The sequence below is a fragment of the Aedes aegypti genome, chromosome 1 (assembly GCF_002204515.2).
Source record: "Aedes aegypti strain LVP_AGWG chromosome 1, AaegL5.0 Primary Assembly, whole genome shotgun sequence".
Lineage (NCBI taxonomy): Eukaryota > Metazoa > Arthropoda > Insecta > Diptera > Culicidae > Aedes > Aedes aegypti.
Window position 1 is genome coordinate 268,033,538 of NC_035107.1, and position 59,407 is coordinate 268,092,944.

At 40.9% G+C, this 59,407-nt stretch overlaps 3 protein-coding genes across 9 annotated transcripts; 1 reads left to right on the forward strand and 2 right to left on the reverse strand.

Moving 5' to 3' along the window:
* The first annotated feature begins 9,635 nt into the window (after positions 1-9,635).
* LOC5573311 lies at positions 9,636-13,760 on the forward strand. Its single transcript, XM_021837745.1, has 2 exons — positions 9,636-10,690; positions 13,356-13,760. Exons 1-2 carry the CDS (start codon positions 9,714-9,716, stop codon positions 13,381-13,383), a joined length of 1,005 nt encoding a protein of 334 aa, XP_021693437.1. The 5' UTR covers positions 9,636-9,713; the 3' UTR covers positions 13,384-13,760.
* A 5,649-nt stretch (positions 13,761-19,409) lies between these two features.
* LOC5573312 lies at positions 19,410-20,778 on the reverse strand. Its single transcript, XM_001654482.2, has 3 exons — positions 20,575-20,778; positions 20,238-20,355; positions 19,410-20,137 (listed from the first exon to the last, which is right to left on the reverse strand). Exons 1-3 carry the CDS (start codon positions 20,668-20,670, stop codon positions 19,518-19,520), a joined length of 834 nt encoding a protein of 277 aa, XP_001654532.1. The 5' UTR covers positions 20,671-20,778; the 3' UTR covers positions 19,410-19,517.
* A 5,522-nt stretch (positions 20,779-26,300) lies between these two features.
* LOC5573314 lies at positions 26,301-41,316 on the reverse strand. Of its 7 annotated transcripts, none has more exons than XM_001654484.2 (3): positions 41,113-41,316; positions 40,004-40,391; positions 26,301-27,002 (listed from the first exon to the last, which is right to left on the reverse strand). In XM_001654484.2, exons 2-3 carry the CDS (start codon positions 40,218-40,220, stop codon positions 26,539-26,541), a joined length of 681 nt encoding a protein of 226 aa, XP_001654534.1. In that variant the 5' UTR covers positions 40,221-40,391; positions 41,113-41,316; the 3' UTR covers positions 26,301-26,538. The 7 variants fall into 7 exon arrangements, with proteins under 7 accessions (XP_001654534.1, XP_001654533.1, XP_021693439.1 ...); XM_001654483.2 differs by having other exon boundaries at positions 40,004-40,269; positions 41,096-41,316; XM_021837747.1 differs by having other exon boundaries at positions 41,096-41,316.
* Positions 41,317-59,407: the final 18,091 nt, after the last annotated feature.

Sequence of the window (59,407 nt, forward strand, 5' to 3'; positions counted from 1 at the left end):
CCTACCTGCTCGGTGTGAGAGGAAAAGAGCAGAAGAGAGTGAAAGCAGATGTAAATATAGATTAGTTAAAAATAGAACTGTATCGGTAAGGAAGATACAGATAAAACTGATTTCGGCACAGTAGTGGCCATGAGCACGGAGCGCCTTAAAAAAAAAAAAAAAAAAAAAAAAAAAAAAAAAAAAAAAAAAAAAAAAAAAAAAAAAAAAAAAAAAAAAAAATTAGCACTGAAAAGTACTGTTTATGTAGCACTGAAAAGTACTGATTTATTGCTTTAGGTAGTTTTCAAGAAAACTTCCAACAGCAGAGAGAATTCGTGTACGCACAGCACGAAGGTACGATGCGCACTGTGAGGATTCGCTTGTTGAAGCTCCCTTCTTTAGACGACTCGATTGGCGATCTAACCACATCTAACGCAAAGCTTAAATGCGTGGATGGCGCTCTTCTAGAATAGAGATTAGTGCATTTTAATCAAAATTTCTAGTGAAAACTTTGGAAGAAAAATCAACACAAACGATTAAGATAAGATTTTTGCAATAAATATAAGGCACAGGAAACCATAAATATGCATTTTATTTTGAAAAACTCGCAACCTAACCTCACTTTTGATCGCTAATAGATGGTCGGGTTTCGCTTGAAATCACAACTATCGAACTCCTCCTAGTCGAGCTTCTCCTGGCTAGCTGCACCAGGACGATGCCGTCCTCCGAGCTCCTCTTTACTTCCGAGTACCTCCAGCACTTCCGAGCTCGTCCTCTCCGATCAGCCAGCGCCGCACCTGTCCAGCCTCAAACGTATCTTGGCCTCAAATTCTTGGGCACCTCGTCCAAGCCACCTCCCGTCTAGACTCCACCTCCCGTCCAGGCTCTACCTCCTAATCGAGATTCTGCCTCCTCGTCCATGCCATGTCTCCTCGTCCAGGTGCTCCCTCGTGGTCCCTCATTGAAGCCACCTCAGCGTCCTCCAGACGTTCCTGGGCCCATAACATGTTGAAATAAAAACGACTACAAACAGGACTTCTGCTCCACACCGCAGGCTACTGACAGATATTGCTACCATTTTTTCCGATTAATTCTCGCATACTCTGAGATAACGCCCTAAAAGCCATTGGTAGCAACGTGTGTAGCTCGTTGTTTCTGAGCAAAAGAAAGAATAAGCATCAAAACCAACATCACTGACAGGTAGATAATGATCCTTCCTTTCCCATAGCGTTGTTGAATAACATGAAAATCCATTCAAATGCTCAGAAACAACGAGCTACACACATGGTTACCAATGGCTTTTAGGGCGAGATCAGAAGTTATGCGAGAATTTCATGTTTATTTTTCAATAAGTTCTTCATTAAAATTATTTTTACATGGTAAGAGTTTGAACGAGGCGTCCTTCAGCTTTGTTGCAATTAGTTTTGTTTGGACTGGTTGAAATTTTGTGGTTTTACCCTAGTGGTGTTTTGGCCTTATGGTAGTTTTTTAAGATAAAATTTGATAACCTAACTACTACTATTTACACTAAAAAAATGATAACCTAGGAGCGAACGAGGTCCCGCATGACTTGTTGGCCAGATTGGTGGCAACGAGCCCTGTACTTATCGATCAAGTCACCAAAGCGCTCCTCAAGTGTTTTGATCTCAGCCAGACGGTGGACCTCAGTTGTTCTCATTCTCGGAGAACTATTGAGGATCTTCCGGAGGAATTTGTTCTGGATCCTTTAAAGCCTCAGATGGTGGGTTTTGGCGCAGCTCTCCCAGATTGTTACGCCATATTCAATGACCGGAAGAATGACCTGTTTGTAAACAGCAAGCTTGTTCTTCATAGACAAGGTTGACTTTCGGTTGATCAGTGGCTATAGTGCTTTACGCAAGATGTTGCATTTGATGGCCGTTTTGTCAACCTGCTGTCTAAAGAGAAGCTTGCTGTCTAACGTTTAACCAAGGTAGTCAGCCACATCAGACCATGCCACCGTTAATTCACCGAGGGTGATTTTAAAATCATCAGCCGAAACAAATCTGGGAGATTAGGAATAGAGGAAGAGGATGACCTGGGTCTTCGCCGCGTTAATACAGATCTATATTCAGACCTCTCTGGAGTCGAGATCTTAACGCTCTCGTGTATCTTCCGCTGTAGACGACTGAGGTGTCGTCAGCGAACAGCGATAGAGAGCCGCCTTCAGGGAGCTGAGGCATGTCAAAGGTGAACAGGTTGTATATTAGGGGACCTAAAATACTTCCCTGTGGAACACCTGCGGGGATGTTGAGTGGGTCTGACTTGACTCCATTGAAGGAAACCTTGGACGTCCTGTCAAATAGATAGTTTTTGATGATTTTCACCAAATAGGAAGATTGTATCGGTGCAGCTTGTACACCAGGCCGTCATGCCAGACGTTGTCGAATGCTTTTTCAACATCGAGCAACGCCATGACAGAGGATTTGTCGAGGGACTTGTTCCGCCTGAGAATGTTGGTTACTCGAGTCAGTTGGTGCACGGTTGAACGACCGCGTCAAAAGCCAAACTGTTTCTCGACTAACATGTTGTTTTGATCGGCCGTCTGTTGATCGCTTTTTCAAAAAGCTGAATGGGGATGACATTTGCTGACTTCCACGGCGAAGGGAAGTAGCTAAGTCGGAGGTACTGATTGATAATCAGTGCCAGATGTTGATAGAACTGGAGACTGAATTGGTTGAGCTCCAAGTTCAGGATGTTGTCGAAACCTGGGGCCTTTATGTTTTTGGATGTTTTGACATAGGCCAGCAGTTCGTCAGCGGTGATCTCCAACTTCTCCGAGAAGTCGTTGGGAGATCGGTTTAGGTAAGCTACATGTTCAGAGACAGCAGCTTCGTGTGGGCTAGGAATGTTTAGCCCTACATTGTGTGAGCTGACGAAATGCCGACCTTTCTCAGCAGCCTTCTCCGCAGGGGTTATCAGGCGATCCTTAGAGCCGGTGTTGTCTAATGGGATCAACGGTGGAATTGGTTTTTAAAATTTTGGTCATCTTCCAGAATGGCCTAGCACAATCTGGGAGAGAGCGGATCTTTTTGAAAAAAATCTTCGTTCCTAAGCTCCACCATTCTGGCCTTGATCATTTTGGATATGCGATTGACTTCGCTTTTTAACGTAGGCAGACCAGTGCGTTGGTACTGCATACGTTTGATGTTGCGCAAACTAATGAGAACTTTGATAACTCGGTCGATAGAAAGGGTGTTGCTCACCCGACCAGATGTAGGTATGTACTACTCTCGGGCCACGAAGATGGCCTCTTCGATGCTCTGCAGCTGCCGGTCGATGTCTTCAATGGACACCACAGGAGCCTGGTATCCGATATTGACGTCGACAAACCGCTGAAATCGTCCCTAGCCGACACGATTGTAGTTGCGCCGAGAGACCCGATGCCGGTTGAACAGGGAATCAACTACTGCCACCACCACCGGGTAGTGATCCTAGGTGAGGTCTTGATGAACGACCGGCTGGGAGATGTTACCGTCCAGGAAGGTCAGGAAGACATCGATGGTTGAATGGGCTCCGGACCAGCTCAGGCGGGTGAGTGAATCCGGGCTCAGGATGGTGTAGTGGCCTCCATCCAGGTCCTGTTGTAGGATGAGGCCATTTCCGTACCGCCGGGTGTTTTCTCATGCCTCGTGCCTTGCGTTCAGGTCGCCAGCCAGGATGAACAGCCCCTGCCGCCGAGTCAGTTTGATGAGGTCTTATGTTAGGGCCACCGATGTTCCGTCGTACTTATGCCAAACGTATTTATGCCTAGTGTCGTGCACCCGAATAATACATTGTGTTTGATTGATCATTATTTTAAAAAATTGACTAGTTTTTGTATATAAAGTATACTAGTATTTTTCAAGTGCCTGCATTGGTGGAATAACATTGGTGTATGAATAAAACAGCTGGCAAGTTTAAATTTCGCAATAAATCAAATATCATTATTTTTACTACTCTAATTTATATTTATTTATTATAGTTTCCACCAACAGCAATGAACAGCTCAGGACTAGTATGTTTCGTCTGTGTTGGGGTCAATTGATCACCCTAACGGGAACACCACTGGGCTCTCCGCTGACAGCACTGACTGTCATCGGTTGACGTCTGTCGTTCTAGTTTGTCATGTAGAAGATTATGATTATTATGTGTGATGTAGACAATTTGTAAAGTCACGTTTTTTTATCACTAAAATACAAATTAGTTATTAGATAACAAACCCACTATTTTCTTGCCCCAAATGGGCCACCTCGCGTACATCACAACAGTGGCGACGAGATTTTTAGAAGTTTGTGTCGGTTTCGCCGGTTTTGCGTAGTGAAAAAGCAGTTGCAGTTTCATCACGACGCCCCCACGGAAAAGGCGAAAGCGCACATACAGTGCAATGTCGGAGCAGCATCAAGCACCGGGAGTCATTCCACCCGGGCAAATCCAGAACGGACTACCTCCGCAGAACGGACAACCGCTCCAGCAGCAGCCGCAAAACGCTCCACCACAGCAGCAACAGCTGCCTCCTCCGCAGCATCAACAGCATCCTTCACTGCATCCGCAACAGCATCCTCAGCCTAACCTCACTCAGCCGCAGCATAGCTCCCCACACGATGCCCTCATTGTGCAACTCTTGCAACAAATGCAGCATCAGCAAGCCATAATGAACCAGATCCTTCAGCAGCAGCGAGAATCCCAACACCATCAACAGCAAGGGGTTTTACAACAGCAAGAGATCTTCCGGAACGCCATGCAGACCATTCAAGTGCACGTTCCACCCAATCCAGAAGTAATTCTGGACTCGTTGGCTGCAAATATCAAGGAGTTTATGTACGACCCAGATACTCACTCCACATTCGGGTCGTGGTTTGCCAGGTACGAAGACCTCTTCGCGAAGGACGCTGAACGCATCGACGACGCTGCCAAGGTTCGATTGCTTCTTCGTCGGCTAGGAACCAAGGAACATTATCGCTATGTCAGCTACATCCTGCCGAATACACCGAAGGATTTCTCGTTCTTGGAGACCGTGGAGAAGCTTCGAGGACTTTTTGGCACCAAGGAGTCGGCAGTGAAGAAGCGCTATTCCACACTCACCATCACTAAATCGACCACGGAAGATTACGTGTCCTACGCCTGCCGTGTTAACAAGATGTGTGTGGAATTTGAGCTTCCCAAAATGACGGAGGCCCAATTCAAATGTTTAATGTTTGTTTGCGGGCTGAAATCTGAACGCGATGCTGAGGTGCGGACAAGGCTGCTTAGCAAGATCGAGGATAACGGGAATGTCACTCTGGATGCGCTCATCGAGGAATGCCAACGGTTGATAAACCTAAAGAGTGATACGGCCATGATTGAAAATCCGGCAGCTCCAGCAGTTCAAGCCATCAGAGGAAGTCAAACACAACGGAAGCCTTTCCAGAAGCAGTTCGGGGAGCATCGTAAGTTCCAGTATCAACAGAAGCCGCAGCAGCAGCCACGGAAGAATGGCCCGGCATCACCATGCTGGAATTGTGGTGCCATGCATTATGCAAAGGACTGCAGTTTTGTCAACCACAAGTGCGCATCCTGTCATCAACTGGGGCATAAAGAAGGCTATTGCTCCAGTGCCAAGAGATCAGCGAAGGGACGGAAATCCAGCAAGCAGTTTTCCACCAATACAGTCGTGTCCGTCAACAGTGTCCAAAGCAAACGTCGTTTCGTTTGGGTCAAGCTCAACGATATTCCGGTGCGTCTCCAATTGGACACAGCGTCCGACATCACCATCGTGTCGCAGGAGGTGTGGGAGAGGATCGGTAAGCCAACAGCAGTTCCAACAATGCAAAGCGCCCAGACTGCGTCAGGCGATGATCTTCGTCTCGAGTTTGAGTTCCCCTGCACAGTTGCTCTCAACGAATCGGTGAGTACAGGACACGTTTACGTCTCTACCAACTCGCTGAACCTCCTGGGGCTCGACTTCATCGACAAGTTGAACCTCTGGTCATTGCCGATGAACACATTTTGCAATCTAGTCAGCGGTGATGAACCAGTCGACGCAGGCGAATTGCAGAGGGCCTACCCCAAACTCTTCAATCCAACTCTGGGGCTCTGCACGAAAACGAAAGTGAGCTTGGCATTGAAGGAAGCGTGTAAACCAGTGTTTCGGCCCAAGCGGCCGGTGTCTTATGCCATGCTACCCACCGTTGACGCCGAACTCGATCGATTGGAAAGCCTGAACATTATTTCCCCCGTGGATTTCTCGGAGTGGGCTGCTCCAATTGTGGTAGTGAGGAAGTCGAATGGCAGCATCCGTATATGTGGCGATTATTCAACGGGCCTAAACGATCGCCTACTGCCGCACCAGTACCCGCTACCCCTGCCGCAGGACATTTTCTCGAAGCTGACTGGTTGTACCGTATTCAGCCAGATCGACTTATCGGATGCCTTCCTGCAAATGGAGGTCGAGGAGAGTAGCCGGAAATTGCTCACCGTCAACACTCACCGGGGCTTGTACCAATATAACAGGCTCCCTCCCGGAGTGAAAGCAGCTCCTGGAGCATTTCAGCAGTTGATGGACGCAATGCTGGCTGGAATTCCGTACACGTCGGGCTATCTGGATGACGTCATCGTCGGCGGTAGGGACGCCAAAGAACACCAGCGAAACTTGCACGCAGTTCTCCAACGCATCCAAGAATTCGGGTTCACGATTCGTCCAGAAAAATGCTCTTTTGGACAAAAGCAACTGGGATATTTGGGCCTATTGCTCGACAAGGACGGACTTCGCCCAGATCCAAACAAAATCAAGGCCATCCAGGATATGCCGCCGCCTCGCGATCTTACTGGAGTTCGCTCATTCTTGGGAGCCGTAAATTATTACGGAAAATTTGTTCCGAACATGCGCTCGCTGAGATACCCACTGGACGAACTCCTCAAGTCGTCCTCAACCTTCCAGTGGACGAAAGAATGCCAGAAAGCGTTCGACGACTTCAAAGCGATCCTGTCATCCAATCTTCTGTTGGCACACTATGATCCACGTCAAGAGATAGTTGTGTCAGCAGACGCATCGTCGATCGGCATCGGGGCTACTATCAGCCACAAATACCCTGATGGCAAAATGAAGGTTATCCAGCACGCTTCACGGTCACTAACGCCCACCGAACAGAAGTACTCGCAGCCGGATCGTGAAGGATTGGCGATTGTATTTGCAGTGACCAAATTCCACAAGTACATCTTCGGACGACACTTTCGACTACAAACGGATCACGCTCCACTCTTGAGGATCTTCGGGTCTAAAAAGGGTATACCAGTGTATACAGCTAACCGCCTTCAACGCTGGGCCCTAACCTTGCTGTCGTATGACTTTTCCATGGAATACGTCGCTACGGATAAGTTTGGGAATGCGGATGTGCTATCACGTCTAATTGACCAGCATATCAAGCCCGAAGAAGATTTTGTGGTAGCCTGTACAACCCTCGAAGAAGACCTGAAGTCCGTAGCCAACAGCACAGTCAGCCAGCTACCACTTAGTTTCCAGATGGTGCAGCAAGCCACAAGTTCCGACCCAGTTCTTCGGAAAGTGTACCGTTTCGTCAAACACGGATGGCCGAAGAATCGTTCGGAAATCAAGGATCCGGAGCTACTGCGCTACTATGACCGTCAAGAAGCACTATCCATCGTCGAAGGTTGCATCATGTTCAGCGACAGGTTGGTCATTCCAGTAATCTACAGGCAGCGGTGCCTCAACCAACTACACAAAGGGCACCCAGGAATTCAACGAATGAAGGCCATCGCGCGAAGTTTTGTCTACTGGCCTTGTCTCGACGAAGAAATAGCCAACTATGTTCGAGATTGTAACGGTTGTGCCTCTGCAGCAAAATCTCCGCCAAAAGCAACACCAGAGCCATGGCCAAAACCCACGGTTCCTTGGCAGAGAGTGCACGTCGATTACGCTGGCCCATTGGAGGGCGAGTACTACTTGGTTGTCGTGGATTCTTACAGCAAATGGCCGGAGATTTTTCCGACAAAATCCATCACTTCGAAGGCAACAATCAACCTCATACGAAGCCTGTTTGCCAACAAGGGAATGCCCGAAGTCCTAGTGTCAGATAATGGCACGCAATTTACAAGCGCCGAGTTCAAGGAGTTCTGCATCGAGAACGGCGTGGAACATATTACAACAGCACCTTTCCATCCGCAGTCGAACGGCCAGGCCGAAAGGTTTGTCGACACCTTCAAGCGGGCGGTCAGAAAGGTCCAGGAGGGAGAAGGTTCCATCAAAACCACCTTGGATATATTCCTACTCACCTACAGAACCACTCCAAATCCCAATACACCCGATGGAAGATCACCTGCAGAGTTGATGTACAATCGTCGGCTCAGGACTTCGCTAGAACTTCTACGTGCACCACGCAAGCCACTATCATCGACGGACACGGACACCAGTCAACAAACCAGGTCGTTCGTTCCTAAGGATGCCGTCTACGCCAAGGTTTACGCCAACAACAAGTGGACTTGGGCTCCAGGAACGGTGGTTGAAAGGATCGGCCGTGTAATGTACAACGTCTGGATCGATAACAGGAAATTGATCCGTTCTCATATCAACCAGCTCAGAAGCCGAGGTTCAACTACCCATCGAGCAAGCAATAAGCACACTTTGTCGTTAGATATTTTACTAGATGAGTGCAACGTAGCTAAGCCTTCAACGATTAGCAATCCAGTTCAGACAACACCCTCGCTGGAACCCCAATTAGAACCACCACCTTGGGTGTCGTCATCAGAATCGTCATCGTCTTCAGAATCGTCATCAAGTGAAACTAGTTCGTCCTCCTCAACAACGACGTCATCAGCTGGTTTCCAATCAGCAGTCGAAGCTTCACCAGTGATCCAAGTCCCTCGTCGATCTTCACGCAACAGAAGACCGCCGCAGTGGTTCAGCGACTACCAGCGAACTTAAGGAGGGAGATGTTGGGGTCAATTGATCACCCTAACGGGAACACCACTGGGCTCTCCGCTGACAGCACTGACTGTCATCGGTTGACGTCTGTCGTTCTAGTTTGTCATGTAGAAGATTATGATTATTATGTGTGATGTAGACAATTTGTAAAGTCACGTTTTTTTATCACTAAAATACAAATTAGTTATTAGATAACAAACCCACTATTTTCTTGCCCCAAATGGGCCACCTCGCGTACATCACAACAGTCTGTAATCGAAAATTCTCGGGAGTAAATGTGCTGATGAAACATTTATCAAGTGTCAGTTCTCACAATCTGAATCAGCACAGTCATTTCAAGTGTGCCCAAGAGAACTGTAGCAGAGCATATACAAACAGTAGATGTTTTGTACGTCACCTTAGGAAGGAACACCCTCAAATAGAACCAAAGGATTGGAGATCAGAAAGATTGCATGTTCCACCAGCAAATATAAGGTAAATCACGTCTATTTCGGGGCCTATTTTACAAATCGAGCAAATAACTCGTGACTCATCCGTTGACACTCTTCCGCAGTAGGCTTTTATATTTAAGAATTAATCTGTCGATATTTATAGTAATGGGTGTCGTATCCTGTAACATCCAATGATAACTACCTATAAATTTTATTAACAGGGTTGTTTCAGTCGAGTCGATTTTAAAAACTCGTTTTGGAGAATAGGTCCTTACGAAAAAAAAAATCGTTCTAATATTCATTCTATTTTTAGTATTGCTGAAACTTCTTACTATCATAAAGAAGCTGATGTGGAGCGGTCATCAACAACACCAAATTGTGATGCAATGATTGAAGATGATATTGAGCACGAAGACTTTTGGCAAAATATAGGCAGGCAGCTTGATGACGCTCTACTAGCGTCGATACAAAAAACTGGAACAGCATTCACCATATTTATGCACAGCTTGCCTAATTACAATCGAGCCATGGTGTTTGAAGTTATTGATATTTTCAAAACCAAAGTACTGGAACCCTTGATGACCATCGCTTGTGAAGTAATCACACCAGTTATTCCAGAACAAGAGAGAGCATCTACTTTGAACAACCTAATGAAGATTACGCAAGCTTTTGATGCAGTAAACACTGAACACAAATTTGTTAAGCTACTGAAGGAAGAATGTCACTTTCAAGTGCCTGTGCTTGATCAAGTCAATAGTGAGCTGATCCCTGTGGAAACTGATGGCTGCGTTGAATTGATCGAAAAATCAAAATCAAACGTGTATATTGGATTGGAGAGGTTTTTCTCCACTTTTTTCTCTATTGAGGCAAATATCGAGGCACTATTAGATAATCATCAGCAAATAATCACTGCATCTCCTGAAGACCTAAACGATAATTTCGTAAAGGGAAAGTTTTGGAAGCAAAAAACTGCAAATAGGCCTGGTCAAATTTGCATACCATACTTTATTTTTGCTGATTCTTTCGAAATCAACAATCCATTAGGTTCGAAAGCGGGTAAGCAAGCTCTGACAGGATTCTACTTAAATTTTCCAAGTTTACCAAGGCATATTAATGGCACAATTGAGAATATGTTCCTGATACAGTTCGTATATTCAGCCGTTGAAAAATCATTCTCCAACGAAGAAATCTTGAAAACGTTGATCCAAGAAATTATTCATTTGGAAAAAACACCCTTGAAAATTCGTGTGAAAGGAGAAGACAGGAGTGTTTATTTTATTTTTGGAGGACTGCGTGGAGACAACTTAGGATTGAACAGCCTTTTGGACTACAGCAGATCATTCGTCGCAAATCATCCATGCAGGTAGGAAGCGTTACCCAAGTAACATTGGTAGCTAAATAACAGTTTATTCAGCTGAAATGAGCTGTATGAACAGCACTTTAGAAAAATAAGCTATCACTCAGCTACCAATACTACCGGGACAAGACTTTTAAGCTGATCTTTAGTTACCGACAAATCGATGTTGATTAGGTGTTAGAGCAAACAAATCAAAAACTTTGAATAATTATTATTAAAATTTACGAGGTTGGAATTCTAACTTTGTCTGTTGATTTTGATACGAAAGCTTCAGCTTCTCGACGTGAACGATTATTTGAATTTTCAATGAACTGTTCAATATTGCCGGTTATAGGTGTTGATAGAGAAGCACATCGGTTTGTTGGTAATTTAGGGTTATGTTGGTGCTAAGGTAAAGAATAGCGTCGTGCGGGGAAATGTTGGCTCTCTGTTTTAATAGCATATACACTATAATATTGAAAATTATGTTACATAAAGGGTGTGAGGGTGCTTCTAAGCCAGTAACGTGAATAATTTATCGAAACTATGTAAATATTTCCAGCTACAATTTCCTCAACATAGGAAATAGTATTTTCAAATACTCAAATAATCCTTCAATAGTATTTTTCAAGAAAACACGTTGAATCGAAATTTTTTTTCACATTCGTTTAACAAGTGAAATGGTTAAAATTTGCTTTACGTAATATTTGAACGATCTGCAAAGCATACCTATCTATAAATAAAATAGGCACTGGTTCAAAGAAGAACGGTGTTGTATCTAAAATGATGATCGATGTAATCAACCTCCTAGGGTGTAACTGTGTCCCCGCATGACGGTGTTTCTTTACTTCAATCATACTATATAACTTATCTTTTAAAGGATTCATTTGAGTAGTTTAGATTTAGGTGAGTAGTCAATTGCGTAAAACTTTTTATTTTTATTTGTACTTGTAGGATATGCTCGATGAATCTTGAAGGTATGAGGGAATGCGCAGTGGACGATCCCGATCTGTATCGAACTGAAGAATCTTACAATCTGGCTCTAGAAATCGATCGCTTTTCTGAAACAGGAATCCGAAAGAATTCGATTTTCAATACTATTCCAGATTTCCACGTTACTGATTTGAAAATTGTTGACTGCATGCACGACTTCTACGAAGGTTTCGCTCATGATGCTCTCGCTTGTTGCATTATCCATTTTATTTCAAAGGGATATTTTTCATTATTCATATTAAATCAACGCGTCCAACGATATGATTATGACATCAACGATCGAAAAAATGTTCCCCCGGAAATAAAGCAAGAAAACATAGAAAGTATGAAATTTAAGATGTCTGCAGGGCAGATGAAGTGCTTCGTGGATAATTTGACGCTAATGATTGGAGACTTGGTGCCGGTTGGAGAAGAGTGGACATTCCTCGTAAATGTGACTAAACTTGGTTCATCTTTAATGAAGCCATCTTTCACCACCAACGAAATAAGAGACTTAAAATATCTTATTGAATGTGCGTTAAATCAATACAAAACCTTATTTGGCAAACACCTTAAGCCAAAAGCGCACTTTTTGACTCATTACCCTCTTGCAATCGAGTGGACGGGACCTACACGATTTACTTCAACGTTTATACCAGAAATGAAACATAAATATTTTAAGAAAATAGCCACAACCACATCATCAAGGAAGAATATCGCTCTCACATTGGCAATTAAGGATCAATTCAAGATGGCCTATAATGTATTCACGAGTACCCATAATTTTGGACCGCTGCAGTTGAAAGAAGGAACTGGGTTTTTCATTAAACTGGACTGTATTCCCATTCCACAGGAATTGATTTCTGGTGATAGTAGTTTAATAGTTCGAGTACTGAATTACGTATTGCTAGGAAAATCAAAAATCACATCTGGAACAGTGTTGATCGTCTGGACACATAATAACTTTCTCAAAGAAGTGCGCTATATTATTAAAAGTAATGACGAAATAACATTCATTTGCCATACCTATACAGCCTTTGAGTTTGACGAACACATCGATGCATATGTAATTGATCCGCAGAATTATAACATAGAGAAATGCAAAATAGAAGATATTACCCATTCTCCGTCCCATGTGCATCACCTACCAGATGGCAGAAAAGCAATTAGACTCCGACATTGATTGTTTTCAATTGTAATAATACGTCGTTTGTTAATGCTAAATAAATAACAAAAATATAACAATAATAAATATGTTTTTCTAGTTTGTTTCAATTTGCTTGTTTTCGAGAATAAATTTTGGCAGCGTCCTTTTAGTACGTTAGGCTGAAATTGAAAATTTGCAACAACTATTCAGCGTTACATAATTTGTGGACGGTGCCTTATGTTCCAATAACATTTTTCTGTCAACATTGAATTTCAATACCATAATGAAGTTTTCGTTCGAAAAGTTATCCTGTTAACGGGAAACATTTTGGTATCCAAAGATGGCTGACTCGACTCACGATTTCGAAAGCTCTAAACCTTAAAATAGCAAACGTACATATTATCAGTGCACCAGATTCCGTTCATTTAAGGAAAGTTATGTATTCAAATGTTTATTAGAAAATAACTATTGTGTCGATCAATACTATTTTTATGTCACAATGTAGCTTCATGTATATATAATATGCGACATAATAAGAAGAATTTGAATGTAATTGTTTTATTTTGTATGTAGACCGCAGGCGATGTCGAGAGAAGAATAGCGCAGCGAATGGATTTCCTCCGGGCCAAGTTCGGAAACATTCGGCTGCAACCGCAGATTGTTGCAATTGGTCCATCACGTAAAGAGTCAGCGGTAATGGTACTCTTCGGTGGAGCGGAGTATAAGGCGGATAACGTACTGCATGCAATTTGTATTTGCATGCATGTTACTTACGTCTTGAGCCTGGAGTACACGCCGGATTGCAAGCCACTATGGCTGTTCATTCAAACTTATCTGTTTAAAATAAAAGCCTCCATCGTTGAGCTCCCCAAGAGCACGAGGGATTTACTGCAATCAATTGAATGAACCTAAAAATACAGTGTTATAAATGTATAACTTTATAAAACAAAAATAAAATAAATGAGATAAAACAAATAAAGGGCAGTCCATAAACCTCGTAGTCATATATGAAGGGAGGAAGGGGTCTGGCCAAAGACCATGATCCATACAAATTTTGGAATTTTCGTAAGAACCATAGTTCAAGGGTCTGAAAATCCAAAGAAAATGCCTACCTAGTTTATGGACAGCTTTCAACTGTTTCTATGTATATGAAAGTAACTACTATTTTTTATATTTGGTTAGGGGTCGTTTAAATAAAACGTAACGTGCAAAAGGTAAGAGAGATGAATAAAGCCTTTTTTCATGAACCGCGAATTCAGACCCAGCTTGCTACTTTTCAAGTCCAATCAGAAATCATAAATGACAGGTTTTCTATCGAAAGAGCATTCGAACGTAAACAGGCATTGCACGATTCGCTCTCTTTTGAGTACGAAGCACGATCAAAGCAAGCAAAGAAAAACATCCCATCTGTTGCGGTCCACGATCGTCATTGTATTGCAAGGTGTAACAAGTCTGATAAATGGAAGCAGCGAGCGAGAGCCCCAAAGAGAGAGCGATGATAAAATCCATTTTTCTCGCTAGTTTACCGTTGGGGATAGGTGTTTTTCTTTACTGGCACGATAAACAATCCATGAACTTCCAACAGCAATAGTGTCCCCCAGGCTTGGAGCATGTTTAGAGGGGTTTTATCATGCCCCAATCTGATCAAAGTTGTAGCAGTATACGATAAACAGTCTCTCATAATGTGCAGCATGTTATGATAGTTACAGAGAGCGATACGCAAGAGATTCTCTCAATTCGCTCAGGATTCAATCCCTGAACGTAAATAAGAAAAGGGGTGTTTATCTCTAAAATTAGAATTATAAGTTATAGGTGTACGATCATGGGCCACAGCAGCAGTTTAGAATAGTTTAATGAAACTAAATGAAGAAAAGGAGGAGTTGTACGATCGGAAAAGAGTGATATCAATTGTGTTGAAGGTATTCGGGGTGGCCACCGAACCGGGAAAAACGGGAAAAGCGGGAAAAAAGACAGGAATTTGAATCCATCGGGAAAAAGACAGGAAAAACGGGAATTTGAGATGGTCACCGGGAAAACCATTTTGAACGAACATCTTCAAGCTCTAAATTTACAAACCACCAAATATAAGTTGTAGAAAGTTGATATGGTTTATGATATTTCCATTAAGCATCTGTACTGTTGGAAAAATAACATTTAAACATTAATGATTCAATTTCTCGTAGAAGTAGTCTACTTTGCTACACTAAAGTTCTTATAAATATTTCAAATTGGTTGGTAATGTTTCGATATCGTTTGTTTTATTTTCTCTCACTACCAGGGCTTGATTTTCTCACTAACTTATGACTCAATGTTTTGAATCAGAGTTTCAAAACTTCTGGCAGAGTTAAACCTTGAACATATTGGATTCATAACTTTCTTTAGTTACTTTAGTTTTGTAGGGCTTTGTTTCATCCTCACCTTAAACTTTATTTGCTTTAGTGAACTTTTCTTTTTAATGAAGAAAATAATCGAAAGATTGTAGATTGAAACATTTGAAATAATGTAATAGGATGCACTAGAGGGGCATATCTATATAAATGAAAATCGAATAGTGTTCGTATGTCACGAGTTGGCTTGAGAACGGGACGACCGATTTGAATTTTTTTTTTTCACTTTTGTTGTCGTCAAGAGCTCCAACGTGTTTAAGTGGAATAATATTTTATAGAATCGTCCAAAATGTTGAGAAAACGGGAAATGTAAATTTGACATAATCTACGGTATTATTTTCAACGCCTCTATGACCTACTGGGCAATATAACGTTTACCAGGACTGCTAGTTGTTGAAGTGACTCAAAAGTGGCAAGAGTAGAAATCATGCTATTGGCACAATTAGGATTAGAAACAAATGGCTGTAAGTGACAGAAACCTAGTTTTGATTTTCAATTTTTTTCAGCAATTTTCAATACTAATTGTACGGGAATCAAAAAAACTAACCCAAATATTATTATTTTTCTTATTGGACGGAAAAATCAACTAAAAATACAGCTGAAAAGTAGAATTTTTTAGTAGTTGATGGTCATCCTTTTGCGTATGGGCCTCTCAATTGAAAACCGGGAAAATTTTGAAAATCATACCGGGAAAACCGGGAAAAAAGCGGGAATTTCAAAATGGATTATTGGTGGCCACCCTGAGGTATTCAAATATTTGAAGATCATCGTAGTCATAGAATATATGGTCTCTTGTTTTGATTCACGGTTTCCACGAACAGATGTATTTTTATTTAACTAATCCGAAACTAAAATTGACTGTTTAACGATAAACTTGCGACGATCGACGCGCCACCATAGTTCATATAACGGAAGGTATTAGAACTAACTTGGAGGTGATGATTTAGAGGTTATTTGGCAATTTAGAGGTTAAAATCCCCTCCAAACACTAGCGATTTTGCGGTGGGATGTTGACGTTTGATGACGAATAGGTACCTAAATTCATAAAAAGTGCTTATTCTTTCATGAACTGTGTTCATGATTACAGTTCAAATGCTTCATGATATCTTTTTTTTTTTAAATTCCTTTATTTGGTAGGCCCAAACGCCCTAAAGCTTTACGGGGCCGATCTGTAATACAATTTTCAAATGAAAACCAATAAACTAATGGGGATCACAACTTGTCTGCGAACCCTGACTTGCACACATTTTTTTATTGTCTTTCAAGCGCCTAGTTGACAGCCTTCGTTTGTAGGTAGTATCGCTTGTTTCATATGGAGAAGATGAGCTGCTCCCGTTGTCGTCGTCATCATCGATTTGCGGATTTGCTCCCGTAGGTAGTACTAGCGGTGTGGACTTTGTTGGTGCCGTTGGTGCTTCGTAGTCAGCTTCGTTGTTATGCGCTTCTTGATCCTCAAGTGAGTTGATAATATCGACGAGTCCGTTACTGCTCATCGGTGGGAAATCAGCGTCGTTGAACATTTTTTCGATTGGTGATGATGGTGTGGCTGATGTGGTCGGCTGTATTGCGTTTTCAGATGCGGTTATCTCCAGGCATTTCTGCTTGGGATGAACCGCCTTGGAGCACCATTTACACGTCCTCTGCTGGTTTTTGTGTTCAACGAAGCAGACCTCGTTTTCAATCGTAATGTACGACGGAATCGAGCCCTTCAGTCGCATTTGCAGCACTCTCACCCCGTTGGGTACACCCGGGAAAAACTGCCTCCATCGCTCGCTTTGGATCGATATGACGTCTCCAAATTTCGTCATAAAATCCCCGACAGTTTTGTGAGGTACAGAGGGAGGGAGGTCATGTACCCTCACAGTCACTGCCTCACTGTCAACATACACAGGAATCTTGAATTCCTGGTTGTTGCAAACGAAGATTCGCCTTATATTGTGCGCTTTTTGATAGCGCAGCGCGGTATCGTTGTCCACCATTTCGATGAAGACGCACTTACGAGTGTTATGTAGCTGTATGCTTCTAACATCTGGAAGTTGCAACTTCAACTCGTTTTCCAGGAATTGGTGAACTTTCCCAGCTTCAGGCCTCGCTGGAAGAACGCTTAAATCCACCACTAGCGTATTTTTACGGATTATATACATTTTTACCGAAACGGAGCTCTCGAGCGAAAGTAAACACGTCCGACGAATACGAGAAAAGACTGTCAACTAGCTTCATGATATCATGACGCACCCTGCCACATTTTATCTACAAAATTGGAATCATAAATGACAGGTATCAAGATCCATGAATAGTGCTTATGATTTCATGAACTGTTTTCATGATTCCAGTTCAAATGCTTCATGAAATCATGACGCAATTCGCCACTTTTCATATCCAAAATTGGAATCATAAATGACAGGTATCTAGATCCATGAATAGTGCTTATGATTTCATGAACAGTTTTCATGATTCTAGTTCAAATGCTTCATGAAATCATGACGCAATTCGCCACTTTTCATATCCAAAATTGGAATCATAAATGACAGGTATCTAGATCCATGAACAGTGCTTATGATTTCATGAACAGTTTTCATTATTCCAGTTCAAATGCTTCATGAAATCATGACGCAATTCGCCACTTTTCATCACTGCGAATTGAAAACGTAACGTTAAGGCAGCGTTACGGTGACACGATTCATGATTTCATGACTTTAGTTCATGGTGTATTTTCATAACATAAAAATGCACGTTCCTCCCGAAATCATGACTCTTTTTGTTTGTTTCGCGTGCCGCATTTTTTCCCGTGTGGTAACCAATGTTGCTGAACAGCGATCGGACACGCGAGGCACGATGAATTTTTGTAGGCATCAAAACAGAATCGGCGAAAAATGAATTTTGGCGAATGTTGGATAGCGAAGATGCGTCGATCATCGTTCACGAAGAAGATCCATCGCAACACTGATGGTAACTTGCTTCGGGCAGTACGCCGCGATGATTTTGAATGGGTTTTCTTTCAGCTTGAGGTGCCTCTCCGTAATCACGGCTTTATCGATGCCTTCCTGAGCTAGGAAAGCAGACAGTTCCCGGGTTTTGCTCCTTACGGAGCAACTGTTCCAATTAGCGATCCTGATGATGGCCATATATTGATAGGAACGCAAATACCACCGAGTTGGCGGCGTCGATCTGTTCCAAATTGGAACGGCAGGCGCGCAGCCGTTGGAACAAGTCCCTGGTGTACTCCAACATTTGCTCCGGTGTGTACAGGGAGCCGTCGTCGGAGGAAGGAATGCTGGGTGCACAGGGTCCAGAATTCATCCCATCCAGGAGAGGGTGCTTTCTGCACCGGTGGAGCAGCAGTCATGATGTTGAAGAGCGCTCTCACCTTAAGCTAGCCCGCCATGGTGATGGATCCCTTCTCCAGGTGGACCTTATACCGGGTACCCCCGTTGGTTTGACCACATTTAATCTGAACACTTTTTTAATTTGTACCCCGCTAATTTGCACATCGTTCAGATTAAAAATACAAGTTCAAACGTCATTGAGCTCATGGAACGGAGTAAAGAGAAATCAAAATCAAAAAAAAAACAGAATCAAAAAAAAAACAGAGAAAGAGGTAAGCAGAAACACGGTTCCAGGGTGACTAGATCTCGCATAACTTGTGATCTCGCCCCAAAAGCCATTGGTAACCGAGTGTGTAGCTCCTTATTTCTAAGCAAATGAACGGCCCACGATTAAAACTATCACACTGGGAGATAGAGGAGGATGTTCTCTTCATCGTAGCATTGTTGAATAAGGTATAAATCCATTCGTTTGCTCGGTAACAACAAGCCACACACTCAGTTACCAATGGCTTTAAGGGCGAGATCACAGGTTATGGAGAACTTTGGATTTTATTGAAAAATGAATCAATCTTTGGAGAGATTCTAGGTTTTTAGAAAAAAAATCCAGATTGAAGTCATGAAGGTATCTAAACGAATTAAAAAATCACAAATCAAACTCCTGAAGAGATCTTCAGAGCAATATATGAAATAAGGAATTAAACTCTCATGTCGTGATTCCTGTTTCGTTTGTATTTTGGTTTTTTCAGGTGAGAGGTCTCTAAAGTTGTTATTTTTAAGACGGTCAGTCACTACCAGTCCTGATTTCCCTTAGATTTATCTTTGAAAAATTACAAATCGCTGATGCCCATTAATCTGAAACCCATTTTGATTCTTTCTTTCCCATCATTTACCATCATGATGGTAAATTCAAGTAATTTTTGTTAAAATTCAAACTGTTGTTTTATTTTCATATTTCATCCAGTTACAATAAAATCACATTTGAATAACATTTAAAACAGGTCTACACATCTAGCTTTTTTCTACTAATACATAATGATCGTCAGGTCCGACTTATCCACGTCTATCGTCGTCGGTGGCGGTTCCTTATTGATTTCGTATTGCCTCCACAGCAATAGTCCAATATTGCTACCGTGTAACAGAAGTGGAATGAACAACACCCAATAGCTCGCTCCCAGCGAGGCCAGATTTTCCGAACTGTACGGTGCTTCCGGCGTCAACGTGTCCGTAATGGCAATGTTATCGCTGAGGTACGATCCGTACAGTGCACCCCACATGCTCATGGTCAGCACGGTCCCCCCAATGACGATCCCGTTCCAAATGTACAGCCCAAACACACTGAAGATCGGTTCCACCGGGTTGAACAGCACGTTGATGATGGCAAAGCTGGCCGAAGCGCCCGCAAACGTGGTGGAAATCGCTAGAAATAGTACCGTGGCCAACCAGAGGCCTGCATTGATAAAGTTATCCTTGGATGCGACTCTTCCCGAGGTCTGGTCTGTGATCCTGAATGAAGTCTTGGCGCCTGCTATGGGACATTCAGCTGGCTTCTCACCAGCCAGAAGTGCCAGCACTTCCGATTCTCGTTTCGCTTCCTCGGTTTGGCAGCTGTAGACACATACATTCTGTTCGTACAGACAGATAACTAGTGGTAAAACAAAGTATTTGAGATGTTATCTATCGAGTAATCATTCTCTATTTGATGACGGTAGATAACAGCGCCGTGCTTTTATCCAGTTACCTACCTGTAAGGTCGTACGTTATCGGAGTGGCCAAAACATTCCGGGTTAGTGATCCAGTAAATAGCCCATACTGTATGTCACTGTTCTTGTAGGCTGTCCGTTCGCTCGCTTCCGAGATAATCTGACGACAGCGGATGAGATTAGGGAGCAATTATCGCATGAAATGTAGTAGAGAGGTGCTTTTCAACGGGTCTGGGTCATTTGGCATAACACTTTCATCAAGAACAGACATATTTTGAAAGAAGAGAAATGATTCTGTTCATTACAAATGGTCAAATGATTGTTATACAAACGACCTTATGTCAGATGACCCGCTCCCACTTTCAACGGATGGTCTTACCCAGTACGGAGTGCAAAACGCCACGATGAGAGTAGCCAACGAGAGGCACGACAGGACGAAAGCTGCGAAGAGTATGTTCCACTTGGTTTTCGCCATATTTGGGTATCTTCCGGACTCGAACGCGATGTCACATTCTAAACTAACAACCGGTAGTGTATAATAGGTTCCGTCCTTTGCGGAGGTCGAAATTAAACTAGGGCTGAATCATACTTGGCTACGTCTCGGGCAATAGATACCAAAGAGGCAATTGAAAATCAGCGCTGATAAGAAGGGTTGCATCGCGATTGGGGGAGACGTATTGACTATCAGACTGATAAGAATTTCGATATCAGTTAGTAATTGATTGGGTTGTATACGTAAAATTGAAGTTAACTCAACAGAGTCGTATGGAGCTTGTAGCACTGCAGCTCTCGAGAGGTGAGTCCTAATAACCCCTTTATTGTCAGCTTTTTTTTGCCGCAAAAAAGTATTCAAATCTATTTAGTTTTTTAATATTTTTGCAGCTTATTTACAAGTTTCCTAAAAATACTTCTATTATTTGACTCCAATTATTAATATTTATTTGTTTTTTTTTACCCTGCCCTTAGGTGATGGGATTGACGGTGATTTATCAAGTGATTGCATATTGTTGATATTGTGAAATATACTAATACTAATATATTGATCGCGAAAATAATCGTAATTATAACTTATAAAATGTAAGCTAGTCTAATAGTTTTAAATTAAATAATGATATGTGTTTCAATGCTTAAATATATTTTACACTTGATTTATCACACCTTCAGCATGAGTTTAGTTACTGTCGCATGATCTAACACCAGATAACTACGCGTAATACTTGAGGGACCGGTAGGGCTCACTACCAGTCTCTAGTAACACTCAAATCACTAACAAGACTGGGAAACCAACGATCACCTTCATCAGTAGCACTATTTCTAATAGTAGTATTAGTTCAATATACATAAATCTTTTTCAGTAGACCACGAGGCGCAAGAGTGGGTGCGGGTGGTCTCTGCGTCTCACAGGTCATTGAAAATAGACATTTATGTTAGGTTTACTAACAATGTAGTAATTATTACCTTAGTAGGGCGTAAGGTGCCGTAATTCAGCGCATCGCCTAAATCCGCATATTTGGTCCAAAATTAATCGAAATTTAAGAAAAATTTTGAAATTTGTCCATACCGCTATTTGTATATACTGGTAATGCATAATAATTCCAATTAAAATTGTCATTAACAATAATTCTCGCATAACTTCTGATCTCGCCCTGAAAGCCATTGGTAACCATGTGTGTGGCTCGTTGTTACTGAGCATCTGAATGGATTTTCATGTTATTCAATAACGCTATGGGGAAGAAAGGATCAATATCTACCTGCCCGTGATGTCGGTTTGGATGCTTATTCCTTCATTTGCTCAGAAACAGCGAGCTGCGCTCGTGGTTGCCAATGGCTTTTAGGGCGTTATCTCAGAGTATGCGAGAATTAACGATTTTTGAGAAATATTCCAAAATGTTCTGAATTACGGCATTCTACGGTATTGCGTTATTTAGTAAGGTAGGTTGTAGCGGTGTTAGAGATAGTTCAGTAATATTACTGATATATGTATAATAATTAGAAAACTGATGGCACTGCTGTTACTGAAATGTTTCATTTTGAAATATCTTTCATAATATAATATAATATTGTTGAACAAAATGCTGTAATTAATAACTTATTTAATCCTCTACGCATTTTTGCACTACTTTGCATTTATCACACCAACACTGGCGACAATAGCGTTCTTTGGGTAGTATTTCTGTTATGTAGTAGTAACCTCTATCGTTTTTATTCTAACGATCATAACATAATAATCGTGAGCGTAGTAGTGGAAATAACATAGAAGTAGCTTTTGTATTTGTAATTAAGGTATTATGGTATTAGTTCCCTGTCCTTTGGTTCAGAAAGGGGGAGGGGCGCGTTCTTGCCAACTCGGTCGAGGCAGATTTCTTGTGTGAACAAGTTACAACATGGACGTTCTAAAATTCCAGAATGAAGTGTTGTGCATTTGAAGATGGGATGGATTCGCGTTCGTGCTTTACTGCTGCTTATCTATAAAGTTATATGCAATAACCGACCCTTAGCTTAACTATTTAAATTAACAGTTGCAAATATAATAATCGTTTTGAGTTTACTAACATGTCGTCGCGTTAATTTTATCATAATGATCTTTTATCTACATCCGTCGAACCATTCTGAATGGCCGTTGTGAGAATATCACCAAGAACTTCTCACATGCAATAAAGCTGGATTGTCATACATTGAAACATCAAGGTTCTCGCTCTTTTGGATTCATTTTTTGTTGTTTATCATTAGTTTCAGGGATTGTTGTCGTGGGAATCCAAAGAGCGAATTTTGTATGACTTCAATGTACGCCAATACTGCCATAAAGCATGTAATAATCACTAACATTCCTTCTCTCTTTATCCTTGTTTTCATATCTAACCCGCTTCGAGGAATAATTCATCGAAGAGGAAAGGCATCTCTTTTCATGGCAGCGTAATAGCCGAGAAAACGTCGGTTTGCGGTCGCATCTCTTCATCCTCGGTTCTGCCCCACGCTCGCCAAATCGATACGCACTTGATCCGCCCACCTAGCTTGCTGCACTCCACGCCTTTGTTAAGTATAAAGTTTCTGTAATCATTGAATACTAATTGAAAGGTAAATCAAATGAACTTATTATTTAACTAATAACAAATTTGTTCCACAGAGCGATTTACAAAACACCACACAAAATCCCTCCTTTCACATATCCTTAGGCAAAACACTTCACTACCGTTATATGTATGACTGATTCATGTTCTTTCGACCTTGCATCATTCATACGTGTAGGGGAAGTCTAGAGTAAAAGCAAAACTTAAAGAACCTTCTGGTCAAAGATGTTGCGTTGCCTACTTCCCAAACTCCAAAACCCCCGGTGTATTATGGAAGGTGTGAGTTTTTAAACTTATGCTGGAGACTTGGTTGTGTATCTCCAGCTTCGATTTAGGTTTACGCTCTTCAGATTTTTTCGCTACGCTCTGTACCTACTTGTCCCAGCCGGATTCAACGCGAACACCAATTTTGCAAGGGTTGTTGTCCGGTAGTCTTGCGAAATGCCCTGCTGCAGCTTTCAGCCTACAATCATCTGCGAAGCAAACAAATTGGCTGTATCTTGTGAAATTCATACCTCGCTTGTTAAACCCGGCTCTCCACATGACATCTTCCAGTGTCATATTGCCCATTGCACGGTGACGTCATCGAAAAATCGCTCTCTTTCCTTCCTTCGGAAAATTTGAAAACAACAGTGTCAGTACCTGTCAAACTTGACAGGTACTGGCACCATTGTTTTCAAGTTTTGTTGAAGAGCGAAAGAGAGAGAATTTCGCCGTGAAATGCCTAATTGAACAGCAGGCAAGATAAAGTAAGCTGGGACAAAAGTTCGACCTTAGTTGGATAATCAAGATTTCCAGAAAAAATACAGTTCAAAAGAAACATATAATAGTAATATTGTTCGTAATGTCACAAGGAATTAAAAAAAAATAAAAGTCTAAAGACATATATGTTCCGATTCAATAAGGAATCAAACTCCTGGTTCCTATTAGGATGCTTTTTTTTTTTTTTTTGCTGTTTGCTTTCTTATTTTAGGCAAGAAGCCTATATTCTTAAGTCACTCAGTCTCTACCAGCCCTGCATCACAAAAGTTCTTGTTCCATCATTACATCCCACTACTTATGGAAGCGCTCATAAAATAATTTGATGGAGAATAGGCTCTGCTCTAATAAAAACATAACGCAAGAAAAAAGGAAAGAAACAGATAGAAAATGGAATATATTTAAAACCATAATAAAAAACGAGTGCTTCGTGAGGCCCAAGCAGGACAGTTCGGTTTTGCGTCGTCCGATCGATTTCGCGCGTTTTCGTCGCCGGAGATTTTTTTTTTTCCTGTTTTGGAGCGTCTTGCTGGGTAGTGCTTCGTGAGGCCCAAGCAGGACAGTTCGGTTTTGCGTCGTTCGATATATTTTGCTCACGATTTCGCGCGTTTTCGTCGCCGGAGAATTTTTTTTTTCCTGTTTTGGAGCGTCTTGCTGGGTAGGTATTTGGGAAGGCCCAAGCAAGACGGTTTGTTTTCGGAACGCCAAGAAGTTTTGCTGTCAGTGTCAGTTTTGTGTTCAGTCGAGAATGGATTAGCAACTGGTGAGTTCGTTTCATGCTTATGATAACACATTTTTTTCTTGAAAGCGTAACTTTTATGTAATATTAAAACAAACTTTGTATGGTTCGTCACTATAAGTGTCGGCATTATGCTATTTTCTTATACAATTTCAATATACATATATTTTTCTCTTTTTGACATTATTGAAAATTATCTTTTGAATTGTTCGACATTGTGAATGTTGACGTATTTTTTAAAACTTCTACCATATCGAGACAAAATGCACAGTAATACTCATATGTCATTTTCAAACAAATTATGTATGGTTCGTAGGGGCCTTCCTTAGCCGAGTGGTTATAGTCCGCGGCTACAAAGCAACGCCATGCTGAAGGTGTCTGGGTTCAATTCCCGGTCGGTCCAGGATCTTTTCGTAAAGAAAATTTCCTTGACTTCCCTGGGCATAGAGTATCATCGTGCCTGCCACACGATATACGAATGCGAAAATGGCAACTTTGGCAAAGAAAGCTCTCAGTTAATAACTGTGGAAGTGATCATAAGAACACTAAGCTGAGAAGCCGGCTCTGTCCCAGTAGGGACGTTAATGCCAAGAAGAAGAAGATGTATGGTTCGTCACTACAAGTGTCGGCATTATTCCTGTTTCATATAATTTAAAATATATACATGTAATTTTCAGTTTTCGTCATTAATAAAAACGTCTTTTGAATTGTTCGGCATTATAGATGTTGACGTATTTTTTAAAGTTTCCAAAAACCAAAAACTTCTCGAGACAAAAATACAAAACTAGCTTTAAATATAAGTCGTATATTTCCCCCTTGTCCATGGATCGCATCACCGACCAGAGGTGACTCCCAGATCTTTTCCTCCCTCACTAATAAACACCCTTCCCGTGGTGATTGTGGAGATGCAGAGGTATTCTCGGTCTCTAGAAGCAACAATCATTACACCCTAACATTCCTTCCCCATCCCAACTGACTGTAAGGACTTGGCCGGCGCCGTTATTGATCAATAATATTAGATCTGCTAAAATTGCACTTCGAGAGTAAGCGGAAACTCCCATCCCTTATTCATTTGGATCGTAGTGCAATTCTTACCAGTTCCGATCAATCACGGAGTAGCAACCATTGACATGTACAGTCAGTCTATGCTATGCTATGCTATGCTATGCTATATTTAAAACCATAATAAAAAACCTTAAAACATTGAAAAAAAAAATATCAGAATGGTGAAACTGACTGCTAGGTGAACAACACAATTTTTTGGTTCAATCAATCATAGAGAGAACACATGTTGAACAAAATCAAGAAAAAATATTCTGCTTCGATACCGTGCAACGAAAATAAAAGTTTAGTTGCTTTTTATCGAGGTATTGCTGTAATTAACTTGATTTAAATCTCGAATTAGGAATATCCATATGAGCTCAATTATCAGGGTTTTCGGTATTTTTTTTAGAAATTACAACTTGTAAAAATGGAACACTGGTCGGCGAAAACTTAACTCTCTAAACCTTCGCCGCCCAGTGTCTCATATTTTTCGCATTAGCAGATAAAAGACGAATTTTAATTCAAAAATAAAATTACAAGTTCGATTTCACGATTGGCAATTCGACGCGTTGTCCTTAACCTAGGCATTAAATTATAGATTAAAAAAAATGATTTGTTTCATCTTTAGTTCCAACGTATGGCTAACTTGAGTTACTTCGGCGATGAGTTCGTAGAAAATTACTTTCTAAATTTCAAAATTGTTCAACGATGAGTTCAAAAACTACTCCTTTGCTCAGTAAAGCATGATCGCTCCTTGCGTTTTCTCGTCGGTCGGGACCTCCAGCACCCGATTCCGTTCGCGTTTTTCCATGCTGGTGGCCACAATCAGCAGAGTGATGTTGATTATCACGATCACGATTCCGGCCACTACCAGATAGAAACTGGTACTGAGCGAGGCCAGCCCACTGCTGTACCAATTGTTGTCGCGATCCTCCGCCACCAGAACGTTATGAGTGAGATATTGGAGGAACTGGAGCATCCAGCAGACGAATGACAGAATCTGGGAGAGTCCCGAGAGGATGTTGGCTGCAAATAGGACCACCATGGTGCCGGATTTCTTCGAGGCGGATGAGGATTTCAGTACGGAAGCTACGGCACTGACTGCGCCGCCTAGTGCGCCCAGCCCGGTACCGATGGCCGTTCCAAGCCATAGCCAGTAGCTCATGACATCGGGTTCATCCTGGAGTACCGCAAGCACTGGAAGAGAGGTGATAAATAATTTATGTCAACATCAAAAGTTTCTGAGCAAAGATATTAGGTTACATATCCGTTCGCGTCGAAAATAATAGTTTTACCATGAGTTTACTGCCAAATTTGACACAAACGTATGCTTAGTGCCTAAGTACCTAAGTATTCCAAAAATGAAAAGAAAACAAACACACAAAGAAGTAGATTGTTTAACGGAAATGCAGACAGAGAAAAAAATAAAGACATGAAGAAAGAAAGGAAGACAAACAGAAAAACAGACTGAATGGAAATAAAAATAAAAATGACAGATGGAGATAGGAAAAGAAAAGAATATGAATCGATAATGAGGAAGAGATTAAACAAACAATTAAACAGAGATGAAGAAAGTGAGAAAGTTATACTAATAGATAGGGATTGAAAGGTGCAGACTAAAAAGGATACACAGACGAAAAATGGAGGCAGACAGACCATCGAGCAGAGAGGAACAGTGAGAGGGAGCAAAAGTTAGAGACAGAAACAAACAGAAAAAGGAAAGCGGAAGCTTGAGTAATATCCTTTCCCACAAACAGATCTCTTTTCAGAGACTTGGTCACTATTTTAATGCAAATCGTTAAAAGGCCTATTTTCGATAGAAGATCTTCAAAGCTTCTATTTTTCTTCTTTTAGGAAAAGAAAACCAACAAGATAATCCATCAGCTGATGGTCCCTTCATATGTCCACTTATGAAGGTTGGACTGTATTTTCATCAATTCCTTTTTCTAGCGGAATCTATTAAATTTACACTAAGATTCAGATAAACCTTAAATATATATAATCAATTGCCTCATAAAGGACTAACCAATATTCTTTATGAATTCGTAATAATTCGCCCTCAAAAGGTCCGCAAGGAATCAATTGTTATAAAAAATTATTCGAAAAGATTTACTTTAACGATCATTGACTCACGGGCCATAATGTCTTCCCATTTATCCGCCTGCATTCACACAACACGCATGACATTTATCGTTCGTGGAAGATAACGAGCCATGAACGAAAACAAGATAGACACACACCGCCCACTGTTTAGTGCCGAGTACTGTGTGTCACCGCTTGTAAATTCGCTGATACACTCTCATTCTGATCAAGAAACAGAGGTGAATATTTTCCATTTTCTGTGCTATGTTTACAACCGAAGGGGTGTTTGATAATCCAATAGATTATAATTTAGTTGGTAAAGGCTGCATTACCAGGAAATATGAAAGTTATTACCAATTCAATGCAAAACATAAATCACTCGAATGGCTCGATACCGTTGTAGTCTATGAGAGTTGCTGCTCTTGAACGCTTTCTTGCCACATACCGAACGAAAGAGTGAATAGCAGCATTCATAGGGCTCTCCGAATATAGTTCGATCGGCTTATTCGGATCAAAATCCAAATACTGCTCGGTTCATGGCTGCATCTCTTCATCCTCGGTTCTGCCCCACGCTCGCCAAATCCAGCTCACCCTTTTCCGGTAATGCAGCCTCGAGGTGCTGCGCGTACGCAGATGCGACATCCGGTTGCTTAAGCCGCTCTAGGTCATACCGGGGCGGCCGTTGGTTGATCACCAGATAGTGATCAAAGTCAATGTTAGCGCCACGATAGGTTCTGATGTCGATAATGTCGGAGAAGTGACGTCCATCAATCAAGAAGTGGTTGATTTGTGATTCTGTCTGCTGTGGTGATCTCCAGGTGTATCGGTATGGAAGGCTGTGCTGGAAGTAGGTGCTACGAATAGCCATACTCTTGGAGGCGGCGAAATCAATTAGTCGTAAGCCGTTTTCGTTCGTCAGTCGGTGGGCGCTGAACTTTCTAATAGTCGGTCGTAATTCTACTACTGGCCAACCTGAGCGTTTAGATCTCCTATGACGATTTTGACGTCGTGGCTTGGGCAGCTGTCGTACTCGCGTTCGAGCTGCGCGTGAAAAGCGTCTTTTTCATCATCCGGAAATTTGTCGCCTCGACCTGTTAACTATATTTTCGTTGATCTCACTTGGGCGAATTAGGGACAAATGAGACGAGGTGCGAAAAAATCCAATAAGTAACGCGACTTTCATATGAAGTGCTAGTAGTGACCAACACTACAGCATATATTGTTTTAATCTCATAATATCTTGACAATCTTCAATACTTCTCCATGTTAATTTTTGATCTTTTATCTCTTATCTCCAACAAATCAATGGCTGATTATGATCGTCAGTAATTACTTTAGAACAACAAGTTATGATATTGTTCATCTTTTTCCAGCCGCTCGGGAAGATATATTAGATGTCCATTATTAGAATTTATAGATGATTTAGTTTATTTTATAACATTTTTGCAGTTTGCCAGTTGAGTTGGTAAATTAAGCTTGCTCTAGACTTTAGGAATACGTCCTGTTATAGGTTATCGTTGGGCTAGATTTCTGAAAAATAAAAATACTTCAGAAGTGCCTGATCCATCCTACTTTCTGATGGATTCGTCGATCAAAAACACTACATATGGTGTCGTGTCGAACGCGTAGTTCATCTGTTTATTGCATATTTCCGACGGAATCGTTTGCGCTTAAAAAATCATTTTGCTGTGATTGCTTTCATAGACAAATCGTACTCATTAACAACGTGAAAGATATCATCGACTCTTAAGGATATTGAAATAAATACGAATTTCTCATCGCTGAATTTGCATCTTCAATCGATAAGCTGTGAACAATGGAGTGCGACAAATGTCTGTCCTCTATCGATGCGAGATCGGAATCGTTCGTCGTGTGTGAAGGTGAATGCAGTAAGAGCTACCATATCCATTGTGTTGGATTACTGGAGTCGTATATGGAAAGCTTGGCCGTCAATAACATTCTGTGGATGTGCGATTGCTGTTTAACTCATTTCTGCAAAAGGAGATCTGCTGTGGATACATCTGTTGTTAATTCCTCTGCAAATTTGGCATCTGAGTTGGATAACATAAAAGCGCAAATTCATGATATCGTGAACACACTGTCAAGCATATCATCGAAATCATTGCCGGACGAAACAGTGAAACCTACACCGCCGTTTTCATCAACTCAACTGTTAGATGGTTCACGGACATCCTGCGCAGCAGATCCTTTTTTTGAAGCAAGCGATTTTGTTGTGGAATCATCGGAATCATGCTCGACGCCTAAACGTAATTTTTTGCTGTTCTTGACCAACATACACAGTTCCGTTACCGAAACAGAGATCGATTGTATGGTTCGCCGATCAATTGGAATTGAGAAAGAAGAAGCAGTTGACGTTCTGAAATTGGTGCCCAGATGGAAAAAAGATAGTTTGATCGATTACGCATCTTTCAAGGTAGTTCTGGATACGAAATGGAAGAAAGTTGCTTTGAATCCTGAGACATGACCCTCAGGAATTAAATTTAGAGAATTTTTGAGTATGAGTGGAAAAACATGGAGCCCGAATAGATAAGACATTAAACGACATTTTAAAGCTTGAGTTGTAATCGACATGAAATTGTTTTGTATTTTGACCTGGTAACGTTACATTTGTACTTTTACGTTGATAGTTCTCTGTTTTGTATCGATGACTTTTTAATCAGTTTGTGTATTGCTGAAGATGTGAATTATTTTAATTGAGAGATATTTAGACATTAAGTAACAGTCTGTACAGTGTGTATACTGAAGATGGTGTTAATAAATAAATGAATAAATTTACGAAGGATGTTAATAATAAATTGCGAAACTGACTTAAGGAACTCTATTAAAGGATTCCTGTTGGAAATTAGGGAAGAATCGCTGATGCTCTTTTTAAGAAAAAATATTGAACAAAACTCTGGTGGCATTTATGGAAGATTCCTGAAACGGAATCCTAGTGAAAACTCTGGAAGAATTTCCGGTTCAATGTTTAGAACGATAGCTGGTATTATAGTATCCTTTAGATTTTTTTATTGTTGAGAAAGAAATGGAGATATTTTTAAAAGGAATTTACAATGTCTAACTGACTTTTGAGTGCAGTTTCAATAATGGAAATTGTAAAGAAATATCAGGAGAAATACCTAGATAACTGTCGGCATATCCAGTCGCAGGGCGCTGATGCACTGGCAACTAGAAAATGCCCGAGTCACAGGGTCAGCGAAGAGAAGAAGAACAAAAACATTATTCCTTCATCTGTCATTCTTTTACTCGAATTAAAGTTCACACGTGTTAAACATAAGTTCTCCGGTTAAACGTTATTTTATCCGATTCCCACGCATTTATTGGGTTGCCACTCTGCTAAGTCCGTTCCCTGGTACCAAAAGGTTATGGGCCCAGTGGAGGATCGGTGGAAAACGGGTTGTATTCGCGATAAAAATTGAAAAGTTTTCGACGGTCATCGCGGTGTTGTGCGGTGGTAGTTTTTCGTCGTTGTTTGCGTGTGGTGTTCGTCGGCAAGTTTGTTTGTTAGAGCAAGATGGCAGAAGTGGGAAAGTTTATCCTCGCCAAACTCAACAACAACAATTATGCGACGTGGAAGTTCGAGGTTGAGATGCTTCTCACGAGAGAAGATCTCTGGCATGTTGTGGATGAAGTGAAGCCCGAACCCGTCACGGATGCCTGGCAGAAAGCTGACAGGAAAGCGCGGGCTACAATTGCTCTCTGTGTGGAAGCGAGCCAGTATACACTCATCCAGGGATGTGATTCTGCTCGTGAAGTTTGGGATGCGCTCAAAGGATACCATCAGAAGTCAACCACTACCTCCCAGCTGTCGCTGTTGATCAAGCTGTGCGATGCGAAGCTCCAGGAGGGTGGTGATGCCGAAAAACATTTGCTCGACATGGATATGCTGTTCGAACGGCTGCAGAATGTGGGACTTGTTCTGGAGGAAAAGCTTAAGGTGGCAATGGTGCTGCGCAGTATGCCAGAATCGTATCACTATTTGGCATCGGCGCTCGAAGCTAGACCGGATGATGATATCACTATGCAGCTCGTCAAATCAAAACTGTTGGATGAATTCCACAAGCGCTGCGAGAGAGGCAGCAAAGGACCCGGTGGCGAACAGGTGCTCAAGACACAGTCGAGCAAGGCCTGTTTCTTCTGTAAGCAGCCCGGCCACTTTAAAAAGGATTGCCGGAAGTGGCGTGCGATGAAGGAGTCGCAAAGTGAAGCAGGATCTTCCGGGAACAGTAAACCGTTTGGTGGTAAGAGCAAAGCCAAAGCGAAGCAAGCTACAAACGCCGAGCGGGAACCAGTGAGTTTTCTGGTTCAGGAGGAGAGTTACGTCAGTCGTTCTTCAGCTGCGCAAAAATGTTCGTGGACCATCGACAGTGGCGCATCATGCCACATGACATGCAGCGATACGTTTTTTGATGCTTTGGATGAGTCGAACAGTGTTCAGGTGGTGATGGCAAATGGAAACCACACGAAGTCAGGTGGTCACGGAAGCGGATTTGTGAAATGTGTCGACGGCGCTGGTGAGGCTGTAGACGTGCGGCTGGACAACGTCTTGTATGTCCCAGAACTTGATAGCGGGCTCATTTCGGTAAGTAAGATTGCGGATAAGGGCTACGATGTGCTGTTTAAGCAGAATAGCGTCGAAATTATCGATAAATCGAAGAAAGTTGTGGCGCTGGGCATGCGTAGCGGCGGTCTCTATATGCTCAAGGATCGTGAGTGTGCAGCGGTGTCGAATACGTGCCATTCTGTGAATTGCCAGCATACATGGCACAGAAGATTCGGCCATCGTGATCCAGCGGTTATTGATCGGATTCAACGACAGCAGTTGGCCACGGGATTTAAGTTGGTGGACTGCGGGCAGAAGATCGTCTGCGAGTGTTGCCTAGAGGGGAAGTTTTCCCGTCCCCCTTTCCCTCAGAAGGCCGATCGGAAGACTACCCAGCCTTTACAGCTCATTCACACGGATTTGTGTGGGCCAATGGCCAACGTCACCCCAGGAGGCAATCGATATTTCATGGTACTGATTGACGACTTCAGTCGGTACCTGGTGCTGTATCTACTCAAGGATAAGGGGGAAGCGAAGGACTGTATCAAGAACTTCGTGAGGCTTGTCGAAAACCAGTTCGGCAGAAAGCCACAAGCCATTCGTTCGGACCGAGGAGCTGAATTTGTCAACAAGGAGCTCAAGTCGTTTTATAAAGAGGAAGGTATACGGATGGAGCTTACCGCTGGCTACGCCCCTCAGCAAAACGGCGTTGCTGAGCGCCGGAATAGGTACCTGCAGGAGATGGCAGTGTGTATGCTGCTGGACGCCGGACTTGAGAAACGGTACTGGGGAGAAGCCATTGCCACAGCGGGTTTTATTCAGAACCGGCTTCCTTCGAGATCGGTTGGGAAGACTCCGATTGAGTTGTGGAACGGACAGAAGCCCGATCTAAGCGGTCTGAAAGTGTTTGGATGCGACGCCTATGTCTACGTTCCGGAAGTCAAGCGTAAGAAGCTGGAGAGACGTGCTGAGAAGCTGACCTTCGTCGGATATGAATGCGGAGCGAAGGCGTATACGTTTCTGAACAAGCAAACTGGCAAAATCATCGTCAGTCGGGACGCCAAATTCCTTGAACTTGGTGCGAAGATTAAGGAGGAGCTGGAACCGGTGGTTCGACCAATTCCCAGCCAGCAGTTGACGACGACAGTATTCAGCGATGACAGCAACGATGATCGAGATGCGGAAGAACCAGTGACGGGAAGTGATGATGAATTCCTGGGTTTTTCGGATCAAGAAGAGCCCGTGAACGAAGAAAGTGATGAAGAAGAGAGCCATGGAGAAGAAAGTGGTGAAGGGGAAAGTGCTGGAAGGCCTAAGCGGAGCACCGCTGGGGCTTTGCCTAAGAAACTCAGTGATTTTGTTGTGGGCGTTGCAAAAATCGAGGAACGAGATCCAAAGGACTATAAAGAAGCAATTGCAAGTGTTAACAAGAAACAATGGCGTAAAGCTATGGACAGTGAATATAAGTCGCTTCTTTCGAACAATACTTGGAAGCTTGTTCCTCTGCCAAAAGGACGTCACGCAATCGGCTCGAAGTGGGTGTTCAAACAAAAAAAGGACTCTTGTGGACAAACAGTGAGATTTAAAGCGCGCCTGGTAGCTCAGGGTTACGCGCAACGCTACGGTGAAGATTTTGGTGAGGTGCATGCTCCAGTTGCATTGCAGCAAACGTTCAAAGTGCTTCTAACAGTGGCGGGACATAACAACCTGCAAGTGCGTCATGTTGATGTCAGGAATGCGTATTTGAATGGAGTGCTTCATGAAGAAATCTTCATGCGCCAACCGCCGGGGTACACATCGGCGGGCAATGAAGCGCTTGTCTGCAAACTGAATCGTAGCATTTACGGCCTTAAACAGGCCGCCAGGGTCTGGAATGCGACCATCAAGGAAGTTCTCATTGGTCTTGGATTCCGGCAGTCGGAGGCGGATGCCTGTCTGTTCAGTAAGAAGCTATCAAACGGTGAGTGGATTTATTTATTAATTTATGTTGATGACATGCTCCTGGTTTGTCGAGATGGACATCAAATCGACGTTGTTGAGAACGCACTAAGGAAGCATTTTGAGATTACCTCACTAGGGGAGATAAAACAGTTTCTCGGTATCAACGTCACTAAAGACAAGGACGGAATGTACATGCTGAGCCAGAAGGCCTTGATTCGGGAAGTATCAGAACGGTTTGGGTTGACAGACGCAAAACCGTCAAAGTATCCAGTGGATCCTGGTTACTTTCGTCTGAACGGTGGAGAGAAACTTCCTGATAACACACAGTACCACAAGTTAGTTGGAGTGCTTCTCTACATCTCCACTAACTCAAGACCGGACATATCAGCCGCCATCTCTATTTTGAGTCGAAAGACCAACTGTCCAACCCAACTGGACTGGTTGGAACTGAAGCGTACCGTGCGATATTTGATCGGTACCCAAGATTACAAGTTGAGGCTTGCCAGCGATCGGACGAAGAATTTGGAATTGGTCGGATACAGCGATGCAGACTGGGCCGGCGACACCGCCGATCGTAAATCTACCAGTGGATTCGTTTTTCAACTAGGGGAAGCTAGTGTCAGCTGGGCTAGCCGAAAGCAATCGTGCGTAGCAACGTCGACGATGGAAGCCGAGTATATCGCGCTATCCGAAGCAGCTCAGGAAGCAACTTGGCTCCGTCGCTTACTGGGAGAACTAGGTCAAGAGCAACGACAACCTACTATGCTAAACGAAGATAATCGCAGTTGCATTGACTTCGTTTCTTTGGAGCGGCAGAATAAAAGAAGCAAGCACATTGATACTAAGTTTTATCATGCTCGGGATCTATGCAGTCGTGAGGTCATCCAGTTACACTACTGTCCTACTGATAGAATGATCGCAGATGTGTTCACTAAGCCTTTGGGCGCTACCAAGATGCAGTTGTTCGCGGAGAAGCTTGGTCTGTGTCCTAAGCGGAAGTCTACAAATGAACTCCAGTGATCAGCGAGGAGGAGTGTCGGCATATCCAGTCGCAGGGCGCTGATGCACTGGCAACTAGAAAATGCCCGAGTCACAGGGTCAGCGAAGAGAAGAAGAACAAAAACATTATTCCTTCATCTGTCATTCTTTTACTCGAATTAAAGTTCACACGTGTTAAACATAAGTTCTCCGGTTAAACGTTATTTTATCCGATTCCCACGCATTTATTGGGTTGCCACTCTGCTAAGTCCGTTCCCTGGTACCAACAATAACTCCTGTAGAAATCTATTGAAATACAATTTTTGAATAATCAATCCACTGTGAGAATTCTCGCGTAACTTCTCAAATAGACCTATCTAGCACTAAGAGGCTCTATTTGTTTACTTTTTCGCTTTTCCTTTAATCAACCTCTTCTGTTGCGTTTTTGGAATGCTAACCAAGGACATCTATAATGAAAAACTTCCCAAAAGCTACAGTATTGCACTGTTATAATCGAAAAAGAGCGAGAGAGAAGAAAATCTCTCATTGCTACATATGTAGGTCTTTTAGTAAACTTAGATAGCAATCGTTTTAGCAAAAAAAAACCCGAAGAAAAAGCTGTCGTTAGGCTAGGCGAAACTGTGAGAAAAATCCCTGCAAGACCCAGACAACCAAAATGTACGTAAAACGAAATCACCTGGAGGCTTTGTATGTGCAAAATTTCACTTATAAGATGTCGCGAAAACGCCTTCTACGTACAAAAGTGGAGGCGATATACGTGCATAGATTATGTGATGAATAATAGCATACAATGCGAGTGTATAAATTATCTACCGATCTAACCTGTGATCTTCTGCGACTTAGCTTATGATAACAAATGTTGATTTGACAGCTGCTACGGATTGATTCGACTTACTTGAACAAATGAACTCCGAAAAAACGTTTTATGCGAGGAAACTCGTCAATCTGACGATTTTATATACCGTGTTTTGCAGGTTTGATGTAATTTGTATGAATAAACGAGTTATTGCGTAAACTTTCATGCGACTTCTGGTTGTCTGGGGAGTAAATGATGGATTCTCGTTTTTTTTCGGAAAAAAATCTTGAGGTTGTTAACCCTTTTTTAACGAATTTGATCGACTTTTCCTTTATGAAAAAAAAAAACGTTTTCATAAAAAGTGGTTGAACAAACCATAATGCAAATGGACAAACCATTAGTTGATTTTTTTTTTTCAATAATAAATTGATTGTTTGTCTAGTAGTGTTTGTAAATTTATTTTAATTTCATGTTATTAAATTTGTCTTAACTTCGACGAAAATCAATGGAGCTCTAGAGCTACCATGGCATAATGGTCGGAATCCATATAGAGGAGTGGCCCAAACTACCAAGAATTATTTAAAGATTGTTACGTTTTCTATGATTGTAAAATACACCTAAAAAATTTGAAATTGACCTAGTGGGACGGACCTAGTGTAGTGGTTAGAACACACGCTTCTCACGCCGAGGACCTGGGATCGAATCCCATCCCCGAGATAGTCACTAAAAAAATTTCAGTGACGACTTCCTTCGGGAAGTAGGAAGTAAAGCCGTTGGTCCCGAGAGAACTAGCCCAGGGCTAAAAATCTCGTTAATAAAGATAGAAAAAATAAATGAAATGGATCATTGAAGGTAGTTTTTGCAAGTGCTCACCGCATCAAAACAAAGCCGCCACTGTATATGGGATTTAACATTGTGACAGCATTGCTGTTCTGTCAAACACACAAGGCAACGGTGGCGCTATCTATGCGTTCCATAGCGGCCGTTTTGGTTATTTTAATGATCCATTGACCTAAAATTTTCAATCTCTTTGACTTTTGTGCCATCGAATTGGCTAAATTCAAAACTTTTGAAAAAATAAAATAGAGTACGAGAATGGGAAAAATATGTGGTAGAAGTTTTAGTAGTATTCAATGTTACACACTTAAACGGTTTCGCCGAGAACCCAACAGCTGATGTCTCGGTAATAATTTGACGATTCTCTGTAAAACTTTTACCGAGATCTCGGTAAACGTTTACCGAATCTCGGTAACGTTCGCCGAGATCTCGGCAAAAAAATCGGATTGCCGAAATCTCGGTGAAATAAGTACCGAGATTCGGCGTTGAAAATTACCGAATTCTCAGCTGTTGGGTTCTCGGCGAAAAGTTTTACTGAGGTCGGTGAAATAATTTAAGTGTGTACATTTAAGTAATTATGATGATTTTCAACATGAAAAACAACTCTTGCCGCTTCGTGTTGCCACCATATCGAATAGTGCACATCAAAAAACATCGTTAGATCTTACAAAAAACGTATATTGTTTTGCTGAAATTTGCTGGTTTTCAAGTTAGATCTTGATCAAATACAAACCAAATGTGTGCTTTTAGTTAAATTCTATTACATTTATAATAAAAACACGTTTTTAAGAAAGGTTACGTAATATGTGAATATTACCTTCTGAAGCAATAAAAACACCAATTAACATTTTAAGATTACCGGATACCCCCGTTGCTTTGATCGCCTCTAATCTGAACACTTTTTAATTTGATCCCCGCTATTTTGCACATCGTTAAAAAAATGGTTCAAACCGTTCAAACATCAGTTAGTTCATAGAACGGTGTAAGGCGAAACGGAACGCCGTGAAACAAAACACATAATCGAAACAAAACAGCCAAAGCGGTACCGTAAAACAAGGTAACTTTGATAATGCGAGTAACTTTGATAGTACAGGACCACCACATACAAAACGAAATATGATAATATCTGTTAATCAGTTAAGCAAAACGAATACAAAAGTAAAGAATATTAGTATGACACTTCATGTCAGAGCTATTATCATTTGAATCGAGAACATTTGAGACTTAATCACCCCTATTCTTGTTTACGTTCGAATGTGCTTTGGATCGAAAACAGTTTCGTATTCTCGTTTACGCCAGCAAAATCAAATGGACAATGGATTCGAACGAATAGGATTCGATCGAAAGTTGGATCCGCCGTAAACAATAATAGGGGTGAATATACAAATATTAAATTTTTTTTTGAGTAGTTCGTCTTATATTTGACAGCCTAGTTATAGTAGTACTTGAATATGGTCTCAAATATCTTAGCGACAACCATTAAACAAATTGTGACCATTTTTGTAATCTAAGTCAGAAATTCCCATATAACGTTAAACGCCTAGGGGTATGCAATGTCCTATAAATGTTCGTAATTCATTCAGTTTTGTTTGATTTATGCTCCATTATCAAAGTTACCCCAAAACAGAAAACCGACTTTCGATTATATGAAAAAATATAAGTCTATTCAAAATAAATCTTTCGGCAATCTATCAACTGCAATCAATAGCTAGGATGCCAGTACTTGTTTTAAAAACATAAATTATAATTTTTTGAATAAGCATGCATAAATATTCATGTTTTCTTCGAAAAAAAAAACTATCAAAGTTACCCCGTTTTACGGTAATCAGAAACACGGTTGTAAGACAGCATCCATTTATTACGTAACGCTAAAATTGGCAATTTTTGACCCCCTTCGTAACGCTTTTTGCATGGAAATTTTCAAAATTTTGTATGAGCCTGTATCCTACACGTATAGAAAACAGAATAGCTAACCCATGGGCATGATTATGCACCCTGATATCATGATTGCATTGTGTTTTCATCTTATAAAAATACACCATGATTTGGACGCAAGATATCATGAGTCAGATTGCTGTTACGCAACACAAGCATTACTCCAGCAATCATGATTTGTCGTCCTGATATCAAGGCCTAACCAAATTATGAATTTTATGACTTGTAAATCATGATTGGGGAATCAGATTTTTATCGGTGTAGCTTTAGGTAATCACCCTCATTCTTGTTTACGGCGGATCCAACTTTCGATCGAATCCTATTCGTTCGAATCCACGGCTCATTTGATTTTGCAGGCGTAAACGGGAATGCAAAACGGTTTTCGATCGAAAGAGCATTCGAACGTAAACAAGAATAGGGGTGAATATCAAGTAATTTAGTAGACAACCAATAACACCAAACATTTCATTGATTGGTTTATTCGATGGTGCTGACCAAAAGCTTACACTATCAAAGCGAAACAAAATATTTGTGCTCTTGAAAATTCGAGGTATGGCTTCATCTTCACATTAAGGCTAAGAATCCTATCATTCAATAATCAGCTATCAGCAAGAAGCAAAAACTAGTCTCGTTCAAATAAAAAATAAAACCCGATGAAATTTGTATCATTGCATTCCAGTTATCAAGTGCAAAGCAATGATAGATCTTCGATTTTGAGCAAAAAAAAAAAAAGTTTAGAAAATTTGTAAAACGACAATGTTTAGTTTCCTCTTAAAATTCATTATTTGATTCGTAAAAGCGTAATTCAAACTGTGGCAACATTTTTCACAATCATATATTATATCATAAACTCCGAAAGTAAAATCAATAATTGTATCCGTTACATGATCTTAGCAGCCAACCGCATCAGCTGATCTACTTTTCGATACAACTCCAACAAGGGTCCCTACTTCCAAATTTCACCTGCTTTCCACTGTACCCTCATTGCATATCGTCATTAGATTACGAAACCCATAACCCATTATTGTTCAACAGTTCAACACTTACCATCTACGTCGTGCCTCCGCCAGCCGTACGCCACGTTCAGATGCTTCTGCCCTCCGAACAGCCCGAAATGGATTCGTCCTTGCGATTCGCTCGAGTTGTACCGCTTGGGGCTGGCCTGGACCCAGTTGTCGGTGGTTAGTGCCGCCACTAGTAGGCCCACGATCAGACAGCTGCCGAAAAAGGTGGCAAACACGATCCCTCTCGTTTTCAGGCTCATTTTTTTGGTTCCCCTTGATGATCACTCCACTGATCCCGAGTTCGAGACGCTTCGTCGTTTGTATGTATGGTAATATTTTTTGCGAAAGCTACGATCGCAATTGATCCTCCTGTAGGCGTTTGCACTTTTGGACGTCTGAGGGCGTCTCTGTCTCCTTGGGCATTATTTCAACTACAAGACAATGAATATCAATAATGACGCATTCATCAAACAATCGAAAGGTGATAAAATTTGATGTTTTATTGTTACGGGGTTTTGAGGCTTCGATTGGAATGCGTATTAGTAGTCAGACGAGTTTCTCGAATGAGTTGATCGAGCGACCAGGTGACTAACCTCCACGAATGCCCAAAAATTGGATCAAAATAGCTAAGCTTACACAGAGATCACAATAAGTGCAATCATTTAGGATAGTTATAATAAAAAAACAGTCACTTTTCTATAGATCACTAAAATTTCTCAGAAGCACATCCATTCAGTCACTTCAGACGACACTTGCTTACGTTAACGCTTTGGACTATAGCTATATCTGCGCAGGTATCATACATGTATCGGATCGAAAAGCACATCGCGATGTGACATGGGTTCAGCAGAAAAAGCACGATCATTCACCACCACAAGCATCGCATCCAGACATCAAGAACTTTCCTCTTTTGGGGTCTCTCTTGCATGTCAAGATGGAATTTGTATGTCACAATCGCTCAAGTCCACCAGCGCTACTGAATCTCTGAATGGAAAGCCCCCTTCGATCCCTATTGGGCTGCGATCGAACAATTATTCGCACTGACGATCGCGATCAATCACCACTCACTCCCCAAATGCACTGGATCTGCATAAGGCGGAATTCACACAGTTGTTAAACAATTTTTGCTTATTACATCTAATGGTTCCGCACCGTGCCACACTTCTGCCGCTGCCCCATTCGCGTAATAATTGTCCAATTTTGAACTGTTTGTTGGTCGGAGGTTTGTCGATAAACCTAGGAATCCAAATTTCACTTTTCAGCAACAACGCGAAAGATCAACACTCTTGCAGGCATCCCAACGCTCCCAACGTATCTATCTACAATGATGGACGGATGGATAGGCACTATGCGCATACGGATCATGGATAGGCAAACGAAGCCAAAGAGGCAGCTGGCCACACATCTACAAATAACCGCCAATGCTGCCCCATATTCGCATAAGAGTCCCATGGTAATTTTGTATTATTTCTGCATTCTGTTTTGAAAATCTCTGTTTTATATGTTTAAATTGAAAGATTGCATAACGCATTTTTTTAATACTCCCATATATTTTTGGATTTGGGATAATTTGACAACGGTTATGTAAAAACATGGACATCTACTACCAAACTACTGTTTGACCAAAGACATCATTGGTGTGTGAACTGGATTGAGGAATGTTAATAGAGAAAACGGAATAAATTTTATTCGTTTATGTACGGAATTTATAGAGGAAATCACCCGCAAAAGTTATATAAATGGAAACAAACATAAACATTTTTTTTCAGGAATATACTTTTATACAAATTTTGATTGACATATAATGATGTTTATTAGTCAATCAAAATTTCGTATAAAATTATATTTCTGAACAAATATCGATTGATTATCAAGCTTTGACATTGCCTTCGACCTCAAAACCCTAAGCAAAGGCACAACCTTATGATCAGCTTGATTGCTGTCAGGTCCTGGGGCTTAAATGTATATTTATTCTGCAGAGAAAAAAGCACACTAATGGTACTTGTTTTTAATTATGAATCGTGGTTTACGGCTAACCAGCCGAGTGGAAGTTTAACAACTACCGAAAAGCTAAACATTACATATAATTTGCAAATGGATTATATGTAATGTTTAGCTTTTCGGTAGTTGTTAAACTTTCACTCGGCTGGTTAGCCGTAAACCACGATTCATAATTAAAAACAAGTATTTATCGAGCAACGGACTCATGTTCCGTAACCGGTCGTTTGAGAACGTCGCGACCCATTGGAAGCCCACACAATAGAAACCTCAGCCAGCGCAGTTGCTGGCTAGTGTAGTGTGCTATTCCTATACCTAAAAAACAATGCGCTCTCGGGCTAGGCATTGGATATATATAGAAAGCGTTGTGTTTGGATGGGCATCTAATTCTTCCGAAAGAGGTGCATTTTGCGAAAAAGGACCACGTGATTATTGAGCTGAAATCGAATTCAGGTTAACTTCTGCGTTCATGAGTCCTCTCATGGCGTAGTGGTTAACGCGCCCCAACTAGAGATCGGGGAGTCGTGAGTTCGATTCTCACTGAGAAGACGTGTAACTTTTTCGCAAATCTTCACATCAATTTGTCCATCTAATCCAATTGCAAATTATATGTAATGTTTAGCTTTCCGGTAGTTGTTACACTATTGGTGCTATCGGGGATGTGAGTCAGAAGTGTTTCAATTCTAAACACTTTTTAAGGACTTCACCAAAGAGCCGATAATATACTAGATCGTCTCCTGAGAAGTGATTTAATTTTATTTTTGTTATTCCATTGCAAATACATCCGGACTACAAAAAGTTTGTTTGGCATTTATTTTTCCTTTTCGTTTTATTTTGTACTTTTTACTTTTTATTTCCTAATTTAAAAGAAACTCAATGGACCTCCACTTGAAGATCACGCCTTACCGACAGTCGGAGGAACAATTCAGTTGGAACCAGTAAGATAAATATCAGATGATAAGAAACATAAATCATTACCAGTGCGCATCGTACCTTCGTGCTGTGCGTACACAAATTCTCTCTGCTCTTGGAAGTTTTCTTAAAAACTTCCTAAAGCAATAAAACAGTACTTTTCAGTGCTAAAAAAAAGAGTACTTTTCAGTGTTACAGTCACCCCACAGTTATGGATCAACTAAGGGTAATTTTTCAGAACAAAGTCTAATTAAAAATATGGTGACGCTGCCTTTTTTTTTTGAGAATACACATAAAAATTCCCGGTTATTTACGAAAAAATATCGATTTCGATAGAAATTTCAAACGATGTCCACCCCACAGATGTGGATCAGTGGGTGAGTAGGATCCTTATTATGGATCAAATCGGCTCATATTATGGAGCAAAACACTACAAAAGCAATTTATCAGCGAGGTAAACGTACGGTGTTCTAGTGGAAGCATACAATTTGGCGTTTGTTTCGGAACCGTCTTATCTTTGATTCATAACTGTGGTATGGTTTTCAATGCCCACAGTTATGAATCAACGCTTCTGGGAATACGGTTGACATTTTATTTCCTACGGACGGAAAAAATATGCTTAAACATATTATAAATGATTGCGATGCTGTACACATGCATGGTTCACGTAGGTTAAATATGTTCAGCGTGATTGCAACTCTATTGGATGAGATATTCCCGTTTTAATCCAACTCTGATCCATATCTGTGTGCTATCCATAACTGTGGGGTGACTTACAATTAAAAGCGGTACTTTTCAGTGCTACTAAAACAGTACTATTTTTTCTACTATTGATCCCTTTACGATCCTAGTTTGGACCCGTGCCTTGGATTTTTCGTTGGACCCGTTGGCGAAAGCTAGCGGTGGTAATCCTTCTTGGACACCGTCTTGGGAAAAAACCTCTCAAAGGTCACGTCTTCTCTTGTTTATTCACTAAACATTGCAACAACAAACAAATGGAAGGGTGAATCTCTGAATTCACAACTTCCTTCCAAAAAAGTGGGATTTAAAACTGTCACTAAACGTGGCAAGAATGGAAGAAAGGACGTTTCCCCGGTATGCGAACTTTCTTCCAAGGGTGAAATGAATAATTGTATCGAAATGAACAATCAGTTCGATGCTCTAGACAAATTTTCCGAACACCAACCGAAGCAGCCTCTAACACCGCTGACGCTATGACGTAACCCTGTAGTAACTTGTCCGTATGAACATGAAACTATTGAGAACGAGAGCTACCGGTCCAAAGCCCGGATAAAGTGTGGATGGTTGTGATGGTTGTTATCCATGGCCATCATGTAAAGAAAATGGATACAGTGGGGGACCGAAATCCGTTTAGTCTCGAAATCGTAGACGTACGAATCTCGGCCCCCCACAATGAACCCCAACGCCAAGGTGTGAAGCGACCCGTGCCGATGGAAGAATGGTTGAGGGGGTTTCATAAATGCTCAATCACACACGGAGCCTGAAGAGCACCAGGGCGAACTCTTCAGTATGCAGCTCTTGCTGCATTATGGCAGGGTAATGATGCAGTTGACCTTTATTTCCCTAGCGACTCGTGGGACCAACAAAATGAATACCAGTGTTAGCCAACCAATCAAAGGTGACGACTGCCTCACACAGTCGGAAAAGATGGAAGTGGAGAACTCACTAAGCCAGCTTGGGCTTACAGAAGACCAGCTACTGTGCAGTTCACAAGAGGAGATGGAATTTACTCCGTCCCAGAAACCCAACGCACCGGGCAAGTCCAGCGCGGGACATTCAGAAGATCCTGGTATCCCCTCGTCGATTGAATCGGTGAACACGGACGACGACAAGGATGATGGAATCAAGGTCGTTATCAACACCCCTAAACCTGTACCATCCAAAAAAGGACCCAAAATGGACGATCCTATGGATGGTGAGGAAGCTGAAGGCAATGTAACTCCCAGAAAAAACCTAACGCGCTCACAAAGGAAGCAGCTCAAAGCTCTCCGGGAAAGCGGACTAAGCCGAAACGAGGCTTTATCCAAAATCCTGGCAAAAGAGGGTACTGTGCTTGCTTCTTCTAAGCGAAGGAGAAACGACCTTGATAAATCTGCTACGGTTGAAGAGGATTCAAAGCCGAAGAAGATGAAACACCAGTTAGATCCCCGAGAGCGCGCTGAAAAATCCTCAAGCTCAGTGCCACAAAAAGGTGGGTCCAAACGACAAGCCACTGGTCAGAGCTACAGCGATATGACCAAGCGAGTGAAGGTCGGGATAATACCCAAAGACTTTCCAACCGCCCAGCTCACGACGGCTCAACTAGACGTTCTACAAGATGCTCTGTTGCTTAAAGTGGAACAACAGCGTGATGAGCCACTGAAACCCAAATTCTGTAACCTTGTCTACAAATCTGGCTACATGGTTCTAATTTGCAAGGATCAAGAGACAGCTGAGTGGGTGAAAGAAATAACACCTTCAATAAATACCTGGGAAGGTGCTGAGTTGGTTGCACTGAACGAGGAAGACATTCCCCGCCAAGAGCTTCTTCGAGCATTCTTCCCTCAAAGCTCAACCTTCGCGGACGAACGCATTAAGGCTCTCATAGAGAGCCAGAACGGGTTGAAAACAACGAATTGGCGTATCGTGAAAAGGTCCATCCTCAATGACATCCATGTCGAATGGATCTTTACGGTAGATGGATCGGCAATGGACATGCTGTCGAAATCCAAGTTCATCCTCAACTACCGATTTGGAGAAATCCAGTTGAGGAAAATTAAGAGGACACCCTCCGTTTCCAACCACAAGCCGAATAAGGAGGTGGCCCAAGAAAATTCTGAGGAAGCCCCTGATTCAAACAGTGGTAAAAGGAACGCAATTTCTCGCCCAAAGACCACCATGAAGGCTAGCGTGTCCGCTCCTAAAGGAAAAGTTCCGAGCTCAGCTTCAATTCCCTGCTCAAGTGGTACCAACTCAATGGTATCTAAAAAAAGCAGTGGAAAAGAAATGAGTGAAGTCTTGACCACAGGGGCGAAACTCGCAGGCCTGGATGTGATGGGTGGGAAAAACAAAGTTCTGAAACCTAACCCGAAACAAAACCGTGATGATCCGCAACATCCAAAGAAGGGCGATGCTCGCCTGGATAAAAGCGGAACTTCTAAATATGGCGCTTAAGGCAGTTCAAGTGAATCTCCACCACGCACAGAGTGCAACAGATGTACTCTGTCGGAGATTCACAAAAGAAAAATTGACGGTGGCGCTCATTCAGGAGCCGTGGGTCAATAAAACCAGGATACTAGGTATTCAACTAAACTCATGTAAGTTGGTATATGATGATAGCCAGCTATCTCCAAGAGCGGCTATCTTAATACGCAATAACACTAAATTTTTTCCTATTACAGAATTCATTAAAAAGGACATCGTGGCAGTCAGGATGGAGGTGCCCACCGCTAGGGGAAAATCTGAGATCCTCATGGTTTCAGCGTATTTTCCTGGCGATGCGGAGAATATTCCTCCACCAGAGATAGCTGCGATTGTCCATTACAGCCGTATCCACAACATCCCGTTCGTCATTGGTTGCGACGCGAACGCGCATCACACCGTATGGGGAAGTACAGATATCAACACCAGAGGTGAGTATCTTTTACAGTTTCTTTCCTCCAAAAACATCAATATATGCAATGTTGGCGAGAAGCCTACATTTTCAAACTCCATTCGACAGGAAGTGTTGGTTTTGACTTTATGTAGTCCATCTATTTCTGACAAAATAAAAAATTGGCATGTTTCTGATGAAACATCAATGTCAGACCATAAACACATAATATTCGACTGGGAAGGGGGTCTAACGATAGAAAGAACGTTTAAAGATCCTAAGAAAACTGATTGGGAAACCTATTCAGCAATTCTCCAATCTGAATCATACATAATTGAAAATAATATTAAATCCATAATGCAGTTGGAATCGGCGTCCGCCTGCATTAAAAACAAAATTCTTAATGCTTATCAAGAGAGTTGCCCGACTAGAACAACTAGTTCGAGTAGAGATGTTCCATGGTGGAACAAAACTCTAGATAAGCTCAGAAAAACAGCGCGTAGAGAATTTAACCGCGCTAAGCGTACTTCCGATTGGAGCCTATACAAAAAAGCTCTAACAGACTATAATAAGGAGCTAAGGCGCTCAAAACGGAAATCATGGGTTAGTATGTGCGAGAACATAGAGATGACCCCCGTGGTAGCCAGGCTTCAAAAAACACTCTCAAAAGAACACTCCAATGGTCTGGGTAGTATCCGTAGAGTCGACGGTTCATTCACTGTAGAGCGATACAGTGAGTGAAATGTTAAGAATTCACTTCCCTGACTCAATTCCTCAATCAAGACTAAGTGACGAAGGTACTGAGATTGCTGTTTCAGTTCCACAAGAGACCATATCTTTGGTTTCTGGGACAAAAAGAGACGCAATTAAGGTTGCCAAAGAAGCTTTTACTTGTGCCAGAGTTGAAAGGGCTGTGAGATCTTTTGAGCCATTCAAATCTGCTGGCATGGATGGGATCTTCCCAGCGTTAATCCAAAAAGCGGAGAAAACGCTTATCCCACACATGGTAGAGATTTTTAGGGCGACCTTGATTTTAGGGCATATTCCAGATGATTGGCGTCAAGTTCGAGTTGTCTTCATTCCTAAAACAGGTAAATTCGAAAGGATGCAGCTAGCTCTTGATGATACCTTTTCCTGGTGTCAACGAGAGCAACTAGGAATAAATCCTTCCAAAACCACCATCGTACCTTTCACAAAACGTAGGAAGGTACAATTGAGAACCCTTCTCCTAAACGAAACACAACTGACTTGCTCAAAGGAAGCCAAATATCTTGGTGTCATACTTGACTCCAAGCTTAATTGGAATTCACATCTTCAAACAGTGGTGCAAAAAGGCCTCAATTCACTCTGGGTATGCTCCAGAGCACTTGGTAAGAAATGGGGCCTGAAACCAAGTATGATTATGTGAATCTATAAAACCATTGTTCGTCCTAGAACAACTTATGCTTCTCTTATCTGGTGGCCTAAAACAAAAGAGGCTACGGCAAGGGCAAAGTTAAACAAAATCCAACGTATTGCCTGTATAGCAATTACTGGTGCAGCACGCAGTACACCCACCTCTGCCTTAGACGCGATGCTTAATCTGCCCCGGCTGGATCAATTCATAAAGCTGGACGCTGAGAAAAGTGCGTTGAGGCTGAAACGAACAAAAACCCTACTATCAGGTGATCTTACGGGTCACCTCAGTATATTAAATGAATTTTCTATAAATCCAATTGTAGAAAAGTGTAGTGACAGGATGGAAATGGTAGTCAACTATGACATACCCTATCAGGTGATCATGTCTTCTCGTCAAGAATGGGAAGAAGGTGGACCCAACATCCCTCCAGGGTCTATAAAATTCTACACAGATGGTTCCAAAATGAATAATCTGGCAGGTTCTGGAGTCTACGGACCCCGAACAAAAACCTCAATTCACTTAGGACAGTGGTCTACAGTATTTCAGGCAGAAATATATGCTATCTTAGAATGTGCGTTACTATGCCTGAAGAGGAAATACAGACACGCAAGTATATGTATTCTCTCCGACAGCCAAGTGGCTCTTTAGGCGCTTAACACTTATACGTGTAACTCAAAACTAGTGTGGGAATGCATTCTAGCTTTGAAAAAACTAGCTCTCTGCAATCGAGTTAACCTATATTGGATCCCAGGGCATGCGGGTCTAGAGGGAAACGAAATTGCTGATGAGCTGGCCAGAAACGGATCTGCTAATAGGTTCACTGGCCCCGAGCCATTCTTCGGAATATCATACAGTTTCTTTAAAATGGAGCTGAACAACTGGCTGGTTAGCCAGACCTCATCAAACTGGGATGCATCTCCTAATACGAGTCAGTCAAAAAGGCTTGTAAATATAAACCCAAAGAAAACCCAACAACTATTAGGTCTCAGCAAAAGGGATCTCAGTTTATACACTGGTCTAGTAACAGGACACTGCCCCAGCAGATAACATTTACAAAAGATCGGTGTTGTGCAAACTATATAGGCTTTATTAAGCTAATTGCACCAGACTGGGGGAATTCTCACACTGCAGCTTAGGACCATTATTTCTCAATAATAAGGTGTTCATGAGCTCAGAAGTACATAGATCATTTAGTGACATACATGTCACTGGATGATGTATGTACTATACATACAGTAAAAGGGGATATCACAATAGTTCAAGTTAATTGGACGCAGTGATTCAACACCCGACAAAGAAAAAAAAAAGGAAAAGAAGCAGCCTCTAGCCCAGGCTCTTTGATTCAAGTGAGGAAGCAAAGAGTGCCGCTTATCGTGATCAGTTGTTCCGAATTTGGGGGATTTAGGCAGGAGATCTTGAACTCCATTAGGGGAATCAAGGTTTCCTTCCAAATCGCAAAGAAAGGAGACTGTCGCGTTTTGCCGGAAACTCTTAAAGATCGCGAACTTCTTCTCAAACATCTTGAAGAGAAGAAGCACAAACTATAAGTCTCCTGAAGAGATCAAAAATGGAATAAATGATTTACTTGGATTTTCCCCAGTCCAAGTAATCATTATGAAAAAGAGAACCCAATCTGGCATTATTCGGAAAGGGCTTTCTCAAGAATATTATTTAGTTCACTTTAACAAAAAAGAACTAAATAATATTAAAGCTTTAGAAAATGCAAAACTTTTGTTCGATGTCCGTGTGACATGGGAACATATCCAGAAACCTGGAGGAAATTACCAGAACCCCACTCAGTGCCGTCGGTGCCAAAAATGGGGTCATGGTACAACAAATTGTCGCATGGATGCTAAATGCATGATTTGCGGAGGTTCTTCTCACGCTAAGAACGTCTGTCCAGTGAAGGAAGATATCACCAAGTTTAAATGCTCAAATTGCGGGAACAATCATAGGTCCAATTTTTGGGATTGCATTTCAAATTACAATTACATTTCAAATATCCCATGAAGCGATTCTCAATCCTATCAGCTCCACTTTCAATTATTTTCGAGCCGACTGGAATACATATGAAACATATATTGACTCTAATCTTGATGTTAACATTTCTTTACAAAAAAAAACTTGATAGGGCAAGTGTACCATTAGTGGTGCACCTAAGGGAAAACTGCTAAAACACGGTGTTAAGATCATGAAATATATGATTTTAACGTATCATTCGATAGATCTCAAATCCTTCTATCATTCAAATGTATAAAAATCACGATTCATTCGAAATTTCCCTACAAAAAGCCTTGCACCAATAATAGGAACACTGTTCCTTTAGTGGAGGTATATTTTAAGGATGGTTCCTTTAGTGGCGCAAACCATTGATTTCTTATGGGACCCTCCACTATGGGTACTGATGCACCACTATAGGTGCAAAGGAGCAAAAAAATTAAGCAAAATAATTGTTTTAAACAGTTTTACGGTTAAATTTCATGAATATTATTCGATTACTTGTGTCATTTTCGCATCGTGCATAATACAAAAATATCACATAATCATTTATTAGCGCGAAACATGTCAAAACACACTACCTCCACTATTGGAGCTACCTCCACTAAGGGAGCGTTTGCCTATTGATAATGCTCTTGAAACTTCAACAAATTCCATTTGAAGCCAGGAGCATTGCAATTCCAAAATTTGAATCCGTGATTATAGACGATGATCTTAAACTCTTGATCCGTCTTAAAAACGTGAGGAGAAGGCAATACCGGCATTGAAAGAGGAGAACAAATTATTACTAACTAATTGCAAAAAAAAGCTCAAAAACTTGCTATGCAGTTTGAAAGTGCGCACAATTTTAATTTAGGACTTACTAGTCCAATTGAAAATCAAGTTACTCAGGACTTCGAACATATTCTCAATCAAGAGAACGTTTTCGAAAATTCCTGTGAGACTGATTTGGACGAAGTGAGAACTATTATTAAAAAAAATCAAAAACATGAAAGCTCCTGGCGATGATGGAATTTTCCACATCCTCATCAAGAAATTTCCAGTAAGTAGCTTATCATTCTTAGTTGATATATTTAACAAATGTTTTCAATTGACATATTTTCCTGCCATATGGAAAAATGCTAAAGTTGTTCCAATTTTAAAACCAGACAAAAATCCTGCAGAAGCTTCTAGCTATCGTCCAATCAGTTTGCTATCCTCCATCAGTAAACTTTTTGAAAAGGTCATTTTGAACAGAATGATGGTCCACATCAACGAAAATTTAATTTTTGCCGATGAACAGTTCAGCCATGGACATTCGACGACTCATCAACTTGTACGTATAATAAATTCGTTCCGTTCCAACAAATCTGAAGGCTACTCTACTAGTCTTGCTCTTCTAGACATAGAAAAAGCATTCGACAGTGTTTGGCATGAAGGTTTGATTGTAAAATTCAAAAACTTTAATTTTCCAACATACATTGTTGGAATAATTCGAAGTTATCTGTCAAATCGCCTATTTCAGGTTATTTATCAAAACTCCAGGTCTGAAAGACTTCCTGTAAGAGCTAGTGTTCCTCAAGGCAGCATTTTGGGACCAATATTATACAATATTTTCACATCTGATTTACCTGAGTTACCTCAGGGATGTCAAAACTCCTTGTTTGCGGATGACACAGGCCTCTCCGCCAAAGGACGAAGTCTGCGTGTCATCTGTAGTCGATTGCAAAAAAGTTTGGATATTTTTTCTTCATACTTGCAAAAATAGAAGATTTCTCCTAATGCTTCCAAAACTCAACTAATAATATTCCCACATAAACCAAAAGCTCTTTATTTGAAACCTTCAAGTAGACATGTTGTCACAATGAGATATATTGGTCAGATGAAGTTAAGTACCTATAGGGCTCATGCTAGATAAGAATTTAACTTTCAAAAATCACATTGGAGGAATTCAAATGTAACATATATGTAAAATATCTCTATCCCCTTATTAATAGAAAATCAAAACTTTGTCTTAAGAACAAGCTTTTGATATTCAAACAAATTTTCAGGCCAGCCATGTTGTATGCTGTACCAATATGGACTAGCTGTTGTTATACCAGAAAGAAAGCTCTGCAGAGAATTCAAAATAAAATTTTGAAAATGATTCTGAGGCTTCCTCCCTGGTATAGTACCAATGAGTTACATAGAATATCCAATGTTGAAACATTGGAACAAATGTCAAATAAAATAATTAAGAATTTCAGGCAAAAATCGTTACAATCTTCTATTGCCACGATTAATGCGTTATATGTTTAGGTTAAGTTATTGTGCAGTCGCTGGCAAACTGACAACTGTAATTATCGGGTAACTCAATCGGGAGCACCACAGAGACTCCCTGACAGAGTTGCTTGCTGTCACTATCAACGCGCGAAATTTGCTGATTTGTACAGGCCGACTGCGTTACAATTCGGATCATTCCATATCACATCAACGTCATGCTCTCTACTCCATCACCAGTGCATTGATGGCGATAGACTATGGATATCACTGATGGCCCAAGTTTAGCCTTAAATTAAGCATCTAAATTGGCAATTTATCAGTACGATATTCTTGATAGTGCTGCAGACGGATTGAAACTGTGTGTTGGTCACTGAAAAACATTAATAGCGTGGGTAATTACCACGTGATCACTCATTCTGCTGTGATTGTGATCTAGAGTGCGATGTCGCATCACAGCTGTTGGTTGTCAGATCCAAATGATATTGATAGTTCGCAACTGATATTGATAGTTTTAGTCCATCAGCCATCAGCTGATATGACCGATATTGTGCAACTCTGCTCCCTGATTCAAAACCTCAGGGTCGGCACGCTCACCAATAAAACTCGCGGTCAGGAAGTTCTCGCACTTAGTTTCGTATACCACAGAAGTTCTTGAAACACTTTATTAAATGGCTAGCTTCACTCCCACTTTCTTAATCTAATCTAACCTTAGCGGGGCCCCTTCTTCTTCTCCACCACCTTACTGCTACCGGACCTCTGCAACGATGGCTTCTCGGACGTAGATCGTGCAGAGCTCTACCTCTACGGCGATGCAGCACGACGATGTCTTCTGGGGTGGTTTGGGGTAATGGCCTTGTAGATCCACTACGTGTCCTGGTCCTGCCGATATGGTGACGGATCGGCCTTCGGCGGGTTCGTTGCCGGAATGCTGCCCAGATGGACACCGGGACACCGCAGGAACGGTCTACTAACGGTATTTAAAAACCGGCATGGTTCTGCAGTCCACTTCGCCTTCACTTCTTCCACGTCTCAAACTGTATTTCTTCTCTCTAACTATCTTAATCCTTCGCTTTTAACTTTTTGGTGTAACCTTTAATTGCTGACTGTTTCAGTCGACGAACTCTGGGCAAGTCATAGAATTAAGGAGTCGTCGACTGTCTTGCGGTCCCTGACCTCGTTGCTCGGTCATTGCCCTCTTCATGAGCTCAACGACCCCATTACGCCACCCCTCAAGGCTACCCAGAAGATGGTAACCAAGCCCTCTGGTGGTGGGTTTTATCACTGCGGTGGGTAGGTGACTGCGTAGAGTAGTCTAGGGTGGTGGAGTACAACTAAGGCTGCTCGGGAGTTTGAACGGTGGAAACATAACGAAGTACAAGTTTTCCTGACATTTCACAATTTAAATTCTACGCTAAACACGAATTTCCCGGTGACTCTCACCTAGGACAGGACGTGACAGCTCAACTAAGACTGCCCAGTTGTTTTTCGGCCAATATCCTTGACGATACAAAAGCCAGTGCTACCAGTATTCATTTTAAGCAAATCTTGTGAACAAATTCAAATATCAATGCCCATAATTTGGTTGTTTCTTGCACGCTTCATTCATATAGTGCAATAGAGGATGCTTTATTTTTAAAAATTCAGGTTTATATTAGAAACCGGCAATACTTGTAGAGAAAATTGACACAATTTCCATTATATTGCTCTCAATTAAGTATATTTAATTGATTTTAGTATTGTAGGAGCACATGCGGAAAAGTTAACATGGAATATAAATGGATTCGAAACAAATAGACTTCATGAAAAATTTTCAATCTTTTTATGAAACTTTAATTTATGATCTAGCAACACGGCCGGGCTAGCAACAAAGTGCCCTGTTGAAATCCAACTCAACGATGTGAAAGTACCGTTTTGATTCATATTACGGACACTTAAGGCCTCAGTGAAGTATAACTCATCAGAAAGCATATAAAATTAATCATTCTGTATGATTGTTCCGCGTTATGGAGCCTTCAAAACAATTTACTTTCGAATAGTGGATGAAGATTTTGATTTAGCAACATGAAAAATTTTAAATAAATAGGAATGTGTGGACTTTTCATGATTCTTATTCCGGACACTTCCTTACTTTTGCTTCGTATTCCGGACACTTTGATTCGAATTCCGGACAGCTTATGAAAATCATAGATAGAAAAGTCAAATCATTAATTGAGATCGGTAAACAACTAAAGAGGCGTTTAAGGCAGCTGAGCATTATAAATTTTCATAGATATCTATGGAAAATGTTGACTAAAACAAGCCTCGAAAGTGAGAACTTTTGAACGGCAAAAATGGAAACATTTCTCGTGAAATGTTTCCCATACAAACTACAGTGTCCGGAATTTGAAGCTGTCCGTAATATGAATCAAAACGGTAGGCCTTTGCCAAAACGACCAATCAGAAGTGGTCTTTTTTGACAGGCAATTGGTTTCATTTTTGTACTGTGACCTGTCACGTCTTGTCTTAGACTCTCACGACATAAAATAACCAACACTTACACAACTTTGCTTACTTCCGATACTATTTTCTGTTCAAATCATATGATCTTGCAACACTGCACCTAGCAAATCAAAACAAACGCATCGTGCAGGATGACACACTAATGGTTGTGAAAAATCTTCTGTGGATCTTTTGCCTTGCTTCTCCAATGAACAGGACGGGTTCACGGCGGTAAAGTTCCACCAGCCATTCCCTCATTCTGCCACTGAGTATCTCAATCACCTGCTTTCGCTGTTTTTCTTTAGATTCCGTTTTATTCGTTGGCCTCTTGGCGGCGCACTGTAATCGGACTTCACTTCCCTTTTCTGCTAACCAAAACAAGTTCATTCTCACCATAACGTAACTGCCAAGTTCAAGTGTCAAAAAACTTCGGAAGTAAGTTCGGAAGTCGGAAGTCTGAATAGGCTGACCATAAGCTAATAGAACAAAAACGGGACAAATGAATTCCAAAAACGGAGCATTTCCATAAAAAGATAGATAATGCACGTCTATATTTTGAATTTTACTTTTAAAACTTCCTCACCATTTCTGTTCACAAGTTTTTTTTTCTAGTCGTAAATGTTTCAGATTATTTCTTTTTGTTGTGATTAAAAAAATATGCTGAGACCCAAACTATAGGCCTATTCACATGACGTTCCAAAACAGCTGATCGGGAAGCTCTTTGACAGTTCTTGTTTGAAAATGACAGGCCCGTGTTAGCACCGGTCCTCCACCGATGTAAACAAATGCATAGACCAGGCCTGCCCAACCTTTTAGAAACGCGGGCCAAATCGCAGAAAAATATGTGTGTGGCGGGCCACATTTTTGGACGCTCAAATATATGCATGAAGTCTGACAAAACCAAACCACGAATTTTCGAAAACACAAATCTAGAAAACTAGATAATCGTTCGCTGTAAATTAGATCGACTGGTCACCACCAGCAGATGACAATTCGACCAAATTTTCAGCTGCAATGGTTGTTTAGTTACCTATATTTGTACTGATTAAAATTCGAGGTTTAGCTTCGATGTATTTTCGCCTTCAGTTCCAAAAATTTATATCACTCGTTATGTTCTCATTAATTAAACACAGTGACGATGTTCAAGAAATATGACAAAAATTGGTGAACGAAGCAAATTTCATTTGGAAAAACCGAACAACAAATGAAACATCCTGCTAGATATCGTGAAAGCCTCTTTCAAAATTATGAAATAAATTCCCAGGATTTTAGAAAATTACTTCCAAAGTTCTGTAAAAATTTGAGCATTGATTTAGTGAAATTTGGTTTAAAAATGTATCCTTTTGACAATGAAGTATGTTCAGGCTTCATTCATTGAATGTTTGTTAGACATTTATCTAATTCACATATTACTTTTCAAATTCAAATTAAATTAATTCAATTAAAGCTAAGAAAAAAGTTTAAATAAAAATTACACTAATAAAAAATTTAACACTAAGCAATTTATATGATTATTTACATTTAAGCCCTCTCAGGGTCTATCCGGGAGAATCGTTTATCTTCTGGGTGGACTCACTTCCCACACTAATTCAGCAAAATGAAATTCAACAAAGATAGAAAATAAGGGAATCGTAGCAAAAATAAATAATTACAAAAGGCTTATAAAATTCGAATTCAATGGTTAGATTTATTTAATTTCAAGGAAAGGGGAATAGGGTTAATAGGAATGGGTTTTGCACTACACCTGGCGCCGGTTGGCGGATCATTTGTCGTTCGCCGGTCGGTCGGTTTTGTCGGGCGACTCGCAGTTCGGACACTCCGTGATGACCCGCTGAATTTCTCACTTCGATGTCGACTCTCGAGCTGGTGTCCAGGCGCACTTCGCACTTCTAGACGGGCGAGGGGTAGCGAACGGCCTTTCGTCACGCACGGTCGAGGGGTGGAAGCGGCTTCGTCGATACTTTATCCACTGTATCCCAGGGCTGACAAATTGGCACAATCACTGTCGGTATAAACCCGCGAAGGCAGCAACTTTGTACCACTCGCGACTCACAATACTTCTAACTTTGTTCCGAAAAGAGAGTTTTGCCTTCTCCAACATTGGCTTTTAAGCAATTTCATGATGCTGCAAAATCTGCGTCCGCGGAACATTTCCCGGGAGCGATTTGTTTTTGCGCAGTTGGTATTGTGCGCCATGTTAGTTTAGTGCAAGAGGAAGGAATGACGATGTATGTAGGGTTTTATGGGACGGGATTTGAATTCAAATTTTATTTACTGATTTCGTATATACAAATTTTATAATTAGGGAATAGCTATATAAAAGTATTTACAAATTTTATAGTTAGGGGATAATTATTTATATGTATTTACAAGAAGAAGACAAAACAAAAATGAAGAATAAATATTTACAAAAGAAAAAGAAGAAAATCAATATTGGGACCTATCTCAGAGGTAACATGTTGAAAGAAGGCACGGTAGAAATATTTTTGTTGTGATCCCAATAATATTAATCTGATATTTGTGTTTTTTTTTCTCATAATGAACCTCAAATCATTACCTCAAGTCAGATTTATAAGTAGAACAATTTTAACCTTTATAAAAACTACAATCGGCAGTGCTAAATCTAGCTGCAAAATTCTAACATTTTAAAATTAGGAACTCAAATAATTTCAACAATTACCGAGTTAAAATGTTAGCTTGAAACAGAATTGATAATTAAAACGGTTAGTCTTGGTATGCTCTATTTAACTTCGGGTTGCTAGAACTGCCAACAGGCCAAATATGAGAAGAATCTTCGAACCCTCCGCGGGCCGCACAAAATGAGGTTGCGAGCCGGATGCGGCCCGCGGGCCGTACGTTGGGCAGGCCTGGCATAGACGGACCTGTCACATGAAAAGGCCTATGAATCTTTGTGAAACAGCGTTCTTTCTATATTATAGTCGTAAGAAAATGCGTTACAATTTTCAAGTACTTTGAACTTTAAATCTAAGACGTGTTGCTCCTGTTTTCCATTAAGGGCAAAACTGATTCAAAATAAAAATCCGACATTGTTTACGATGAGTTTCGATTAAAAATTGCAAAAAAAAAACTCATTGTTCAATCATCAATTTATATTTTAGAATTTGACCTTGTACAAAAAGAAAGAAATAATCTAAGTATAATTGTAGTTTAAAATAATATTAAAATTTGTTATATAATTTTTCTCTGATATAAGAAGATTCAACAAAAATATGATCTAATATACATTAAATTGGATGTGAAAGTGATTTTCTAAAACTAAGTAATTTTTCATTTAATTTTTATTCTCTAATAATTATTTGGAAAGCAATATTTTTTGAGTAAAACATAATATTAAAGAATGACCTCAATCTTCTGGTCGAAAGCAGGAGCAAGTTTTATAATGTCAAATTTTATAATCAAAAATAGCTTTTCGAAGGAGATACGAAAACGAGTCCATTGCTTGTAGAGTGTCTATTTCCATTGATGCTCGTCCAGGAAAATCCCGGGATCTCAACGATTTAAAAACAACTTATTACAATTGAAGTCAAATTTAAACATAAAATGCTTTTACAGTTGAATTTACAGTTTTTTTTTTCAAGATCAGCAGTTGGAATATTTTTTTAAAATGAAGTTATGAAACAAAAATCTAAACTTACCTTGACTATTCACGGGTATGTTTATAAATTCTAATTTGTCCAATGAAATTTGAATCAGAGAAAAATGTAATTGTTTTGCATTAAAATTTTATTGTTTTCGTTAAACTTTACATTCAAAGTTGTAGGAAACTATCTTCAAGCTGTAGGACAAATTTGGGAAAGTTTCATATTTTATATTAAATTTTTATGAGATCAAAATTTTGATAAAAAAAATAAATAAGAAAGCGGCAAACTAGCCAAATCAACTTAAATAGAGCAAAAATAAACGATTTTTGGGTTACACAAAAATATTATATTTTTAAAATATGTGTGCTTGATACTTGTCATATTTCTGATTGACAAACTGAAAACTTCTGAAAAAAATCGATAAGTAAATTATTAATCTGTTGACAATAGTTCAAACTAAGCTGCGTACATTCTTAATTTCTAAAAATACGGTACAAATTAGGTATTTTCAACAATTCGACGGGACAGTTTCCAGCAACCTGCAAAGACACGTTTGCTTCAAATTTTTGAGCTTCAACAAAAACTAAAGGAATCTTACTAAGGTAAACTAGAAACTTAATTCTATAATACAATGTTTCAATACATTTCATATTTTTCAGCAGATGAAATGGAATTAGGTCATGGCAGCAGGAGTTGTGGTCGGCCAAAGATGATCTGCAGGAATCATAAGCACTATTTCATGGACATTCGGCTGGGTAAATCGGTTTCTGCATGCCGCTATGATGCAACGAAAAGGGTCTCATTGAACCACTAAACTGCACAAGAAAACCGGCAGACCCAAACTAGGAGCCGGTGTTTAGGAACAGTGGAAAAGATGCCCGTTCATGACGGCAAACAACCATGGTTTGATGGCGTATATTTTATTTCGTAAGATGTAAGATGGTTCATCATTTTTTATTTATTTCAATTTGCTTTCTGATGTAATCTTCAGCAGCATAATTAGAGACTTTTTGCTATATACACTATATTATTAACACTAATTGCTGGTCGTGCTGAAAGTATGAATAAATTCTAAATTACATTCGTGTGTGCTACAAGAATAATCTGTTAATGGTTTTAAATAAAAATTAATCACCATGTCATACCTACTTCCTTGTTATACCAGGATTAAGATTTTCTTCTGCATCGTCCTTCAAAATCCTCCTGTTCGCAGAACAAGCATAAGCA

Bases quoted from the DNA above. Each gene is read 5' to 3' on its own strand.
- LOC5573311 (XM_021837745.1), top strand. From the start codon at position 9,714: ATGATTGAAGATGATATTGAGCACGAAGACTTTTGGCAAAATATAGGC. The intron at 10,691-13,355 runs GTAGGAAGCGTT...TTTTGTATGTAG, and splicing joins GTCGCAAATCATCCATGCAG to ACCGCAGGCGATGTCGAGAG.
- LOC5573314 (XM_001654484.2), bottom strand. From the start codon at position 40,220: ATGAGCCTGAAAACGAGAGGGATCGTGTTTGCCACCTTTTTCGGCAGC. The intron at 27,003-40,003 runs GTAAGTGTTGAA...CCTCTCTTCCAG, and splicing joins GCGGAGGCACGACGTAGATG to TGCTTGCGGTACTCCAGGAT.
- LOC5573312 (XM_001654482.2), bottom strand. From the start codon at position 20,670: ATGGCGAAAACCAAGTGGAACATACTCTTCGCAGCTTTCGTCCTGTCG. The intron at 20,356-20,574 runs GTAAGACCATCC...CGCTGTCGTCAG, and splicing joins CGTTTTGCACTCCGTACTGG to ATTATCTCGGAAGCGAGCGA. The intron at 20,138-20,237 runs GTAGGTAACTGG...TTTTACCACTAG, and splicing joins GATAACGTACGACCTTACAG to TTATCTGTCTGTACGAACAG.